The 72089-nt window shown below is 46.4% G+C and overlaps 1 protein-coding gene and 1 pseudogene across 2 annotated transcripts; one reads left to right on the top strand and one right to left on the bottom strand.

Annotated features, from left to right (window-relative positions):
* The first annotated feature begins 25896 nt into the window (after positions 1 to 25896).
* Positions 25897 to 30330, top strand: LOC146192302 (uncharacterized). Its single transcript, XM_084602424.1, has 2 exons — positions 25897 to 26852; positions 27071 to 30330. The coding sequence occupies exons 1-2, from the start codon at positions 26700 to 26702 to the stop codon at positions 28850 to 28852; spliced, it is 1935 nt and encodes a 644-aa protein (XP_084458550.1). The 5' UTR covers positions 25897 to 26699; the 3' UTR covers positions 28853 to 30330.
* A 21691-nt stretch (positions 30331 to 52021) lies between these two features.
* On the bottom strand, positions 52022 to 56374 carry LOC146192301 (uncharacterized; annotated as a pseudogene). Its single transcript, XR_014706753.1, has 4 exons — positions 54848 to 56374; positions 54619 to 54783; positions 54261 to 54438; positions 52022 to 54170 (listed from the first exon to the last, which is right to left on the bottom strand). The product of XR_014706753.1 is annotated as an uncharacterized LOC146192301 (transcript).
* Between the last annotated feature and the right edge of the window lie 15715 nt (positions 56375 to 72089).

Here is a 72089-nt window from a genome sequence, read left to right as displayed (position 1 = left end):
GCATGCAAGTGCAAGCTGAGGCCGCACGTGCAAGACTTAAAGGTCCACATTACTAGGCAGAAGCACATTCAGAACATGAAATCGATGAAGTTTGCTGCTGTAACCAGGCCTATCGACTCGCACTTCAAGCCCGGGCCTTCGAAGCCAACATCAAATCAGCTAAAGGTTGCAGAGCTGCGCCTGGCAGTGCATGTCGCCGTGCATAGCTCGCTGTGTACTGCAGATCACTTGGCTCCGCTGTTGGCAAGTGCGTTCCCGGAATCAAATGTTGCGGTCGGATTAACACCAGGACGCTGGTAACAAAGGTTCTTGTGCCAACCTTCCGCGAGATACTACTCGAAGACATCGGAGAGCAGCCCTTCCCTAATCATCGACGAGAGCACGGACATTTCATGCGTAAAGGAGATCGGCGCTGTCCTTCTGTACTTTTCTGTGAAAGCAGATGATTTCCAAACAAGGTTTTTGGGACTAATTTCTATCACTGATGCATCTGCTAACGGCATGTTTCTGGAACTGAAATCTTTTCTTGTGTTGTGTTGTGTTGTGTTGGGTTTTTTGGCGCATAAGCAACTAAGGCTATCATGCGCCACGAGCAAGGTGAAAGTTTTGTTCTGCAAGAAATGGGAAAATGAGTGTGTTAAAAACTCATTTGTTTAAAAAATCTCCTTTTAAAAACTTGGGTTGTTTTAGATCCAATGGCGCTTAAGCTGCCAACACCATGATGTGCCTAGCACAAGGTTTCAGTTTCTCTTAGTGACGTATGTTTCATTTTTTCCTACAGTTTGTGTAGAACATTTGCTTCCCTTATGAAACTAAAAACACAAGATAAAGCAAGAAGTCCATCATCATCTAAAATCAGTTTAGGGTGAAAAGGAATGTATTCTTTGTAAAATTTTGCAAAAAATTTTTTTCTTATCCTTTCAAGACTTGCGCATGTGAATAAAATGTGGTTAATAGTTAGTTCCTCTCCGCATTTTTCGCATCGTGGTTTCTCTTCTTTTTTCAACAAAAAATTGTGTGTCAGGTGCGTGTGTCCAATGCGGAGACGGCATAGGATCACTTCTATAAAACGCTCCTTATGCCGGCACGACATCCATTCTCCCAAAATGGGCTTTACCAAGTGTAGTTTATTTCCCACTTCACTGTCCCAGGCAGACTGCCATTTTTCTTTTAATTTGAGATGTACAAGTTTCGTACAGTCTTTGTAAGGTATGCTTATACTCTTTATTTGCTTGTCGCGGGCTTCAGCAGCACATGTGTCTGCTCTGTCATTGCCTTTAATGCCCACGTGACTCGGGACCCAGCAGAATTTTACGTTGTATCCTCGAGCTATGGCTGTTGTTATATTGTGTATTATGTTTCCGAGTAAAGGAGCAGCTGCATTTCTGGAATTTAGAGCTGTGAGAACACTTAGAGAGTCTGTAAATATAATGCTGTTTATGACATTCTCTTTTAATATTTTCTCTACGGCAACAGAAATGACATAGGATTCAGCAGTGAAAATAGACGCACAGTGTGGAAGTCTTATGATTTCCACAGAATCTCCTTGCACAACTGCACTTCCAGTGTACACAGCAGTTTTAGATCCATCGGTATAAAAGTCTGTGAAGTTTTTGTACTTTTCCTGCAAGTTTAGGAATTCCTGAATAATGTGCTCTTGTGGGGTTTTGGTTTTTGGAAACTGTGTGAGAGTGAGGTCACAGATTTCAGGAAGACTGTACCATGGAGGTAGAGGGCTGTTGTTTTGTGCGACATCAGGCAAGGTGTCCAGGATCTGCAGTTTACTGCACATGTCTTCGAATCGCATGATCAGTGGTCATGTTGCTTTGGGTTTATTTGTGAAAATTAATCGAGAGGGGCAAGTTGTGACAACTGGATAGCAGAGGTGTTTTTCCTGTGACCTTATTCTTAGAATGTAAGCACATGTGATGGCTATTCGTCTGTCTTCCAGTGAAGGCTCATTTGTTTCTACATACAGGCTGCTTATAGGGGATGTTCTGTATGCACCGCATGCAAGGCGTAGACCTAAGTTATGTACAGGGTCCAGTTTTTTTAGATATGAAGGCCTAGCTGAACCGTACACTATACTCCCATAGTCCACGCGGGAGCGTACAACAGAACGGTATACATGTAAAAGACATGCCCTGTCGGAACCCCAATGTTTCCGCGAAAGAACTTTCAGTATGTTAAGCGATTTTGAGGCTTTCTTGTTTAGTGTGTTTATGTGAGGTAGAAATGTGAGTTTTTTATCGAAAGTAATGCCTAGGAATTTGTGCTCTTCTTTTAATGGTAATTCGGTTCTATTTAAGTGCAAGACAGGGTTGTTCTGAATACCCCGTTTGAGTGAAAACATAACTGCCACCGTCTTTTGGGGGGAAAACTGAAACCCATTTTTGTCGGCCCATGCCACTAGTTTATTTATTGTTATTTGTATTTGTCTCTCACACGTTGATATATTGGAAGAGGTGTAGGCTATCTGGAGGTCATCTACGTAGAGTGAACACATAATGGAATTTGGGATTTCATTGGTAATGGAATTCATTTTTACAACAAAAAGCGTTGTGCTTAGAATGCACCCCTGAGGTACCCCATTCTCCTGAATGAAGCTTCTTGACAAGGTGGTACCGAGGCGCACTTGGAATGAACGATGTAAAAGAAAGTCTTTTAAAACGCTGAGCATTCGACCACGGATGCCCAAAGCTGCTAGATCACGTAGGATGCCGAATCTCCAAGTTGTGTCATATGCCTTTTCTAGATCGAAGAAAACAGCGAGACAATGCTGTCTATGTATAAACGCCTCGCGGACAGTGTTTTCGAGGCGTACTAGGTGGTCCGTAGTTGAGCATCCTTTCTTAAAACCGCACTGATGAATATTAAGAAGTTTACTTGATTCTAAAATAAAGGTTAATCTAGTGTTTAAAATACTTTCAAAAGATTTTGCTAAACAACTAGTTAGGGCTATAGGCCTGTAACTCCCAGGACAGGTCGGCGGCTTGCCGGGTTTTAGGAACGGCACAATTATGGCTCTTTTCCAAGTCTCCGGTATTTTAGCTAGTACCCAGATTTTGTTAAAAAACTTTAGAAGCGCTTCTACAGATGCTTCTGATAGATGGGCGAGCATCTCATAATGAATCTCATCAGGACCAGGTGCGGTTTTTTTACCGCAAGCGAGAACATCTTTCAGTTCTTGCAGCGTAATCAACCTATTGTAAGGTGTGTTCGTGCTGCCCCTCGTAGGAAGCCTATATTTTTCAATCCTGTCCTTGTACTTTAAGAATGTTTTTGTATAGTGTGCAGAACTCGAAATTTTGTGGAAATGCACACCTAATATATTAGCTTGTTCTTCGATGCTTGTCTGTGTATTAGGAGCTGTGAGGATTGGAATTGTGAATGGGGAGAAGCTGCCATTTAGTTTATGAATTTGTTCCCACATTTTTTTTGATGTTGTGGAGCTGTTTATAGATGTAACATACTTCTGCCATGATTTTTTTTCGGCATTACGACGAATATATCGAGCTTTGGCTCTTGCTTTTTTAAAAACTGTCAGATTTTCATATGTTGGGTATCTCCGAAAAATACCCCAGGCTTTATTTTGTTCTTTTTTGGCTTCTTTACAGTCCTGTGTCCACCAGACTTTGTGGTTTTGGTGCACTACTCCTGTTGATTGGGGAATAGATAGACGTGCTGCCGCAAGAATGCATGCTGTAAATATTTCATTCATTTTGTCTATATCAGTTTTCTCTGAATATATTTCATTTAGACTGGCTTCTTGCCTGAACAAAGACCAGTCAGCTAAATGCAGTTTCCACCGCCTGGGTTTTGTCGGGATGACTGATGGTGAGGATGATAAGCTGATCATGACAGGAAGATGGTCGCTTCCGTACGGATTATTTAAAACTTCCCATTTAAAATCGGTAAAAATAGAAGGTGAACTAAAAGACAGATCTAAACAACTCGCTTTGCCTGTGGCTGGGGAGTAGTATGTTGGATTGCCAGAGTTTAGGAGACACACGTTGCTGCATAAAATAAAATCTTCTATAAGCTGACCACGAGTATCTGTTTGCTCGCTGCCCCAAAGACACGAATGAGCATTAAAATCACCAACTAAAAGATACGGCTCGGGAAGCTGTTGTAAAAGGTCTTCTAAATCATCTAGTGTTATCTTGATGTGTGGTTGGAGGTATACTGAACATACTGTGATGGTTTTATGTGCTAATAATGTGGCTGCTACCGCTTCAAGTCTGGTATTAAGAGTCAGCTCCCGAGCAGCGATTCCAGGTTTCACGACGATGGCTACACCACCCGAGAGTCTGCTGGACAGCTCCCGGTCCCGTCGGATGATTTTGTAATTTTTAAGGAAATTTTTGTACTGAGGACCTAAGTTGGTTTCCTGGAGACACAAAGCCAATGGGGAGAATGTAGCCAGGATTTCCTTTATGTCGCTGTAATTATTTAGTAGTCCTCTACAATTCCAATGTATTATACACGCCATCTTATTTTATGAAAAATGTGAAAAACTAGCTTAGGTTTTTTTTGGCCCAACGACTCGGGGCCTGTCTTTTTTTTGACGGTCTAAGCTGTGCCGTCGTCCGTCTGACGTCGAAGGCACAGCCCTACCAGGGCTCGTGTCCATTGCCTCCTCTTCAGAGGCAGCGGAGGAGCGCGCCCCAGATAAGTGTTCTTTCGTGTTAGGCCTCGCCTCATGAGGAGAGACCTTCAGGCTTGTCAACCCGGAGGGCTGCATAGCCTTCTTTTGAGATGGAGGTGGGGGAGCAGCATGAGCCACTTCCACCTGGGGCGCGGGTAGCCCTGCCCGAGGCTCACTCTGTGTGGCCTGGGCAGGTGCTAAATGTTGGTGTGGCACCCCGCGCTGTTGTGCCATACCAGAATAACTTGGTTTTGCTGTGAACTGAAAAGCAGGAGTAGTGGCCAGTTTTTGTCGCGCTTCTTTGTATGACAAGTTTTCTTTTGTTTTGATAGTGATTACTTCTTTTTCAGTTTTCCACGTGGGGCAAGACCTTGAATAAGCAGGGTGTTCTCCTTCACAGTTAGCACACTGCAATGTGGTTTCGGTGCATTCATCAGTTGAGTGTTCTTTTGAAGCGCATTTCGCACAAGTTCGGCGACCGCGACAACTCTGTGAGCCGTGGCCGAATTTCTGGCAGTTAAAGCATCGTCTAGGGTTCGGTATATAATGTCTTACACTTATCTTCAGGTAGCCTACTTCAATAGTGTCAGGGAGAGCACTGGAAGCAAATGTAAGGACAATGTGCTTTGTCGGGATTTCTTTGTTTTCTTTTCTTATCTTAATCCGCTGGACATTTACAACGTTCTGATCAGCAAGTCCTTCTAACAGTTCTTTTTCTGTCAAGTGTATGAAATCATTTTCTGAAATCACACCTCGGACAGTGTTCAGTGATCGATGAGCAGTGATCGAGACAGGTATGTCCCCGATAGACTCAATGTTGGACAGTTTCAAGTATTGCATGTAGTCTTTCAATTCAAGCAGTAGGTCTCCACTTGCCAGTTTTTTCACCTTGTAACCTGCACCTAGTGCACTTGTCAGTGATTTCTCAACTATGAATGGGGAGATAATTCTCGCTGATTTTTGCTCTTCTTCACTATGTATCACATAGTACTTTGGGAAAACTTTGTTTTTTTGGAAAAATTCATGGGTTACATCGGTCCGCCCTCTTTTGAGAGGGCGATCAGTTCCAGAAAGAGAAGCAGCCATAAAATGTGATATTTTTCGGCCAAAGTGGCAGCCACCCACCATGGAGCCCAACAAGGGGACGGGAAAGGAGCTTGTACGAGTCCTGGCCACGTCAGCTGTACACTCTGACTATAACCAAATACGGCGTAACGCAGGGTGGTTAGCCACACAAGGTTAACCCTCGCCGCCAGGAAAAAGGAAAAAGCGAGAAGGGAGGAGAAGACAGGAAAGTTCTGAGAAAGAGGATAGGAAAGCGAAAGATGGAGGGGAGGATAGGAAAAGGCGACTGCCGATTTCCCCCGGGTGGGTCAGCCCGGAGGTGCCGTCTATGGGAAGCGTGGGCCAAAGTGGTGTGTTGCCTCCGCCGAGGGGCCTTAAATGTCCAAACACTCGGCATCGGCTCAACCACCAGGATCCCCTTTTCCCCAGACACGACGATGCCACGCACGGCTAAGCGTGGGTGCTCGGGGTCCGTGGTGTCGCACAAAACACACAAACACCTGCTTTAACAGGTGCCCCCTGCGGGGGAAATCTTTTTCTTGAGTTATGCAAACTGGACATAACAAAATGTGTTGGCATTGAAACGGACGGTGCTAGTGTGATGTGCGGACGGCATCACTCGTTATATTCTCTGCTAAAGGAGGAAAACCCAAAACTTATTCTTTCAAAGTGTACTTGTCATTCGCTCCACTTAGCCTGCAGTGAAGCAACCGCTGTTCTTCCTGCCAACATTGAGTTTCTTGTGCGGGAGTGTTATAACTGGTTTTCGTGTTCACCAAAAAGGCGAGAGCAGTATCGCCTTATCTACTCTGCTATTAATGACATTGACCCGATCAGGTTTGTCAGCATAGCCAACACAAGGTGGCTGAGTGTTGCTGCAGCTGTGAACCGCATTATCGATCAGTGGACGGGGCTGCGGTTGCATTTTCAGCTAGCTCAAAGCACAGAACGGTGCTATACTTCACGACTACTGCACGAGATGTTCCAAGACGAAAAAAATTATCTGTACATGCTTTTTATTCAGTCCATAATTTCTGAATTCGACAGAGTGAATAGGCTGTTTCAGTCGGAAAATGCTGATCCGGTGAAGCTGATTGCAGACCTGGATATGCATGTCAGATCGATGCTGCTTAGAGTGGTCCTGAAAGAGCATGCTTGTCCAACGGCAGAGTGGGAGAAGCACTTGCTTCACATACGTGCGTGTAACTATGGAACTGTTTTCTTAGACGCATTGCACAAGAGCTCCCTTTCAGACGGCGAGAAGGACCAGATGCTGGATCGCTGTCGTGTGCATCTTGTGGCGTGCATCAAACCGTCGCTTAAAAGGCTACCTGACAATCTCGAGCTGCTGCAGAACTTCAAGTTGTTGAGGCCCAGTTGCATTCGTGACAAGCCGTATCGCGCCTTTCAAAGTCATTTCCACTGTTGCAACATCGTATAGCACTTACACCATTGAAAGCGAATACGGAACTTTGCAGGCAATGCTCCCGTCCTTTGCAGTGAGTGACAGCGTCAGTGAATTCTGGCGGGCGATCACGAAACTGACCAACAGTGCAGGGGAACCTCTCTTTCCTAACTTGTCGGCAGTCATATTCGCACTTCTGTGCTTGCCACTGTCAAACGCCGCAGTAGAGAGGGTTTTTAGCCAGGTAACCGTAACTAAAACAGATAACCGAAACAAACTCAGCGTACGCACTTTGGAAATGATACTCCATGTGCGGTGTGGTTTAAAGGAGAATGGGTGCTGCAACAATTTTGAACCAAGCCCTCGTTTCTTGGAGAAGTTCAATAGTGCTGTTATGTACGAGTAGCGCGGTATTAATGAAGGGCATAAACATGTGTGTATGTGCGTGTGTGCGTGCGTGCGGGGGGAGGGGGTTACTGAAGCATGTTCCTTCAGTTGCCTTAAGTCCAAAAATGTGATATGTTTAGTTTTCTGCTGCGTCACTTGGACTGTAGTCAACCGCTTCTATTTTTAGTAATGTGTTTACTATTTGGTATTTTCTGCTGTGTCACTTGGTCTAATCAACCGCTTCTATTTTTAGTCACATGTTTACTATTTTCTGTTTGGTATTGTAATTGCAAATAAAAAAAAACTTAGTATCGCTTTCCGGTGGCTCATGTTGGCTACTAAATGTCTTGGCCTGGTTGCATCGTTGACTATTTTTGGGCTACAATTTTTCTATACTTGGCTATGTCACTCTGCGCCATCTGGCAACACTGCTGAGCAGTGTAGCACTGTAGCACAAAATTCCAGTGTCGCTATAGTGGTGTCCCCTGGGCCGGTCTAGTGGCGCCCTGCTGCATTTCGTTTCCTTGCGCTGTGACAGCTGGCGGCGACAGCGTCCCCGATTCTCCAAAAGAGAGGTATGTAAATTTGTTTCTCATGTTTGTTAATTGTCGGCAGTAGCGGTGGGAGAAGATTTTGTACGACGTTCTCGAGTTCCCGAAACTTGTAATGAAAGTTTTAATTTCCTCTTGATTCTCTGCTACATGCAGTGCTCCGTTTTTAGCCATCCCCGTCAATCGGCGGCAGACGTTTAGCTGATTTCGCACAAGTTTGCAGTGACGTCTGATCCTGGGCCGATCTATAGTTGCACCCTGCTGCATTTCGTTTCCTTGCGCTGTGACTGCTGGCGGCAACAGCGTGTCCCCGGCTCTCCAATACAGCCTTCAGAGGTACAGGTGCAGTCAAAAGTAAAAGGAAGGTCCGACAGCGTGGCAAGCCGTGTCGCAGCCAGGCTTGCCTCTCCGGTAACTGATTAGCTCGGTCGCCAGGAAGCGGCGCGCGCTATCAAAAGACCTTTACCTGCAGCGTAACGGTGGTCACTTTAGGTGGCTGGAAGTCACCACCGTTGCGGCGCAGATAAAGGTCTGCTGATAGCGCGCGCCGCTTCCATGCGACCGAGCATGGCCTCCGAGATCACCTCCGCGCGCGAGGGTAATCTCGGAGGCCATAGACCGAGCTAATCAGTCATCAGAGTCGGCATTAGAAAGCGCTGCGACACGGTTTGCCACGCTGTCGGACCTTCCATTAACTTTTGACTGCACCTGCATGTAAATTTGTTTCTCATGTTTCTTAATTGTCGGCAGTAGCGGCGGGAGCAGTTTTTGTCCGACGTCTCAAAACTCGAAACTTGTAATGAAAGTTTTAACTTCCTCTTGGTTCTCCTCGTCTCCCTGCAGTGCTAAGTTTTTCGCTAACCCCGTCAATCGGCGGCAGACGTTTCGTTGGTTTCGCACAAGTTTGCAGTGTAGTTTGTTCCTGGGCCGCTCTATAGTTCCGCCCTGCTGCATTTCGTTTCCTTGCGCTGTGACTGCTGGCGGCGACGGCGTGCAGCGTGTTGCCGACTCTAAAAGAGCCTTCAGAGGTATGTAAATTTGTTTCTTATGTTTGTTAGTCGGCAGTAGCGGCGGGAGCAGTTTTTTGTGCGACATTCTAGAGAACCGAAATTTGTAATAATAGCTTTAAGTTCCTTTTGGTTCTTCTCGGCTCCATGCAGTGCTCCGTGTTTCGCCATCACCATCAGTCAGCGACAGACGTTTCGCTCGAAGTTTGCAGTGTCGTCTAGTTCTGGGCCGGTCTAGTTGCACCCTGCTGCATTTCGCTTCCTTGCGCTGTGGCTGCTGGCAGCAACAGCGTGTCCCCGACTCTCCAAAAGAGCTTTCAGAGGTATGTAAATTTGTTTCTCATGTTAGTCGGCAGTAGGAACGGGACCAGTTTTGTGTGTGACGTTCTCGAGAACCGAAACTTGTAATAATAGCTTTAAGTTCCTTTTGGTTCTTCTCGGCTCCATGCAGTGCTCCGTGTTTCGCCATCACCATCAATCGGCGGAAGACGTTTCGCTGGTTTCGCACAAGTTTGCAGTGTAGTTTGTTCCTGGGCCGCTCTATAGTTCCGCCCTGCTGCATTTCGTTTCCTTGCGCTGTGACTGGTGGCGGCGACGGCGTGCAGCGTGTCGCCGACTCCCTAAAAGAGCCTTCAGAGGTATGTAAACTTGTTTCTCATGTTTGTTAGTCGGCAGTAGCGGCGGGAATAGTTTTTGTGCGACGTTCTCGAGAACCGAAACTTGTAATAATAGCTTTAAGTTCCTTTTGGTTCTTCTCGGCTCCATGCAGTGCTCCGTGTTTCGCCATCACCATCAATCGGCGGAAGACGTTTCGCTGGTTTCGCACAAGTTTGCAGTGTCGTTTGGTCCTGGGCTGGTCTATAGTTGCGCCCTGCTGCATTTCGTTTTCTTCTGATGTGGCTGCTGGCAGCAACAGCGTGTCGCCGACTACATAAAAGAGCCTTCAGAGGTATGTAAACTTGTTTCTCATGTTTGTTAGTCGGCAGTAGCGGCGGGAATAGCTTTTGTGCGACGTTCTCGAGAACCGAAACTTGTAACGAAAATTTATTTCCCTCTTAGTTCATCTCGGCTCCATGCAGTGCTCCGTGTTTCGCCATCACCATCAATCGGCGGAAGATGTTTCGCTGGTTTCGTTCGAAGTTTGCAGTGTCGTCTGGTTCTGGGCCGGTCTAGTTGCACCCTGCTGCATTTCGCTTCCTTGTGCTGTGGCTGCTGGCAGCAACAGCGTGTCCCCAACTCTCTAAAAGAGCCTTCAGAGGTATGTAAATGTTTTTCGTGTTTAATTGTTGGCGACAGCGCCGGGAGCAGTTTTTGGATGACATTCTCGAAACCCGAAACTCGTATGAAGGTTTTAATTTCCTCTTGGTTCTCCTTGGCTCCATACAGTGCTCCGTGCTACAAATGGTTGGATGCACTTTCATAAATATGTTTGAAGTTGTGAGGACGAGTGCAGAGCGGCTCTATAAAGGCGCATTTGGCGGCATGTACGTACATATATATGGCTTTCACGTGACGTCACGCTCAGCGGCGCGCGCTGCAGCGGCCATGCTGGTGCTGTCAGTTGTCAACAGTGCCGAGTCGGAAGCGCAGCATAGTAGGCGAGCCGCGCGCGCGTTTCCTCGTGCATTCTGTCAGCTGTGGTGTCTTTGGGGTTAATGCCGCCGGTTCTCAGCAAGCAGCCTTTAAACGCTACCTACCACTCAGAACTTACGGGGTGTGAGCGCGTACGGTACGCGGAAAAAGTGTGCCTTTTCGACGACATCGAACCATTCATGCTGCGACCGGGAACGGACACGGGAAGCGATGTTGACTTGTTCCCCGAGATTTCGCATGGTGACATCGTGAACTACATTGTTTTTTGTGCGAATTGTTTGACTAGAAGAAAGGAAGGCCATTAAGTCGACCGAAGCGCATACTTATTTTACTAGCGGTTGGGTAAAGAGCCTGTCAGCAAAATAGCTCCAAGATGACAAGTGGTTCTTCTTGGAGAGGTAAGCAGCAATACGTTTTCTTTTTTTGAGAGAGAGAGCGCTCGAGAGAAAGAAAAGTAAGGTTTACTCACTCCACACGTGACCGAGTGTAAAGTAAAAAGGAATGCTTATAACCTGTCAAGCTTGAAAATCGTTTTTCACGCATGTACAGTACCTCGACAATGTGAGATGACGCCACTTGTCATTCTTTTTTACGCGCACACGTTGTTCAGTTTGCAAACCTACCAAGTTATTGCGCGAAAAAGAAACGGTCGCGCGTTAAAAGACATATCGCTCGCTTAAGATTTGTCCACCAACAAATTCCCATCTGTCGCGTCGCGCGATGTTTGTGTGCTTCCCTAACTAATCAAGCTCGCCGCTGTTGCCGGTTCGGTAGCGCGATAAGATCTACAGCGACGTACGCCCGTGCAGAAATGAATTCAGCATTAATATGTACCTTGCCACATTTCTGTTAAAGGTTAACTACTCACAATGATTGCGAGACCAACCTCCACAGGTGTGGATCCTTTCTAAAAAAAAAGTGGGGTTGTGCTCGCAGCTCATTGCACCTGTATGGCAGGAACGCAGAGGCATGTTCCTATGCAGTTGAAACAGGTGTAAAAATGAAAAACTCCACTAGCTGCACCTCAAAAAGCAACACCTGGCTTCCTGCATACGTGGAAAAGGTGCAGTTCAAAAGGCTCGAATATAGCGACTTCACTTTATCTAGGATGAGAAAGCGAAAGCTGGACGATTCGGTCAACAACAGCAGTTTACCCGAGACAGAAGCTAAGAAACGGATGGATATTCCACCGCCAACCGAAGAACTTGGAGACATCTACAGCGCTTTCCAAAGCACCAGTGTTGCACCCGCAACATTTGCAGTGCTGCCACAATATTGTGAGAGCTTCCAGGAGCCGGTCAAAACACAGCCTTCTCACTTGAGAAAATTGTACTACGGGGATAATTTGGCTGATAGTCTTGAAGTGCTTCTAGAAAAGGCCAACAACTTTATGTCCACATTCTTAATTCAAGAGGAAACAGTGACGAGAGTTGAGGGTGCAAAAAGAGGCCAGAGCAACTCGCAAGATTGGTTTCTTTACCGGGCTGGCAGAGTGACAGCTTTAGTGATGAAAAGTGTATGCCACACAAGTGTTCACGGCCCCAGCTTGTCACATCTGACATCATTATGCTACCCTGAAAAACATTGTGTGAAAGTTCGTGCCGTCATGTGGGGTTTGGACCATGAGCGAGATGCTTTCCAAGCTTATGTAGCTAAAGAAGCTACTAATCATCAGGACTTCCAGTGTCGAAGGTCTGGGTTGCATCTGAGCACTACATACCCCTTTGTAGGCGCGTCACCAGATGCCATTGTCTCATGCAGCTGCTGTGGGAAAGGTAGAATTCAAGTGCACATTTTTGCTGAAAGATGCCAAGGAGATCTCTACCAACAAATCATGTTTGAGTGATGCCAATGGAAAACGTAAACTTCACAGAGGTCACGCTTATTACTACCAAATCCAGACCCAGATGACTGTATGCCAGGTCGAATTCTGCGACTGTGGTGTGGGGGCCAAATGTATTACGCATAGAAAGAATAAGACGTGACGACCTGTTTTGTACCAACATGTTTGCACGAGCATGACAATTTTTTGAGCGGGTGATTTTACACGAGCTGTTTAGCCGCTATTATACCAGGCAACAAAGCACTTTAAAGACAAGCCGTCTGACGGGATACAATACTGTTTATGCCATGGACCAGATACAGGCAAAATGATTGCTTGTGACAGTGCGTCATGCCAGTACAAGTGGTTTCACTTTTCGTGTGTTGGACTCAAGCGCAAGCCAAGATCAAAAAAGTGGTTTTTTCTTCAGTGTAAAGAAAATGAGTGATTAGTCTTTTCTCTCTTTTTTTCTTACATTTCAGGTTTTCACTTGTTTCCAAAGCTGTGCCTGTCGATGCAAAGGCATCATGGGTAACTTTTTTTCTTTTCCAGGATCACAAATGCCAACAATGGAACGAGCGCAGTTTCGGACAAGTCATGGTGTGGCCGGCCCACCAGCTTTTTTTTTCTACTCCAATTCAGTAAAATGAACAACCTACATGGTCTGAATTTTTTTTTTTCAATAAAGTTCATAGCTATGAGGTGTTTTGTGAGCGTATTGGGATTTCATGGTGTGCACGTGTACTTTGATTTGCATGCTTTCGGTCACCAAATCGGTGCATTGCCTTGCATAGCATGTGTGCCACATATATTTCAATTTAAATTGTACAGTATGCAGTGCCTTCACCTGTGACAACGGAAGTGAAGCTAACAATGCAAAGTATGGCAGCTGTTAAGTATGCTTTCCTTCCGCATGCCAAATGCGTTTAAATACTTGAAGCCAATGAAATTGCATATGTGCAATTTAAACATCCATAAGTCACATACATGCTCATGCTACGTAAGCTTATGCTGATGCTGTTAATTTGTACACCATTTGGGGGCCCTGCGGACAAGCTCAGAGAAACGTCCGAATGTCCGCCTCCAGCTGTCCGTCGGATGTCCGTGGGACGCGATCTGGATCCACGAACGATGGTCCGACAGACGTCCGCTGTACGTATATTAAACATAACCGGATTTCCGTTGGACGTCTGGGCATGAAAAGTGGATACTGGAGCGGAAGTGACAGTCGTAGGTGAAACTTTTCCTTTCCTTACACCAAGCGGGCAATCTTATCAGCCCGAGCAATACAAGCAGCCGTACAATCGGAAAGTGTACAATCGGAAAGTTTGTCGCTGAAATTGGTTGGAAAGACCCAGCCGTTCACACCAAACTATTTACGTCGTGCACAAATTGCGCACGCCCTTGTTGAGACTGCCAGCTATCAAAGCTCTAGCAATTGTGCATTTTCTGATGAGTTGTCAACTGCTGATGACGTGGTACGCAAATATTCCAAGTGTTCCTGGGGACAGGCTCCATCGCTGGGAACATACAATACGCCTCGTGCCAAATGCAGTCCCAGATGATGTGTCTACACCACGACGGATTCCTATACCCATGAAAGAAAAGGTCTAGGAAGAGCTCGACAGGTTAGAGCGAGAAGGAATGATAGAGAAGGTCGAAGAGCCGACAGAGTAGTGCGCGCCTATTGTTCCCGTGGTGAAGCCGTCTGGAGCGGTTAGAATATGTGTCGACTTCACGCAACTGAACCAGTTTGTGAGAAGGGAGCGCCTTCAGCTGCCAACAGTAGAGAAAGTCATGGGTAGCTTTCAGGAAGCCAAGGTCTTCTCTAAACTGGACGCCAATTCCGGTTTCTACCAAGTACAGCTTTCCAAGAAGTGTCAAAAGCTACCACTTTTATTTCGCCGTTTGGGCGGTACTGCTACTGCAGACTACCGTTCGGAATCACATCAGACCAGAAATTTTTCAAAGGAAGTTCTCGCAAGTCCTAGAAGGTATAGACGGTGTGCTGAACTATATGGACATTCTGGTGTACGGCAAGAACAAGGTGGAGCACGACAACTACCTACGTAACAAGCTTGACTGACTGCAAAAGACGGACGCGTGACCCTCAACAAAAAAATGTTCCTCTGTCGAGCAGGTGAATTTCCTGGGCATTTTTTTTTTTTGACGCCAGTAGTGTGTGCCCAGACCCCGAGAAAGTTAGGGCCATCAAAGAGCTGCCCCAACCTGAAAATGTCGCGGAAGTTCACTCATTATTGGGCATGATGAACCACCTCGCAAGGTTCCTTCCCGACGCTGCGTGTTGTGTGTTGTGTTGGGTTTTATGGCGCATAAGCAACTAAGGCTATCATGCGCCAAGAGCGAGGTTAATGTATGTTCTGGTTGCAAAAGAGGAAATGGATATGTTTAATCTATAGTTTATTTAAAAAGCTTCCTTCTTCTAGGAAACTGAGAACAGATGCTAGGTTTACAAGTGCTCTTTCTCCTAAAAGCAAGGTGGGATGGAATGGGATGGTATGATTGTAAAATATAGTAAAATGTTTTCTCCGTAGTGCCTCAAGTTTTGAGCATGTAATTAGAATGTGGTTTACAGTGAGTATCTCGTCGCATTCTTCACAGGTCGGTTTGTTATGTTTCATTAGCAGAAAGTTATGTGTAAGATGAGTATGTCCAATACGAAGACGGCATACTATCACTTCCATAAAACGTTGTTGATGTGTGCTCGATTTCAATTCTCCTAGTACAGGCTTTATGAGACGCAACTTATTATTTTCTTGGTTGTTCCATCTGGACTGCCATTTATTCATCTGTTTATGTTTTATTAATTTCAAGCAATCACTATGTGGTATGTTTGCTTTCTGAATCAATTTGTTGTGGGCAAGTGCAGCACATTTGTCTGCTCTTTCATTGCCGTCAATGCCTACGTGACTAGGGACCCAACAGAACACTATGTTATGTCCTTGTGTTGTGATCATTTTTACATTATGTATTATGTCACCGATTAGAGGCATGGCAGCATTTCTGTGATTTAAAGCCGTCAGTACACTCAACGAATCGGTGTAGATGACACTGTTCCCAATGCCTTCATTCACTATTTTTTCTACAGCTGTCAGGATAGCATAAGATTCAGCTATAAAAATTGATGCGCACTGAGGAAGCCTAATTATTTGTTCCCAGTTCTCTTCAACTATGGCACAGCCAACATAAGTAGAAGTTTTTGATCCATCTGTATAAAACTCTGTATAATTACTGTACTTTTCTTTTATTGTGCGAAATTCTTGTATTATATGCTCTTTAGGAGTTTGGCTTTTGTTGAAGTGTGTTAGAGTGAGATCACAGACATTTGGAAGTTTGTACCATGGGGGTAGGGGGCTGTTTTTTGGTGCAGTGTCGGGCAAGGTGTCCAGAATTTCTAACTCACTGCAAATGTTTTCGAAACGCATTATCAGTGGCCTCGTCGCTTGTGGTTTATTTGTGAAAATTACTCGTGAGCGGCATGTTGAGACTATTGGATAGCAGAGGTGTTTTTTCTGTGACCTTATTCTAAGGACATAAGCACATGTAAGTGAAGCCCTTCTATCTTTCAGCGGAGGCTCATTCGTCTCTGCATACAGACTATCAACAGGGGATGTTCTGTAAGCACCACAAGAAAGGCGTAATCCTAAGTTATGTACCGGGTCCAATTTCCTTAGGTATGATGGTCTAGCTGACCCGTAGACTATGGACCCGTAGTCCAAGCTAGACCGCACAACAGATCGATATATATGTAGAAGACACGCCCTATCAGACCCCCAGTGTTTCCGAGAGAGAACCTTTTGTATGTTTAGAGATTTTATGGCTTTCCTCTTTAGGATGTTTATGTGAGGCAGGAATGTTAGTTTTCTGTCGAACGTTACACCCAAAAATTTATGTTCGCTCTTTACTGGCAACTCAATCCCATTTAAGTGTAACTTGGGATTGACCTCGTTTCAGCGAGAACATTACTGCCACGGTTTTCTGTGGGGAAAATTTGAACCCATTTTTAAAAGCCCATGAGTCTAGTTTATTTAGTGTTAATTGTACTTGTCTTTCACAAATTGATATGTTTGAGGATGTGCAGGCTATTTGAAGGTCGTCGACATACAGCGAGAACATAATGGATTTTGGGATTACCTTGCTAATAGAATTCATTTTTACAATAAACAAAGTTGTACTTAAAATGCACCCCTGAGGTACCCCATTCTCTTGAATAAAGTTCCTCGAGAAGGTGGTACCGAGCCGTACTTGAAATGAACGACCTGATAGAAAGTCCTTCAGAACATTTAGCATCCGGCCTCGGATGCCCAAATCTGCTATATCGCGTAGGATCCCGAACCTCCAAGTCGTATCGTATGCCTTTTCCATGTCAAAGAAAACGGCAAGGCAATTTTGTTTATGTATGAACGCTTCCCTGACAGTATTTTCAAGACGCACTAAGTGGTCGGTCGTTGCACACCCTTTTTTAAAACCACACTGATGAACATTAAGAAGTTTATGAGATTCTAAGATGAAAGTTAGTCGGATGTTTAAAACACTTTCAAAACATTTTGCTAAACAGCTGGTCAGAGCTATGGGTCTGTAACTGCCCGCTGAGGTCGGCGGCTTTCCTGGTTTCAGAAACGGAACAATAACGGCTTGTTTCCAAGCCTCCGGGAGTTTACCCAGAGTCCAAATTTTGTTAAAGAATTTCACAAGTGCCTCTACAGAGGATTCGGATAAATGAGCCAGCATTTCGTAATGAATTTCGTCAGGACCAGGCGCAGTCTGTTTTCCAGCAGCAAGGACGTTCTTTACTTCTTGGAGTGTAATAAAACTATTATATGATTCATTTCTGCCACCACTTGTTGGGAGTTTTTGTTTCTCAGCTATGTTTTTGTATTTTAGTAATGTTTCTGTGTAGTGTGATGAACTTGAAACGTGTGCGAAATGTTTGCCTAGTATATTGGCCTGTTCTTCTATGCTAGTCTGAACACCAGGGGCTGTGAGGATGAGAATTGTAAACGGGGAAAAGTTTCCACTGAGTTTACGAACTTGTTCCCACATTTTTTTAGACGTCATTGAGCTATTTATTGACGTGACATACTTCTGCCAGGATTCTTTTTCAGAGTTGCGACGGATGTATCGAGCTTTAGCTTTGGCCTTTTTAAAATCTGTAAGATTTTCGTGTGTAGGGTACCTTCGGAAAACACCCCATGCTTTATTTTGTCGCTTTTTGGCCTCCTTACATTCCCGAGACCACCACGTCTTGTGTTTTTGTCGCACCACACCTAAGGACTGTGGAATGGCGAGGTGAGCGGCAGTGATAATGCAAGTCGTGAACAACTCATTTATTCTGTCGACACTAAGGGCATCTGTAAAAACTGCTCCTAGATTCGCCTCTACTTTAAAAAGCTCCCAATCTGCTAAGTGAAGTTTCCACCGTTTCGGTTTGGTCGGCATGAGTGATGGTGAGGATGATAAGCTGATTATTGCTGGCAGGTGGTCGCTACTATACGGGTTGTTGAGAACATCCCATTTAAAATCATTAAAAAGGGAAGGTGAACTAAAAGCCAAATCTAAAAAACTCATTTTTCCTGTCCTTGGTGAACAGTACGTGGGCTCACAGGAGTTCAATAAGCAAATGTCTGAACTAAGAATAAAATCCTCGATAAGCTGTCCACGTGTATCACTTTTTTCACTTCCCCACAAAGGAGAGTGTGCATTAAAATCTCCTACTACTAGGTAGGGCTCTGGTAGCTGGCAAAAAAGGTTTTCTAGATCATGGAGTGTTATTTTAAGATTTGGTTGAATATAGACAGAACACACCGTAAGAGTTTTAAAGGCAATTATTCTGGCTGCTACAGCTTCTAAGGGAGTGTTTAATTTCAGTTCTTGAGCTGGAACTCTACTTTGCAATATGATGGCCGCACCACCCGAAAGCCTGCTTGCTTGCTCTCGATCTCGACGGAAGACTTGATATTTTTTCAGTATATTCGAGTGCATGCAACCTAAATTTGTTTCCTGTACGCACAGTGCAACTGGCGAGACTGTATCTAGAATGTCTTTTATGTCATTAATATTCTTTAGAAGTCCTCTACAGTTCCACTGTACCAGGAATGCCATCTTTTTTTGTTGAAAGCTTGGAGATTAAGTTAAGTTTTTTCCAGGGCCCGTGATTCGGGCCTTGTCTGTTTTTGTTCGTTCCAAGGAGCTCCGCCGTCTCTGTGACGAAGACGGCAAAGAGCTGTCCTGGCCTATGTCCATTACCTCGTCTGAGGTGCTGGACGAACGTGCCAGAGGCACGTGTTCCTTATTTTTAGACCTTGCCTCGTGGGCAGAGGTCTTGTGGCCCGCCGACCCTGAGGGACGCGTAGCCTGTTTTGGGGGTGGAGGAGGAGCGGGAGCTGCTTCCACCAGGGCAGGGGATGGCACTACCTCAGCCTCGTTTGAGGTCTGGGTAGGTGCCGAAGGCCGTTGTGGTGCCCCGCCCTGTCGCACCACATCGGCGAGATTTGGTTTCGCTGTGAATTGAAAAGTGTTCTTGGTTTTGTTGTACTGGGTACGTGCCTCTTTGTATGTGATGTTCTTTGTTGTTTTTAGTGTTATGATCTGCTTTTCTTCTTTCCATTTTTGGCAGGATCGAGAGTATGCGGGATGATCCCCCTCACAGTTTGCACAGCGTGGGTCTGCGGTGCAGTTATCAGAGTTGTGGTCGTTTGCGGCACATTTCGCACAAGTTCTGCGGCCACGGCAACTTTGCGAACCATGGCCGTATTTCTGGCAGTTGAAGCATCTCCTCGGATTTGGGATGTACGGTCGGACGTTTATTTTGATGTATCCAACTTCAATTGACTCTGGGAGGGTGCAGCTATTGAAAGTCAGAACCAGATGTTTTGTAGGGATCTCCTTGTTATCCTTTCGGATTTTTATTCTGTGAACCGCTATGACGTTTTGGTCTGCTAGTCCTTCTGCCATTTCATCTTCAGTGAGAGCAATGAAGTCTATCTCAGATATTACTCCTTTTACAATGTTCAAGGATCGGTGGGGAGTGATGACGACGGGGATGTCCCCAAGCGACACAATGTTTTTCAGGTTGGAGGACTGGCACTTAGTTTGTACTTCTAGCAAGAGGTCACCATTTGCAAGTTTTGATACTTTGTATCCAGGGCCCAGGTCTTTAGTGAGACACTTTGACACTATGAAAGGGGATATTTTTCGAGCGGGTTTTTCTAGCTCCTCGCTATGTATGACATGGAACTTTGGGAAAGTCTCTTTTGTTTTCACAAAGAAATGGCTTGTAGCATCGGTCCGCCCTCGTTTGCTTGGAGGGCGATCATTTGTTTGGGAGAAAGAATCCATGAAAGGGTTTGTGTTTTCGGTAGTTGCGCCTGCCACCCACCATGGAGCCCAACGAGGGGACGGGACAGGAACTTGCAAGAAGTCCTGCCCACGCCAGCAGTACGCCGCCACTATAACCAAATATGGGCAACTCAGGGTAGCTACTCCACACAAGGTTAACCCTCGCCGCCAAGAAAAAAGGAAAAACAAGAAATGAGGAGGAGACAGGACAGTGCTGAGAAAAGAGATAGGAAAGTGAAAGATGAAGTGGAGGACAGGAAAAGGCGACTGCCGATTTCCCCCGGGTGGGTCAGCCCGGAGGTGCCGTCTGTGGGAAGCGTGGGCCAAAGTGGTGTGTTGCCTCCGCCGAGGGGCCTTAAAGGTCCAAACACTCGGCATCGGCTCAACCACCAGGATCCCCTTTTCCCCAGACACGGCGATGCCACGCACGGCTAAGCGTGGGTGCTCGGGGTCCGTGGTGTCGCACAAAACACACAAACACCTGCTTTAACAGGTGCCCCCTGCGGGGCTTCCCGACGCTGCGTCGCTATCAGTGCCTCTGCGCAGCCTCCGCAACAAAGACAGTGACTGGTCTTGGGGAACACAACAGGAGGAAACCTTAGAAAAAATCAAGGCGGCTCTGAGCTCGAGCGGGTGCCTGGCAAGGTACAACCCCAGGTACCCGACAATCGTGTCAGCAGACGAGTCTTCGCAAGAGCTTGGAGCAGTTCTACTCCAGGCCCAGCCGTCAGGTGAAAGAAGGCCTGTAGCATATGCCTCCAGATCACTCACGAAACCCGAGCAGAGATACTCGCACATGGAGAAGGAAGTGTTGGCTTTGACGTGGGCAGCAGAACGCTTCGACGAATTTCTGCGAGGTCTCACATTTTTGTTTGAAACTGATCATAAGCCTCTGGTTCCGCTACTGGGTCGTGATCCTCTCGACTCTCTTCCACCAAGAATTCAAAGGTTCAAGATGCGTCTTATGCGGTACTCGTTTACATTTTAGGCCGGTTCACACTGCGGAAACATTTGATCGACTGTCTGGCGACAGTGTGTTCGCGTAATGTCAGCTACCCTGTCCCACTGCTTCGACACGAAAAGTCCGGAAGTACAGTCTGTGTCAAAAGTGTAAAGCCCAGGGAATCTGCTTCTGAGCCATGTAGTGGCGCTAATTTAGAACTAGTGGAGTTCCCTTCCATTGGAGAGGGTAGGACAAAAAACCTTCTTACCATCAAGAAATTGGGAACATTGGAAATGCATTACTGGCCGCACGCCATGGCCCAGAAGCAGATCCCCTGGGCTTTACACTTTTGACACAGACTGTACGTCTTTGTCGCCCGGCTACACGGAGCAGAAAGTTCTGCAGGAATCCTGGGCGAACTCCTTGTCACACTGAAAAAACGTCAGCGACGCACCACTGCTGCCTCTCTAGTGTAGCCGCGGGCGACTCCGAGTCCTGCGCACAAAAGAGAAGTGCCACGACACCCCCGCACGGAGGGGTCTTGCGCACAAGAATGGGCCGGAGATAAGAAGAGAACCAGGGCGGCTACACCACAGATGGTTTCAATTGTGGCCCACTGCCCGATGCATTCAAGACACCCTACCGCGGGAGAGAACAAAGCGTTGAAGGGGAGCTTTTTTTATTGCGAAAGCAATACTGCTAGCACTTTTCTGCCGTTGCTCCGGCTACCACGTGACAGCGTGACGTCACGATCAGAGGAGTGCAGGGGCCCCAACTCGTCTCTTCAGGCGTAGTCGTTCCTTCGCTCGGCGCGGCGGCTACCACGTGACGGCCTCCTCGGCCCGCCGCGTGAGGGCGCTCGCTAGGAGAGGATAAACGGAACGCCGCAGGCGCGCTCCACTTAGTCATGTTTGAGGAGTTGTACAAGGCGTCGCTGCAGCGACGTGCTGCGCTAAACGCCGGCGCCGTGCCAAGGAGACAGATGAAGAAAGGCAAGAGCGGTTGGCTAAGCAATGCGCCTATGCCGCAGAATGGCGAGCCCGTGGTGTTAGCCCGGCGGCGTTCTACAAGTTCAGTGAGCGAGCCAGTGTTCAGACCAAGAGTCACTACTTTACGGACCACCAAAGTGTGTTGATTGGAATAAACAAACAGTAGAAACCATGTTGTGTCCAGAGTAAATCCTTTAGTTGCACAAAAGTCGAAGCCATGTCAAACCACCAGCAGAGCCAAGCGCAGTCAGTGAGGTATTGCTTTCGCAATCACTCAGGCTTAACCAGAGCTAATTTTTTCTTTCAAGTGCTGTTTGCGAGCACGAAAACCATTAAAAAACGATAAAGCACGGTTAAAAGGCGGGTGTGGATTTTTTTCACATGGGATTGTGACCAAGCCTATGCCTTCACGACGCTTATTTCCGCCCTCACCACCCCACCTGTTCTGGAGCACTTCGATCCTTCTGCACATACCGAACTGTGCACTGACGCTAGCGGCCATGGTATTGGTGCTATCCTTGCCCAGTCACAGCATGGTTCCTCCCGCATCATTGCTTATGCCAACCGCCTAATTTCGTCCTCTGAGAACAATTATTCAATTACAGAGCAGGAATGCCTTGCACATTTTTGGGCGCTGACCAAATTCCGCCCTTATTTGTTTGCGCGGTCCTTCTGTGTAGTGACAGACCATCATGCTTTGTGTTGGCTGTCCTCATTTAAGGACCCTACTGGCGGCTTAGGTCGCAGGGCCTTGCGAATACAAGAGTACGAATTTTTCTGTGGTACACAAGTCCGGCCACTTACACCAAGACGCTGACTGCTTGCCCCGCCATCCCGTAGATCCTCCCGATTTGCCCGACCATACTGCTGACGACTACATTTTGTCCATCTCGGACTTTATTAATATCGGCTTCGAACAGCGTCGTGATCCTGCCCTGCAACCAATTATAGACCAGCTGCGCAACAACCGCGATCCTTCCGCCAGTATGTTTGTGCTTCATAACGAGACGTTATAACGACGCAATATGCGTCCAGATGGCGTGGACCTTTTACTGGTTGTTCCGGCTCATCTGCGCTCCACTGTCCTCGCCCACCTTCACGACGCCTCTACAGCAGGGCACTTGGGAGTATCACGCACTTACGACAGTGTGCGACGCCGATTTTTCTGGCCTGGCTGGCCTGGTCTCTACCGCTCTGTCCGCCGCTCAAGGTCACTTACACCAGCAGCTAAAGGCGTTTTATGCTTAATAAAAAAATGTTGATATTTGTTTTCAAGCAGCCGTGAAAATTCTTAACTACGAAGACGATTAAGCCGCTGCATGTGCACTGCGCGGTGCCAAACTCAGACTGAACCTAATGAAAAATATGAGGACGGTCTTCAAAGCAAATGTTGCAGGCTGTTACCAGCAACCATTGCACTTCTGAAACTTTACTCGTGAACAACTTCATAAACAGTGCATGCGCGAAAATTAGTTCGAGGCGAATCTACATTTGAGTGAGCATCGGTATGAAGAAACCATTCAGGAATGTTCAAATACATAGTAAATATCATGTCAATATAGTATGCCGTGTTGAGGAGAAGGTACTGAAAAGTCAAAAGGAATGTGAGATTATGCAGCAAGAGGTTTTTGTTCATGCCGCAAGTGCTCGTAATTTGCATTTCCATAGCGCGTACGAGACGCTAATTTATGTGGCTCGTGGTACAGTCAAGCGTGTCGCATGTCTTTCTCGTGTTTGTATTCAATAACAAAGGGTGGCAAAAGCGCAAACTTATGCCTCTGTCACACGGACACGGCTGAATTCCTTTCAACTCCCTTAAACCAAGGTAGTCATTAGAGTTTTAGAATAGGGGGCCCCAAGGAGCTTGGGGCGTCGAAATGCGCATGCGCAGAACGTAAGGCGCGCTTGGGGTCTTGGGTTAACGCTAAGGGCGGCCCCTATTTTTCGGAAATAGCGTTCGCCCCAAGCCGCCGTTGGGTCGCTTGGGTTACGGCAACATGGCGGCGCTCGGCCAAGCGGCGGCCGCTCGCCGCGGCACACATTCGTCGTCACCGCTCTATGGTGTCACGCGTTCATGGAAAACGAAAGGCCAACGAAGCTTATGCTATGTCTCATGATGCCCGCACAACCAAATTTTAGCGATAAAACGCACTATATTTTCAGATTGCTTCCGGATTTACCAAGCTGCTAGGCTTAGCGAGTTCGCCTCCTTAGGTTGCCATGGGGACCAGACGGCGGAAAGCGCGGAAGGTTCAAATGAGGTTTCCCTGTCTCGGCCTGGATTGACAATTGGCCGATTTCGTCTTGTCTGCCGAAAACGGTTTATATAACCGGTAGTCTTAAGATAGTGTTTGCACAATAATAGTACTTTTTGACGAATAAGATAGCGTTGTTGGCTTTCATATATTAAAATGCTTTTCCTTGGCTACCATCGTGGCGCTGCAATCGACGAACGCAAGCCCGGCTCTGCTGCGTCGGGAAAACCCCTATTCTAAAACTCGCCGCTCGGCTACTTTGTTGCGCTGCCGCGCGCTATTTCCTTGGGGGCCCCAAGCCTTGGGTCCCCCTATTCTAAAACTCCCTATTATCTCGAGGGAGATACGTGTCGTATCACACTGCGAACTTCGAACGAAAAAGTTGAATTTTGGCTTGTAGTGGACCGCGTACCTTCATCGTACAAACGTGCTGCACATCAAATGGCAGCTTCTGGACCAGAAGGCTTTGTGGAAGGTGAGCCATGCAGAAAAAAAGCGAAAGCATACGACCAAAAATATTTGACAAAATGGGAAGATGATGCGAAGTACAGAGGGTGGCTGTCGGCCGGTAAAAAAGGGCCTTTGTACTTTTCTTGCAAAGCATGCAGATGTGATTGCAAAGGAGGAAAATCGGAGATCGACCGCCACCTTGCAAGCGCAAAACACAAGAAAAGCGCTGCAAGCTTGCAGTCGACCCGCACGTTAACATCCATGCCTTCAGTAAGTGGGCTAACTCAAGTGGACAAACGTGCCAAAGAAGCGGAAATCAGATTTGCCGCGTTCATCGCGGAACACAATCTGCCCTTTAAAGGGACACTAAAGACAGCCAAAGATGGTATGAAAATCTAATAAACTACATTTGGTGACACTGTCGCCGCATATCCGGCAGCAGAAAATCGAATAATTGCTGAGATATTGCGATAAGAAGTTGAGGTTTTTTCTTGTTCCCGCCGGTCGAATTCAAACTGTGCCCTCCGACTACGTATAGTTGGAGTTGAGTGACGCACACTATGACGTAAGCGGAGACTCCGTGATAGCTAGCGAGCCGGCGCGGCCCGCGGCGTCGCATCCCTCAAGGGCCAGCATGGCAACAGCGTACTCGCAATGACGGCCTCAGCCGAAATAAATAAAACGATGAAGAGAGTAATTTACCGAGCGATGGGCCCATAAAGGAAGAAAAGAAGATATAGAGCGCTTGTAATCCATAATACTTTACGTGTTTCTGAAGCTTTTGCACTCCTTCTTGCACTGCGTATAAACAAACCGAGCCCTCGGTCATCGCAACGCTTCCTGACATGTTTACATGCAAATAAGATTTAGTTACCAGCAAAATAGTGTCCTCGCTGCTGCGCTTGTCAGTTTCAAAGCTTTGTCGCACTTTTTTCCTTCAAGGTTTGTGCTACAGCTCCGTGTTCAGCGAAAATTACGTCCACGGTAGCAGAACATGACCGAAGTGCCGGCGCCACTACATTTGCCAGCGCTGTGAAATTCCACATTTTAAAATGAATCCAGTGCACAATATAGTGCGCATAGGCATCCAGAACATTAGTTGCAAGACGTGAGAGCAGGCAGCATGCGCCGATGATCAAGAAGTTGTAATTTTTAGACCGGCAGCAGAAACACTTTGTTATAAATGGGGCCATGACATAAATACTAGAAATATTTCCAAGATTCCTGTGGCGCGGCGCACCCGAAAGGTTAGCGCCGAACGTTACGGAGCAAGCAGTAGCCAGTTCGAGTCTTATCGCTACTGGCGGTTTTTTTTTTTTTTTTACAAATTGATTTTTTTTAACCTTTTGTAATGTATTTCTGGTGCTTCGTTATTTTTAGTTTTTACTTTTTACCCTAGGCCCTTTTTTCGCCGGGCGACGAGCGCAATATATCGACGCTCTCCTTAGTATGAGCGGCAAGTATGCCCCTTTTGTTTACGACGCCTGCAAATAGCACGTTGAAGGTCTTGTTGACGCAGTATATGTTGGTCAGATGTGCCATGATTTAGTGAACATTTGAATGATAATGCGTTTTTCCTTCGGTACTTAGCATATTGTAACGGGTATTGAGCCAAACGTCCAGGCAACGCCCTGAGCCTAGAAGACTGCCGAAGTCCGAGAGCGGTCCGAGCAGCGGTCTGCGCCAACACCACCTAGAAGACTTAAGGCCCCCGCGCCGCCTCCTCGCCCAAGCGCCTACGTCACCACACTCAGATCGCCGCTCGGACGGACGGCGACAACCTCTCCGAACGTCCGCGTGGCGAGGGTAGGGGGTGAGGGGGCAACATGGACAAGCCGGACAAGAACAGTTATGAATGGCTCGCAATGGCTTCAGCGGTGACTTTTACTACAACCAAAACAAGTCATTTTTTTAGTTTTTAGTATAATTAGAGCCCAAATAATACCAAAGGCCGCAGTATTGAGCTATTCGGTTTTCATTCGACAGCTATATTCTTAAAGAATGGCACACAGCATCGTTTGGCGTAGTTAGGCAGCCACATTTTCATGCGCCTCTAGCGGATTTTGTTTCACTTGTGCTGGCCACAGTGATCGGAGCTGCTTGCAGTCGTTTGTATCGGATGCCGCCTGTCCGTACAACAGGCATGATTGTGCGTCGTTTTTACGTCTGCAAGCTGCATATTTTCGATTTTGTGCTGTGGTTGTGCTCGTAAACAAATTGCTAGAATGCCGGGCTGCTGTTGCGCTCCCAATTGCAAGTCCAACTATGCTGGAGAGTCGCGTGTGCGCGTGCACGTGTTTCCTTGTGACCCTGTGCGGCGAGCGGCATGGACAAGAGCGGTTCCCCGGAAGGATTTTACTCCTACGAAAAACACAGTGGTAAGCTATGGCTTATGAGTCGATTCGCGGCTTTTTTATTAAAGCAATGTGCGTTTTTCCGGCTAAATGTATTCAGCAGCAGCCGAATCGGGTTGCTTGCGTTGTCGGAGCCTGAAACGTGCTCATTCTTTTTGTAGTATCGAAAGCCGAACCGAGCCGTTTATCTTTCTGGTAGTATAAAACATATTTGTACAGAATGTCTTTTTTTTTCATTTCAGCTTTGCGAGAAACATTTTGTGGCAAGCGATTACGTCAAAACATCTAAGTACACAGATGTGAAGACGGGAAACGTTATTGAAGTGCCGCTGAAAGTCTCCAGGCTGAAGCCGGATGCGGTACCAAGTGTGTTCCCGAATTGTCCCCAGTACCTTTCACGGCAACATGCGTGCACTCGGGAGGCTCCGGAGGATAAAAGAAAACGTGTTGAGGACGAATCACTCCGCATTGCCATGGAAAAATCTCTAGAAGAAAAACATCAAGAAGACAAGCATAACGAAGTAACAAGCTTTTCTGAATTTCTTCATGCTCTGCCAAGCTTTAACACCTCGCCGTTTTGGTCTGTGATCACAATGGAGTCCAAAGTTCTATTCCTGGATTTGACTGTTGATCAGGGCGCCTCTGTACGTTCATCAGTGGTAGTTTGTGACAACATGTGTGTAGAAGTGTATTACGGGGAAACACGCATCATGGACCTTCATGGTGTCAGTGTGCCTGCAGTGTTGCAGGACTTAAGACAACTGAGTGACATCCTTCAACATGTTGAGTCTCTGCGTAGTGCTCATTCTCCCTACAATGACCTGCGGGCTCGCCATCTGCTTGAAACTGTGGAGGAGCTGTTAGAAGAGTTAATATGCAATCATCAGCCCCACTTACACGAATGGCACCTCGAAGTCGTGAAGTTTATAAAATCCCAAGTAGACCTAATCCTCAACAACGCTGCACGCTACTCGTCGGACCTTCTCGTATTTGCAAGCCTCCTTTACACCATTTCACCGCATGCATACAAATTCCTCAGAAGTTCACTGAAGGTAAAGTTGCCTCATCCAGAGACAATAAGACGTCTCTGCTCTGCTCAGCAAGTAAGCCCGGCCATAGAACAGCAAGGCTCCTGTTTCCTGTCATATGCTAAGAAAGTTGCTACCACATTGAAAGAGCATGAAAAGACAGTAACTTTAATGATGGATGAAATCCACATTCAGTCATACTTTGATTTTAAAGCTGGGTCAGTTGCCGGTGCAGCAGTCAACACTGCAAGCCCGGCAAAAACAGCGTTTGTCTTTATGATTCAGAGTCTGCTTTCAAATAACAAAGATGTTGTGCATATATTGCCAGTGGCTACAATCGATGCAAAATGTTTGCATGATTTTCTGCGAATGCTAGTCATGAAGCTTGAAGATACAGGATTTAAAGTAATTGCCATCATCTCTGACAATAATTCCATCAACAGAAAGACAATGTCATTGTTTTCAGACCCTCCGAGACTAAAGATAGTTTATCAGCATCCAGCTGACAAATCACGACCTTTGTTTTTTGTCATAGACCCTGTCCACGTGTTGAAATGTGTCAGAAATAACTGGTTAAATCAACGCAATGCAGGAAGGTGCATGTACTTCCCAGATCCAAAAAGTACAGACCCCAAACCCAAAATCTTGGCAGCATCATTTAACACTTTATGTGAGCTGCATGAATCCGAACAAAATGAGCTTTTGAAGATTGCTCCGACATTGTCATTGAAGGCACTGAATCCTTCAAACATGGAGAGGCAAAATGTAAAGTTAGCACTGAGAATATTCAATTTATCAACTGTGGCAGCACTTAATAATAGCAACATTCAGCATGCTGACGGTACTGCTCAGTATATCAGCATGGTGCTAACGTGGTGGAATGTTGTTAACGTTAAAACTCCCCGAAAGGGCCAGCGGCTTTTAGATGACTTGCAAAAACCCATAACCTCGACATCTTGTCCCCAGTTAGAGTTTCTGGGGAAAATGATGCAGTAGCTCGACTACTGGGAAAGTTTGAGGCACGATGCAGGACATTTAACAAAAGAAACTCACTCAGCTTTATGTCACACAACTCATGCGCTCCATGAGGTCGCTATCTACTGCCTTGAAGAACTTGGTATGCAGTATGTTTTGCTAGGCAAATTTCAAACAGATTCCCTTGAGGATCGCTTTGGTCGGTACCGTCAGTTGTCTGGTGCCAACTATCATGTGTCGATTAGGCAGATTTACGAGTCTGAGACAAAGTTGCGGCTACAGAAAGTGCTCGAGTTACCAGACATTGATGTGGTGTGCGATGTTCCTGTCATTAGCTCCAACTCATTGCTGAGCCAGTTTGATGTCGCAGTTTGGGACAGCGATATTGAGAAGAAAGTGGCAAGGCTACCAGCTGTGACATATGTTGCCGGTTACTGTGCTCATGCAGCTGTAAAGAAACTGTTGTGCCAGTCATGTAAAGAAAATCTGATAATGGATGATACAGAGATAGACATTGCTAGAAATGTCCTTATTTCCAGCATGACAAGAGGTGGCCTGAAGTTCCCACGCGAACTTGTTGTGAATGCTGTCCTTACCACAGAAATAGTGCTGGACAAGCTTAGGAGTCCACGCTTTGCAAAACAGTTCTTTGCACTTCCTAAGCAGAAAGAAGTGCTAGTGGCCCTTGTGCATGGCATCATCAATGATAATGATGACCTGGATGTTTGTGTGAATGGCCATACTCCTCAACAAGTCATACATTACATTTTGAGTGCAGCAGCAAACACCCTTTTGAACAACTTGTGCAAAGCAGCAAATAACAAGTTAGCAAGCGACAAGTTGTCTGCCACAAAGGCAAAGCGAAAACTTGCAACTGTTAAAAGTTGAGGTGTCATTTGTGCAGTTTTGCTTCCACAGTATTGTTTGTAAAAAGAAAATAACTTTTTCTTTCATCAATGTCAAATAAAATGTCCTTCATCCTACCTTCATTCTCAAGAAGGCTTCTGATGTTGTAATCTCTGTCTGTTCCGTGTCACGGAAACTCGTGCACGCCTGAATTTCTTTACTTGAAGCAGTCCTGTGTGCCAAAGCAGTAAAGTGTATTTGCAGAAAATTTACTCTACCAACTTTTTTTCCTGACACTGACATGCATCGCATTTATGTGCACTTTTACGAAGAATGTGTTCTTGTACAAAGAAGAGACTGTCAAGCATTGTATTTTTATTTATTTTCGACGAATTGTATAATAAATGATCCTGTATTGCTGCTGAGCAAAACTGAGTTTGTGTATTTTATGAGTTGATTTATTCCACTTTGAACTATTGACATTTTACTTTCATGTAATGCCAATTTCTTGCCATTTTTGTAACTTGCCTGATAGGGCTTTTGAAAGTAAAAAAAAAGCCCCGAAGTGTTAAATATATGTAATATAATCATGGCGGTAGCTTGCAACGTGAATAGCTTATTACTAGATCAAATAGAGTTTATGCACCACAGTGATGACAAAATTTTACATCAGTCGCTTCCAATCAGTCAGAAAACGGTTCTTATATGTGTAAGCATGCAAACCGACTCCTTAAGGCACGAAGCTACAAACTGGGGTGAGAATTCCCGGCCAAGCTTCGTAAATAACTGTAGACGCAGTATATTAGTTCCTATTGGTAACACGAGCGAGCGAATCTAATTTATTTCACGCCAACATGCAGCTTATAGGGAGAGAGCGAGTGTGGTGAAGTCCACTTCCAGGACGATCTGACTTGCGTGACGTCACGCCGCCGTGCGGGGGCCTTCAGTCTTCTAGGTGGTGTTGTCTGCGCGCGGTTCCAGGCAACCAACTTCGTCGTCTACGCCAACTAGCAACCACTTCATCGTCTACGTCAACTAGCCACTGATTGTCTCCGCTTCGTCGTCGACTATAGTTTGTATCACTGCCCCCCTCCTCTGTAGCGTCGACTCGATGCGACGCGGTGCTACTAGGAAGAAGTCAGCGAAAGGGTGCACTAAAGTGTCACAAGGACCCAGCGGCGTTGACGAAAAGTTCAGTCATGTACGATCATGATAGGGCTTCAGCCGAACCACGTGCACGACTTCAGGGCGCTGTGGCCTTCGGGATGGAGCTGAAGCTACGGGAACAACGGCGTAGGTGATTTCACTGATACGGAGAACAATCTCGTAAGGGCCGAAGTATCGGCGCAGTAATTTTTCAGATAGGCCACGATGACGAACAGGTGTCCAAACCCAGACGAGGTCGCCCGGCTCGTAAGTGACGATTCTTCGGCTGAAGTTATACCGAGCAGCGTCATTCGCCTGTTGTCGGTGGATTCTGAGGCGTGCTGGTTGCCGCGCTTCCTCAGCACGCTGAACAAAGATGTCGGCGCCAAGTTCGGCGTCAGAGCCGCAAGAAGGACTAACTGGCATCATGGCATCCAACGGCGTGCTCACTTGGCGACCGAAGACAAGTTGGAACGGGGTCAGTCGCGTCGTCTCTTGAGTGGCGGTATTGTACGCGAAAGCTATATAGGGCAAAATCGCATCCCAGGTGCGATGTTCTGCGTCCACATACATAGAAATCATGTCGGTGAGGGTGCGATTGAGGCGCTCCACCAGCCCGTTGGTCTGAGGGTGATACGCCGTCGCACGTCGATGGCTAGTGTGAGTCAGAGTCATGACCAACCGGATTAGGCGAGCCGTAAAAGCTGTTCCACGGTCAGTGATTACCACGGCGGGGGCGCCATGACGTAGGACAATGTTACGAACGAAAAATTGAGCAACTTCGGCTGCAGTACCTTTAACACGGGATGCGGTCTCTGCGTACCGTGTTAGGTAGTCTGTCGCGACGACTACCAAACGGTTGCCAGACGAGGACTTCGGAAAAGGACCGAGAAGATCCATGCCCACTTGATGGAACGGGGTCTTCGGCGGAGCAATAGGCTGAAGAAATCCAGCGAGTTTCAATGGCGGAGACTTTCGACGTTGGCAGTCACGACATGAGCGTACATACGCCCGCACCGATGGGAGTAACCTGGGCCAATAATACTTTTGACGAATTCGTGCAAGTGTACGGCTCACCCCCAGGTGGCCGGCGGTGGGTTCATCATGACAGGCACTCAATATATCTCGGCGCAACTCAGAGGGCACAACAAGGAGAAACGTCTCTTCACTGTTAGCGAAATTTCGCTTGTAGAGCACGTTACCACGCAGAGTGAACGTTTGAAGCCCACGATGAAAAACACGGGGAATACGGGCGTCGACGCCCTGCAGATAGTCGACGAGTGACGCTAACTCTGGGTCCATTCTCTGCAGCTGCGCCATTTGGGTTAGTACTAATAGCCCCCAGAAAGGGAAAATCATCGGCCGTTTCTTCTGGACATATGGCGATGGGCGAGCGCGACAGACAGTCAGCATCCTGATGCTTCCGTCCTGATTTGTATACGACTGTTTTCGCCATACTCTTGTAATCTAAGGCTCCATCTAGCCAATCGTCCTCAGGGGTCTCCGAGGCTCGCGAGCCAGCATAATGAATGGTGGTCGCTTATAAAGCGGAAAGGTCGGCCGTAGAAATATGGCCGGAACTTGGTGAGGGCCCATATTACCGCCAGACATTCTTTCTCAGTTGTTGAATAGCTGGTTTCGGAGCGGGTAAGTGTTCGGCTCGCGTAAGCGACGACCCGTTCTGCACCGTCTTGCCACTGAATTAGTACTGCACCAACCCCAACGTTGCTGGCATCAGTGTGAACGTCAGTTGCGGCGTTTTCGTCAAAATGGCCTAGTATCGGAGGATTCTGTAGGCGGCTGCGAAGCTCAAGGAAAGCGGCCTCTTGTTCACTTCCCCACAGGAACGGCGTGTCATCTCGAGTCAGTGTGGTTAGCGGTTCTGCGATGTGCGAAAAATCTCATACAAAGCGTCTGTAATAGGAGCACGAACCTAAGAACCGTCGAACCGCTTTCTTGTCAGTAGGGTGGGGAAAACCAGAAACGGCAGCTGTCTTTTCAGGGTCCGGGCGAACACCTTTTGCGCTGACCACGTGACCAAGGAAGCGAAGTTCCTCAAAGTCGAAGTGACATTTCTCCGGTTTGATTGTCAGACTGGCGTCTCGGAGAGCTTTTAACACAAGGCGTAACCTTTCTAGGTGTTGGTCGAAGGTGGTCGAAAATATGACGACATCGTCCAGGTAAACCAAACACGACTGCCACTTCAAACCGGACAGAACGGTGTCCATCATGAGTTGGAACGTGGCCGGTGCCGAACATAGGCCGAACGGTTCAGTTCAGTTCAGTTCACTTTATTTTCCTTTCAAGTGAAAGTGGAAGACGAGGCAAAAGGTGTGTAACCTGACAAGGCCTCGTCTCCCATGTGCAGCTCGCAACAGGCAACACGTTACGACGCATACAAAGGGAAATGTCCTGATTAACAATACAGCAAATTAAAAAAACAAAAAATAGATATACAAGTTACATAGGAACACACAATGCAGTTTACAGTATAACACCACCTTGGAGCGAAACAAACACATAAGAGAATATGCGACAGCGCGAAGATGAGAACAAAAATGCAATAAAAATATGGATCTGTATTTGACTGGAAATATCATGACGACATAGACTGTAAGGAAAAAAAAAATCAAGAAAAACGAAAACTGATCATTTGGATTCAGATGGGTGCAGCTATATTCAATAAATATATTCCGTGGTCTTTAGGAATGCTTTATATGCTGATTTGAAGGAATTAAATGGTAACGTAAGATCAATCCTGTGTTCATGAAGGTTTAGTAATTTTACTGCTTGATATTCAATATCCTGTTTGCCATAATTGGTTCTGGCTTTTTTTGTTTTATGTACAAGGGTTCGAAAGCTATAATGCGGAGATATATCTGTGTACCTTGTGTACAGCTTTCTTTTATGGATGATTTGCATCAGTTTAAAGTAATATACCTTGTTGGCTGGTAATAAATCATATTTTAGGAAGAGTGGCTGGGTTGGCAAGTCACTTATTTTACATTTGTAGTTTTCAAATAGACGTAGAATGCGCTTCTGCAGTACAAGCAGCCTATCGTAATTTCCTTTCGTCGTGGTACCCCAGACTAATATTGCATAAAGTAGACGCGAGTAAAATAATGTGTAATACAAAGTTTTTTTAAGCCAGAGAGGGATAAGAGGAGCTAAACGGCTAATACAACCTACGGCACGGGAAAGATCGGTTAGAAGGTGATTAATATGCGGAGTCCAGGATAAATCTTCGTTAAACCAGACACCTAAAAATTTTTGTGTAGACACCTGATCAATATATTCCATTCTGTATTTAAGTGTAATGTTTTCTTTAGAAACTTTGTTAACTGGTTTGAATAGTATAAACTTTGTTTTGTGCGTGTTCAGCTGTAAACTATTGTTCTCGAGCCAGATAGACAGCTGGGATAGGTAAAGATTGGCTTCCTTTTCGATCCCCTGCACATTTTTGCCCGTGAAAAATATACTAGTGTCATCAGCAAAGATGGTTATTTCAGGTGTGTGTTTAACCTCAGTTATATCATTTATATACAACAAAAATAGTGTGGGACCTAGTATGGAACCTTGGGGTACTCCAAGTTTTATTTCTAGATTTTCCGAGCGCTCTCCATTGAGATTTACGAATTGGTGTCTGTCTGATAAATAGCTTTTAATAAGGTCTGATGCAACGCCTCGTATTCCATACCTGTGGAGCTTATAAAGCAAAGTTTCATGGTTAACTGAATCGAAGGCCTTTCTTAAATCAAGAAAGATTCCCAGAGTGTACATTCTTGTTTCAATATTTTTTATAATTAATGATTTTACTTTAAGCAGGGCCTCTTCGGGCGTCTTGTTCTTTTGAAACCCGAACTGAAAGGGTGAGATTATCTTGTGTTTCTGGATGAACCCAGTCAAACGATTATTTATAGCCTTTTCGTATACCTTTGAAAATACCGGTAAGACTGAAATTGGTCTGTAATTTGTGAACTCATTTCGCGTTCCTCCTTTGTGTATAGGTACCACTTTAGCTATTTTAAGCTGATCTGGAAATATGCCAGTTGAAATAGATACATTTATTAAATGTGACAATACAGGGCTAATTTCAGACGAAACATACTTCACGGTCGAGGCTTGTATGTCATCATAACCACTTGCCGCATTTGGCTTTAACTGCTGTATTAGCTTTTCAGTTTCCGCTGGCGTAACAGCACTTAGTACTATAGACTTAATTTGTGAACATACATTGCTTCTGTTGTCGGCTGGGTGTTGGGGGCACATTGCTGTATTGATAAAGTACTTATTCATTTCATCTGCTAACTGTTTGCCGCTGTATACATTGCTGTTTAAAAACATTTGTTGCAATGGGGGGGAATTTAGGTTTTTGCCGACGAGGGCGTTTACCTGTTTCCATATTTTTGCAGGATTACTTTTTATTTTCGAAAACATTTCTTCATAATATTTTAACTTCGATTTCTTTATATCAGCGTTTAATTTGTTTCGAAATTTCTTGTACTCCGCAAATAGGTTTACGTCTTTAGTAGCAAGAAATCTGTGGAACATTTTATTCTTAGCTGTTATTCGTTTAAATAATGCGTTATCTATCCATGGTTTCTTTATTTTCTTTTTGCGCTTTTTTGCTCTTTGTAGAGGAAACGCAGAGTCATAGCAATTCATGAATATATTTAAGAACGCTTCGTATGCTTTATTTGCGGTAGCACCTTAAACTCATACAAGCCATCGGGTGTCACGAAAGCCGTCTTCTCCCGGTCTCTCTCATCCACTTCTATTTGCCAGTACCCACTTTTTAGGTCTAGCGACGAGAAGTATCGTGCATCTCGCAGTCGATCGAGTGCGTCGTCTATGCGGGGAAGTGGGTAAACGTCCTTTTTAGGGACGAGATTAAGTTTTCTGTAATCGACACAGAACCGCAGAGTATTGTCCTTCTTTCTGACGAGAACAACCGGCGAAGCCCACGGGCTTGTAGACGGCTGAATGACATCGTCGGAAAGCATTTCGGTGACCTGTCTCTGAATCGCTGCTCGTTCCGTTGGAGAAACGCGGTATGGGCGTTGGCATACGGGGCGCGTGGTCTCGTCTGTTATACGGTGCTTGGCGCAAAATCTGCAAAGTCTGCAAAATCTGCCAAGACAGCTGAAAGAAGATCCTTCTGAGCCGGCGATAACTCGGTGTTTATTTCGACAGGTGGCAGAACGTGACGAGGTCCAGTGTCGTCTTGAAGGGCTTCTTCCACGGTGCACAAATGTGGACACTCCGCGACGCCTTGGAGGAAGGAGATTACCGTGCCTTTGACGAGGTGCTGAAATTCGTTCGAAAAGTTGGTGAGCAGAACGGTAGTGCAGCCATCCCGTAGGTGGACGAGGCCTCGGGCAACAATGAGACCGCTCTCAAGCAGCAGCGGGATATGACCCTCCGCCATGCCCTCAAAGTCATGAAATAGGTCACTCTGCACTCGCATTACGACACTGCACCGTGGTGGCACCGTGAGATCATCCTCCACAATACGCAGAGCATGGCTACAGGGATCGCGGGTGTCTAAGCGTGTCACTGCCCGTTTGGTCGAGAATGTGACTCGTGCCTCGTGTAGGTCGATGACAGCACCGTTTGCCTGCAGAAAGTCGAGCCCCAGAATCAAATCTCTCGAACATTCACGCAAGACAACGAATTCCCCAACGTAGACGAAACCGCGGATGCCAATTTGGGCTGTGCACCTTCCGGCCGGGCTAATGAGGTGACCTCCAGCCGTGCGAATGCTAGGGCCCTACCATGGCGTCACAACTTTGCTCAATTCTAGGGCGAGGGCGTGGCTCATCACTGAATAGTCTGCACCGGTGTCAAGTAACGCGATCGTGTTAGTTCCGTCAAGTGTCACGCACAAATCAGAAGTAGCCCGTCGGATGCTGTCGCTACCCTGCCCCTGTGAGAAATCAGCGTATCGGTGTATCGGCGGTGGAGGATCTTCAATTTTTCCGACAGCAGCGGCCCTGCCTCCGGAGACCGCTGGAATTAGTTTTCCCGGTGTGGACTTTGAGAATGCCGCTCAGTATTGCTGGGGTCTCTGCGAGAGCTTGGGGAACGGTACCGCAGCGGAGATGACGATCCTGAGTCATAGCGCCTGTATCTCCCAGGCCTCTGACTGGCCGACAGATGAGCTTCCATTTCGAGCGGCCATTCGCCGTTCCGTGGACAGGGCGCATCGGGTGCGAAGCCGCGAAGTCCCACTCGGCGATACGGGCATGCACGGTAAAGGTGGCCGGCCTCCCCGCAGTGGTAGCAGATTGGCCTGCGGTCCCGCGTACGCCACACGTCCGACTTGCGAGGGCGTGTAACAGGCACCACAGCTTGAGCCGATACGTCATACGGACTGATGTGACTAACCACCGGTGTCGGGTCAATAGGACCACAGGCAGCTGCTTGACGTGCAACGAACGCGTACGTTCGTTTGTCGTCGACCCGTGGAGGCATGGTAGCGACAGGATCGTAGGCAACTGCCTGAGGAACAACGGATGTGTGCGTGGCCATTTCATCGCCGCGCTGCAGTACGTTGGTGACCGGGAATTCACGAGCAGCCTGGCGTACTTCATCTCTGACGACTTCGGTCAGTGAGGTCACTGGCGCACTCTGAGACAGAAGGAAACGTTGGAGTTCCTCTCGAACAACCGACCGAATGAGGTCACGTAAGGCGTCCGCACCGCCTCCATGGCACGACGAAAAAACATCTGGGGCCAGGCTGCTGACATCTCGGTTGTACTGCCGGGCCCGTTGTTGGAGCGTCGTTTCCATGGTCGTTGCTTCCGCGAGGAATTCAGCAACGGTACGCGGTGGACTGCGAACGAGGCCCGCAAACAGCTCCTGCTTAACTACACGCATGAGGTGGCGAAGCTTCGTCTCCTCTTTCATATTGGGGTCTGCGCGCTGGAAAAGACGGGTCATGTCTTCACAGAACATGCGTACACTTCATTTGGCCGCTGGTTTCTGGACTGAAGTGCAGCTTCAGCTTTCTCGCGGCGATCGGCGTTGGGGAAGGTGGTCAGAAGTTCATGGCAAAATGCTTGCCAGGTGGTAAGGGCGCCCTCGTGGTTTTCGAACCACGTACGCGCAGACTCTTCTAGGGCGAAGTAAACATTATTGAGCTTTCGCTCGTCACTCCAGCCGTTGTACCGAGCCAATCGCTCGAAGGTAGCCAGCCAATCCTCAGCGTCTTCAAAGACGTCGCCGTGAAAAGATGGTGGTGTTCGAGGCGGGTGCAAAGGATCGGAGCTGAGAGCCTGGGATCAGTGGCCATGTCGAGGTGGCTCGAGAGTTGCGGCTGCGTGATCCTCGTAGGGGTGGAAAGGGGCCCAACTTCAGGCGACTGTCCGCGGAGGCGGCGACTGAGTCGCTGGTGGACCAGAGTCAGATCCGTCGTGAAGCGTGTAAACGTGGGAAAACGTACCCAGCACCTCCACCAGACTGTAACGGGTATTGAGCCAAACGTCCAGGCAACGCTCTGAGCCTAGAAGACTGTCAAAGTCCGAGAGCGGTCCGAGCAGCGGTCTGAGCGCGGTTCCAGGCAACCAACTTCGTCGTCTACGCCAACTAGCAACCACTTCATCGTCTACATCAACTAGCCACTGATTGTCTCCGCTTCGTCGTCGACTATAGTTTGTATCAATGTATGCTTTTCGTGGCGTACGTAGCTGCAGTCAAGCGGTCAGGTCGCAGTCGAAGCGGCAACGGCGGCGATATGTTGGCGCAGAAGTGTGAACGAAGGAGCGTGTCGGCGGTAGCGGATTTCGCTCGCTCGTGCCTCCGAATGCTCAAATGGGAACCATCAAGGCGCATCTGCTGCTCCAAGCTCGGAATTCAGGCGCTGCAGGTTCAAACAAACTATCCGAGTGCGCCCGAAATGCCTGAGCCGAAACATAACCAAAACTAAAGTGGGCGCCTGTGGCGCCTCCAAGTATATTTTTGTATTTGTCTTGCAACGTTTACGTTGTCTTTTCGCCGTCGTTTACGTACGATAAAAGCGTGTTATCATGTTTGAGAAAAAACGTACTACCGCATTCAAACATGCAACGTAATTCGCATTTGTCAGCCTCCCGGATCCCTAGCGCGTCACGTGATTTGTAGTTGCGAGCCTCGGCCGTTTGGCTGTGGTGGCGATACCTGTATTTCTGTTATTCTTCTTTACTACCTTATAACAGCTCTGTTTTCAGTAAGAGTGGTCTTTTTGTAATCAGGAACCGGCATTCTATCGATGCAAACCCACTTCCTTTCTCTCTTCAGTATCCCTTTAATGCCATGGGGCATTTAGTTGACGTTGTTAAGACGTCATGTGCCGACTCGCAGGTTGCAAAAAACGTAAGTTGCGGCCGGACCAAGTGCGCTGCATTTGTAAAGAATGTGCTTGGGGGCGAGAGTCGCGAAGCGCTTTGTGAGCTTTTGCGCAAACAGAAGTTCTCCCTCCTGGTGGACGAATCCACTGACAAGGGAACAGTCAAGCATCTCTCACTCGTCGCCTGAGTAATGAACATCGATGGCGGCATAATGGATGCATTTTTGGACTTAGTACCAGTCAGTGATGCGACTGCCAGCGCTCTCTACTCTAGTGTTAAGGCAGTGTTTACTGCTGTGGAAATTCCGTATGAGAAAAATTTGATTGGTTTTGCGGCCGACGGAGCAAACGTGATGATGGGTGCACATCATTCCGTCGCATCACTTCTGCAAGCAGAGATTCCAGGACTCTTCATTATGAAGTGTGTTTGCCATCCATTCCATCTGTGCGCCTCGTATGCGTGTAAAACTCTTCCACGGGGAGTTGAGGACCTGGCACGCGATGTTTTCCACTACTTTTTGTCGCCGAAGCAGACATCTGCCTACCAAAATCTTCCACGGGGAGTTGAGGACCTGGCACGCGATGTTTTCCACTACTTTTTGTCGCCGAAGCAGACATCTGCCTACCAAGATTTTCAGAAGCTCGCAGAGGTGAAGCCACACAAGCTGTTGCACCCAAGCCTGACAAGATGGCTGTCTCTCCAAGTTGTTGTAACACGCCTGCTTGAGCAGATGCCAGCCCTGATTTTGTTTTTCAAAAAAGCAGCAGCTGAGGACCGCCTGCTTGCGGCAGAAGCCATTTTAGAAAAATTGAGCGACCCGTCAACAAAGCTCTACCTCGAGTTTCTTTAGTATGTGCTGCCTTTCTTCACTGACCTAAATAAAGAAATGCAGTCAGAAGGAACCCGAATTCACTTGCTGCATGAAAAGGTTTCAGCCATGCTGAAATGTATTCTGGAATGCTACATCAAGCGAGACTACTTGGAGGCCACACCATTGTCTGACGTGCGCTACAAAGACCCAGCCAAGTTCCTGTTGTTGGACGAAGTATACCTAGGAGCAAAACCAACTGCCGCACTAGCCGGCAACACGCACGGCTTAAACAGCAACCAAGTTCACAACTTTAGGCTGCGGTGTTTAGATTTCTTTATTGAACCAGCTCATCAGATATACCTGTGGTTCCCACTAAAAAGTGAACAGATGAAACGTCTCAGAGTCCTCAACCCGAAACTTGTCATGGGCAAGACAGTTGCATCAATCGCGTCGCTTGCGATCTCCTTTCCCCTTATCGCGAAAGAAAGGGAAGTAAACGAACTGGACAGGGAATGGCGACTTCTCCGCAACATGGAACTGAGTGACCACACTGACATGACTGCGAGTCAGTTCTGGCACAACGTATCGCAAATGAGAAAAGGAGACGGATCACAAGAGTACCCCCTGCTGTTCAATTTCATGAAAAAACCTTTTGTGCCTACCACACTCGAGCGCTGCTGTCGAATGTGTTTTCGCAAGTAAACCTTTTGAAAACGAAGCAACGAAACAGGTTGTCAACGGACGCGTTGTGTGGTTTGCTGCATGCGAAAAGAACCTTGATGAACAGCTCCTGTTACAGCTTCAAGATCACTCCTTCTCATTTGAAGATGAACAAAGATATGTACGACGATTAAGACTTGAGGACTGTGTGCGTGTCTTAATTCTGTATTTGTGTGCCATATCTCTATAGAATTAAGAATTAAGCTATGTCTGTACGCGAGTATCGACACTGAATGCATGTTTGATGTACATAGTTTCATTTTTGTCGTGCAAATTTTATGTTATCGAAGGAGTGCTTCTGCACAGGGTTTTGCAAAAAAAAAAAAAATAAGTGCAAATTATTTTTGTCCACGCATATAGAATTCCAGACCACTTTCTTTCAGCGTGCTATTAAAACAAAAAACATGTCCTCAGTTGTATGGTATCATTTTTTTATTTTGTAATTACCAACCCTATGTCTGTATCATTGCTGTGTAACTTGCAAGTATACATTTTTGCAGATATCAGTTTCTCGTCACATGTCATCTAAGTCGCGCCAACTACTATTCGACGATGTTTGATTGCGACTATCAGTAATAAAGGACTGCACGGTAAGTTACGTCATTTTACCATTTATGAGTATTCTGTATGAAGCGAGGAGGGGGCTTTCACAAAGTCAGGTGTTTTCGTCTTTCTGTCTGCTTCTCAAAACAACCCTAGTCTACATAAAGTACTTCGATGTGTTGACGGAGCTTAACAGACAATGCAATCACTTTCAACTTAGAATCAACTGCACCTATTTGTCAATGAGCTGCGTGGCTTCTTTGCGCGTAAACATAAGTCGTTTCGGTAAAGCGAGAGTTGTCTACTTGAACTTCGCTTGCGATTGAGGGCAACGTTGACCGAGGGGGAATCGGCCACCGATGTTGCTCCTCCAGTGACCAGACATACGTCATGCGATATGTTAATGATGATGATGTCACAATCATGTGCTTTGCAACGGGTGGACGTCGGTTTACATAAGTCCGACCAAAACAAAAAAGTTTGACAAAATAAAAAGAAAACACAATGCTCAGCACCTCCCCAACAGTTGTACCCTCGCTCGTACGTCTCTGTAAAAACTGGCGCCATCTGTGGACTGTCTCCAAAAAACATTTAGAAAAAAAAAGTTAAAATTGCGGCTAATACGCTTTTATTCATCCCTATCACAAACTGACAAAAGAGTAAACTGCGCGGCCACTTCGTTAGAGGTGAAATGCTGCATTAACAACAAAATAATTGTAATCTAGGGATTTTTGGGCGGTCAATTTAGGGATAAAACGCCGACCTGAGTTGGCATCACTGCGTCACTTCACAAGTTGTTTTGATCTGTCCCTCGCACGTGTAGCCGTGCAGCACTTTGATGGACGACGGACGTGTACCACCCCACAGCCTTCGGTAGCGAAGCGTCAGCCGGCGCTCCAACCAAAAACGACGTGGAATGAAGTGGAGACATGGGAACTAATACGGCTATGGGAAGATAATTTGGACTTATTGAGGGGCAAAAAGCACACTACCAAAGTGTATGATGCTAACGCCGCGAAACCTTCAAAACAGTATTTGTTGTTTTTAACAGCCACCAGCACACGGCCTTATCACTCTGATTCTGGATCGCGTAGCAGTTCCGTATTCTTTGTTAATGCTCGATGTAGCGAGTCACACCTTTATCAGTTTTCGTTGTAGCGCAAGGTGCACCGAGATCTATCCCGAAGATTCCGGCCACTCCTGTGTCTTTCTACTATGTTCCAGCCTGTGCTGGTAGCTATTTGCGACATTATCTAGATTGTTCTGAGCAGCCTTTAAATTGAGTGTTGACGAGTGTGACGGGCATTCTTTGTTCGACGATCGACCAGCACGTTTGTTGCTATCGCCGCCGCCGAGTTGCTTAGTTCTTTTGCGGACGCAAGTCAGCCCAATAAAGAGTTAATTTCAGTACCATCAAGCCTGTGTCTTCCCTAGCAAAAAATACCAATAGGGAGCGTTATTGGTTCTATAAGAATCGGTGTTGGTTCTGTAGGTATTCTATGTGTTGTATCTGCATTTCTATGGGACTTATGCAGAAACTCATAAATCTTATAGACTGGTACACATTTGTCCTATAAGCAATATGGTTTCATAGGTTTATCTGTGGGTTGTATAAGAAAAGTATCAGACCAGTGCAGAAGCCCATACATCTTATAGGCTGATACATGCTTGTCTTATAGACCACTACATATTGGTTCATGTGTCTGATACATCAGTGTGCCTTTGTTTATGGGTCTTACATGCAGGATCAGTCAGTTGGAGATTTTAGGTCTTTTTCATTGTTTCCTTTTCCATCTCGGACACATCCCCAAAACTCACGCATTCATCCCGTTTATTGAGTGTTGCCGTAACGTACAATATTAGCCGTAATAACAATTGAGAACGCCGCGACACAAAATATTCTCACTTAATTCTGCGCGAGGTCTCAACAAACTACGTACGGTTGGAGCCGCAAGATGCGCGACGCTGTTGATACTGGATCACTAAATGGCGGTGAAATGGATTGAGGCGCGCGTCCAAGCAACTGCAACCACGGTGTTAGTGCAACCGCCGCCGAAGCGAGAGGAGTCGACATCGAGCACGCGACGAGTACGGCTCGAGCTGCCGCCGCGGTAGCGCGATGCCGGCGGTGCTTCGCAGCGGAGAGGTAGGTTTCCTTTCTCCCACTCTTACTCCCGCGCAAGCGTTCCCGTGCTGGCCTCTCTCATCCTCCTTTCACCTCTTCTCTGGGCGCGCATGCGCAGCTCCGTAGAGGCATTGGCGCTGGCCAGGGTTGCCAGGTTGGGCTATAAATAGCCAAATTGGGCTACTTTATGTTGTGGTTGGCGGGAAATATTGTTGGTTGGCTATTTGGCTATCTTTGGGCTATTGTGCATTTTCGCTTGAAAGGTCCAAACCATTTCAAAAGCCTTTTCTCCAGAAAGGTTTAGCAGTGGGCCGCGATGCTGTGTGTACAGTAATAGCAACCAGCGCACTTTTCTTTCCTAGAAGATACTGCCAGTGTACATTCTAGGCCCACACTTTGGTCTCACAAGCTGTTTGCAGCACTGCGAAAGGCAGCTAGGGTAACCTTGTCCAACCCGGATCATGTGCACAATAGGTAATTTGCTTCTGTGCATCTCTCGCCCTGCGAATTGGTGTTGGTCCCACAAGCTGTTTGCAGCACTGCGAAAGGCAGAGGTAACCTTGTCCAACCCAGATCATGTGCACAATAGGTAATTTGCTTCTGTGCATCTCTCGCCCTGCGAATTGGTGGGGGTAATAGTAGGAGCACAAATTATCTATTATAGTGCGCCGAGCACAATTGCCTATTCTAATGCACGAGATCCTAAATGGGCCAGGGCTTCCCTGCCTCACAGTGCTGCAAAATTCTTGTGAGACGAAGTATATATTTCGACTGTCAGAAAGACGGGCCTTCGCAGCCTGTGGTTCGATGAATGTTCGGCATAGGGGATTAGGGTACAGATGAGTGAATGGGGGACTTCGCACATGACGGGGTTGGTAGTGAGGTGTGCCTGGACAAAAGCTCGAAGCTCTTTTCCTTCCCTTTCCTGCTTCCCGGCGTTGCCGATGGTGTTAAAGTGGTCTATTGAATGGACAATTTGCAGAACTCAGCTTCTCTGTAAGGCTTGTTTTCCAACAGAAATTTCTCGTTCCAAGATGCGCCACTCATTATTCGAAGAAACGAGCAGACGGAAGTCTAGCTCCTTTCTAAGTAAACCCTTCAAGATCACTAGGGGAAAGGGGGTCGGATGGGAAAATTGTTTGAATACCCTTTCTATGTGAAATAAAGAATGAGGATTGTCCAGCAGCCAATTGGTTCTCGAGCATGACTGAATACCATTCGTCGCACTTCCGCCCTGCGAAACGTTCGCGACTTATTGTGAGTGCCCCCTTAAGAGGTGCCTGCTTCTTTTCATTTCACCAAAGACTGGGAGTGAACGAGACTTTTCGATTAGAAAAGAATTCCGCAAGTTGTGCATTCGGTTCGTTCGCTGAAACCGTCAACATACCCCCCATTCAAACACACGAAAAGCAAGTACTGGTGACAATTCAAGGCAGTCCTGTCCATCTTACATTCGGCCATCTATCACCCCCGCAGTTTTAATTTCCCCTGCACCACTGGCAACCACTGATTCCGCAGCAAGAACTTTGAGCACAGCGGTGGAGGTTTAACAGTCCGCATATAGTGAAACGTGCTTCTCGACGCCACTATGGGCAAATGGGCGAAGTACGCGCGGACGTACAGAAAAGAATGGGAAAAAGATCCTGCATTCAAAGGTACGTTGAACATCTTTAATGTTTTAGTGCTTGTTTGTACCAGTCCAAAAATTATGTTCCGCTTTTCGGAGTGCATTCCATGTGACCATGCCAGTCTCGATCATTAGCGCGTGACAAATTTTTCTTTTTGATTACAGATTGGCTTACGCGCTCACCCTCAGGGGATATGGCCTTTTGCACAGCCTGCAAAACAGAGCTACGTGCACACGTGCAAGATCTGAAGGCACATAGAAAAACCGAAAAGCATGCTAGAAGCATGCAGTCGTCGACTGCACCCGAACAAAGGCAAATGGATAGATTTGTCACCTCGCAGCCAAGGGCCGCCAGCAACAGACATGAAGCGAAGATTGCGGAGCTGCGTTTGGCGGCGTATGTCGCCGTACATGGTTCGCTTGCTACCGCTGACCACCTGACGCCGCTCATCAGCGACTGTTTCAGAGATTCGACCACTGCGTCGTCGCTATCCATGGGAAGAACCAAGTGTACGGCGTTAGTGAACAAGGTACTTGGACCAACCTTCAAACAGATGCTTTTGGATGAGCTGAAGGGAAGAAAATTTTCGTTGATCCTGGACGAAAGCACAGACGTGTCTTCGGCAAAAGAGCTTGCCATTGTGGCAAGGTTCTACTCGAGCGAGAGCAGCGCAATTGTAACTGCGTTCCTTGGACTAGTTCCAGTTCTGGACGCATCATCTGGAGGACTTTTCTGTGAGTTGAAAAACTTCCTCGACAAGTCTAATCTCTCTGTCAGTGACTGTGTGGGTATAGGAACTGATGGAGCCAGTGTGATGTGCGGGCAGCACAATAGTCTGTACACAAGAATGAGGGAAGTTAACCCAAACATCGTGTTGGTAAAATGCGCATGTCACTCCCTTCACCTTGCTTGTAACGAGGCAGTGGATGTACTACCCACACAGATTGACTACCTTGTTCGGGAAACCTTTAACTGGTTTTCCCACTCTCCAAAGCGTCAAGAGTTTTATAAAAGCATTTATGCTGCGATTAACTCTGGATCAACCCCCAAAAAGTTGGTTGGTGTGTGTGCGACGCGTTGGCTTAGCATTGCTGGTGCTCTCCGTGCAATTCTTGACCAGTGGCTGGAACTGAAGGCGCACTTCGATGTCGCAAAAACAGCTGAGCGTTGTTACTTAGCTAAAATGTTGAGTGAGATGTACAATGATGACCAGAACTTTTTGTATGTGCAGTTCTTGAGCCCCATTGTTAACGAATTTGACAAACTCAACAAAGTATTTCAGAGTGAGGACCCTGATCCATCAAAACTTTTCGAAGACTTAAGCTCGTTTGTGAAGTGTTTGCTTAGGCGGATCGTACTTCCCGATCATGCATCTCCCGATTCAGCTTGGGAAAGCCATTTGATGCATGTTCGAGCCTGTCAGCTGGGAAGCGTCTTTCGCGACTCCTTAGAGAAGTCTTCCCTCGGCGACGACAAGAAAATCGCCATTCTTGAGCGTTGCCGAAACTTTTTGGTCGCTTGCATCAAAAGCACATTAAAGCGCCTTCCAACAAATTTTAAGGTATTAAGTGAACTTCACCTCTTGCACTGCAACAATATTGCCAAGTTTTCTTTTGATGCATTCTACAAGGCCTTTGCAAAATTCATAGATCCATCAGTTGTTTCTGCAATGGAATCCGAATACTGCCTTTTGCAATGTAAGCTTAGTGAACTCCGAGACGACTCCGTGACAGTATTTTGGAAAAACGTTCTGCGTTCCAAAAACAGTGCTGGAGTCAGCCTATTTCCGTTGCTGTCGGAGCTAGCCATTTCTCTACTCACGCTGCCTGTATCCAATGCTGCTGTGGAACGAGTGTTTAGCCATGTCACTCTAACAAAAACCGACTTGCGGAACAGAATGTCTTTGGAAACCTTGGAAAATATTTTGCATGTGAAATTTGCACTGCTGAAAAATGGTAAATGCTGCAAAGACTTTGTGCCGTCAGATATTTTTTTGGAGCGCTTCAATACCGCCGCAATGTACAGTGAGTGATGTTTGGATACTCTTTTTTACATTCATTTGGAAGTGAATTCAAAACTTCACAGCAGACATGTTAATAAATGTTTGAAATAAACTGTGTACTGTAACTATGAAGTTTTCTGTTTTGGCTATTTGGGCTATTTTTATGGTTCGACGTTTGGCTATTTTTGGGCTACATCGAGCAAAAAATTTGGCGGGTCACGCTGTGAGTACCTGGCAACCCTGGCGCTGGCGCGATCGCTGATCGGGCTGGCGGCAGTTCGGTCGGTGCCCTGTGTTTATAAGTTTTCGCCGTTTTTCGGGGTGCTTCTCGAGGATATCAACGTTCCAGCGCACGTTCAGCTTTTGATTAGGTGTGTGTGCATCACTTGCAACTTCGGGCTGACGTTTATACTTTGTCAGTGTACGATGTGGCTTTGCGTTGCAGAATGCCGTTGCCTGCACGCCAACAAAGGAATTTGAATCGCGCGGTGTGATATAACGCAGCGCCGAGTTTGAAAGTTGTCGGCACGATTTCTTGAAAGTATTGATGGAACTTTTTAGCGTTAATCTGTTTTTGAACGTTGTGCGCACTGTGCTCAAGTGGCAGAACTTGTGGTGAGGCACAAGATGGAATGTTGGTTCAGCAGTATCTGCCTCCGCATGAATACGCGCGCAATCGCGGTTGCCGGTATATATGTGCGCCGATTTTTTGAAGTCGTGGTGGTGTCGCGCTCTTGAAATCGCTTATTTTTCAAGCTGTACCGCAATTTTTTATTTCTTTCAGGTGCCTTTGTATTGGAGAGACTACATCATTGGGCCGAAGTCCGCAATCTTGGAATCGAGGGCTACCTGGATGCAGTCAATGTTTGGATTATGTGCCAGTATGCGTAGCCGCTTTCATTGTGGAATAAAATGTGTATACATGCACCTGCTGCGTAACTCATCCCCTTCAGGTGTCCGGAGAGGTAAACACACGCAGGTACTCGATGAGACCAATATTCCATAGGGCCTACAAAACCAGTAGGAAGCCTACTGGTTTTGTAGGTCTATCAGATTATTGACAGCTATCGGTGTACTAGCATTACAGACCTATCTGTTTTACCAGATGCCATAGGACCGATAAAACCATAACCTATACGACCAGTAAACAATTGACCTATAAAACCAATACTCCAGCAGACCTGTAAAACCAATAGGCTAGGATACCCATACGACCATTACTCTGGCAGACCGATAAAACCAATATCAATAATCTGATAGGCTATTAGTTTTCTATTGGACTTTTTTGCTAGGGTTCTTTTGGTGTCAACGGCCTTGTCACCACTACGTGACATCTGGTGGAGGTGCTGCCTTTGATCCTTCAAGCAAAGACCCCAGCCTTGTCCCTGTCGCCCTGGAAAACCAGCCTACAGGTCACCGCGCCAGCCGCCGACTCCAAGACCTACAACCCGAACACGGTCTGCTGCCTGACCCCACTCGATCTCGGAAGGCATCGACGCTGACAATGGCCCAGCCTACAGCAGCCTCCGTGCAAACGGCATAGTCAGGTCGCAGAAGCAGGTTCAAGCGAAAATTGACAACTTGAACTAAAAGTATATGAGCATCGTTTTTTTTTTCCATGCACGCATACCATTCAGAGAATGAAGCTGACAATGGTGAAGACAAAGAAGAAATGGTCTGTTTTCAGATCGTGAGAGTTGAAAATGATGAACACAAAAGGCAGATGGTCTATTATTTTCAGTACATGATAGCAAAATGTGCGTGTAACATTCGTCTACTAGCAGCCAGTGTTCAGTTTGTCACCATGATGATCGAGAATTGAGATCGTGTGCATATGTGGACGAAGTATGTTGACTAATATGAAGCACGAGTGATTTTGTCATAATGGTGTAGTGGGAACTAATTTACCTCGTGCTATGAATTCAATGTGAACCCTTGTTTTCAGGAGAGTAACGCAGTAACACAGCGGGCGCGTGAGCAACGACGCGGGTGTTCTTCAGGGAGCTGCACAGAATTTTAGGCAGTCTACCGGTAAATGACCGCTCCCTTATTCAAAAAAGTGTGCGCTTCGCAGATGAAACGGTTGAACAGGTAGGACGCATTTTCTTTCTGCTTTCGCAGCATCATTAGGCAGAAAACAAAATTGTAGCAGCATCGCGCGCGTTTTTGAAATCTGAAAAACAAAACGGCTCATTGTGTTCTGACCTGCTATGTGGACCACTTGCAGTGTTGTGCAGACAAATATATTCGGAGTCCATGCAAGTGTTTCCCTCTGAAATACTTTGGGCATAATTGAGCCTTTGTCATTCAAGTCACAGTTGTTGTTTCTCTAGACATACAAATTTACTCAATGTTGCTCGTCAATAAAAACAGCTCCTGTATGCATCCTAAAGTAAAATCACCAATAATTCTTTGTGACATCTTTATTTCAGATTATTTTAAACATGGAGTCAACCAGCCCACCATCACCATCACACGATGATCTGGCCAGCCTTTCAAAACAGAAGGCATGTCATCACGTGTGGTAGCTTCCCCACAATCAGACACAGCAGAAGCGGTATTGCCCAGGAAAGCTATTCAAGTAAAAAGCCTCCCCACAAGAAAACTTCCAGGATGCACTTCTTGAAAACCAATGACAGCTCATCATAGCCCTTGATGAAACCTCAAGGCATGAGTGCACGCTTAGAAAGAGGCAAGTAAAAGCGCAAGAAAAACTAGTGGACCTGCTGGGAGAATTTTTTTTTATAAATAATGAGTGTCTGCTTTCGTTGTGAAGAATATATTGGCTTTATTTAGTGCACTCCGGCTTGCTCGAATTAGCGAACAAGAGCAACTCGCACCTGTTTTCCACTTGCAACTTCCATGTCCGTAGAGCGTGTTGGTTGCGGATTCACCAAGTCAAGCTGCTGAGCTTCGTTCATTCACTATGGTAATATTGGGTCGTTCAAATGTTCACAAATGTTGTTGAGCACACAACATGCAAGCACAAGAACTGGCACATTCTTTACCCTGTACTTCATCCACTCCACCACATATCTGAAACGTGATTTCAGTCTTCCGAAGAAGATCGACCGACCATTCTTTGTTTGATCTTATGGGGAAGCACCCTACAATCGATTGTTTTCCTTTTATAGGTGATTTACCAGAGCAGGATTTGTAGCCCTTTTTCATAATTTTTTATTGTAAAATTGAACAAAATAACAGGCAGTATAAAGCATGCCTCTGATATCATTTAATGCAAGTGGTATCACTGTACTTGAACCCTTAAACAAAACTGCAAATACAGTAAAACTAATATCAAAACACAGAGAAACGAGCAGCACCGCACGCCATTGTTCTCTTCGATACACGCACGTACACTATCTATAAGCTATCACCGCGTACACTCTGTCCTGTCAAAGTTCTCCACAAGTGTTTGACTTCGCGTCACCGCGCACTGCTGGACACATGGACCCTCGTAGAAGACAAAGGAGATGTGCTCGAAGACCAGCTGCTCGTACCAGGCTCTCTCTAGCTGTCAAATCCGCGTGTGCGGCTTACCCGGCTTAGACAAGCTTCGTGAGCTTTCTCAAGTTGCGCGACTTGCTGTTGTCCGATCTTTTCTGCCTGCCGAACTGCCGCATCCTCATTGCAACGTAGTAATTTAGAAACTGTGCTGCCATATCTCTTTTGTGCTCAGCACAAGGAAATGCAAAGCGATGTTTATCAAGCATTTTGTCGATGGTGAGGTTGTAAGCATCGGGTTTCGCAGCGTATTTTCGGACAGCTGTTACCGCCCTCTCCAGCATTTGAAAAATATCAGATGCTGGGTGCAGCAGTGGTCCTTTTGTCTTGATATCTACAAGAGCAGCCTCCGGCTGATCAGAAATTGAAACAGGCATTACCAGCCCACTTCGACTTTCTTCACATGATGTTTATTTGAGAAGTTTGCGGCAGAGGTACAGGCAAGTTGCACGTGCTAGGAGGCGCCCCCCCCCCCCCCCCCCCGTCTTTCGGACCTCTAGCGCCATCTGGGGAGTTGCTGCTCAAATGTGGCAGGATTACTCCCGCAGTCAGCGGCGCTCGCACTGCGTGTTTGAAACCCAGTGATGGCGGCAAACAACGTGCCATTATTAATTTTAGCCGGGTTTCGGGAGCTACAAGACCTTGACAGCTTTTTTTGGGGAAAGAATTTGGAGAAAGGAAGGCTTCTATTTGAAGCGGGGCACGTCTACGAGGTTAGGGAACTGCTCGACTCGCACAGATTGGAGGTCACAGCTAGGTGTATTCCACAGACGAAAATCAACGGACCGGCGAGATGCGTGAAGCTCAGCGCAAGTACCTTCGTTTTACCGTGTGGACGAATGGAATTATAGATGACATAATGCTTGCAGGTCGACGGCAGAAGACGAATCTTCGCGGGGAGCTGCGATTGCCGTGCTGGCATCGCAGGGAAATGCAAGCACGCCGCAGCAGTTGTCTGTACGTACAAGATGGAAAATGCGACTCGAAAACCTCTCATCCACGATCTTGGGGCGTACCGGCGTCTCGTAAGGCATACCCGAGGCACTCTAACGTTGCTGTCCCCAAAAAAGAAAAAGGTGAGGAACACTACCAGCTCTGTTTACTCCGGAAAACGTTTTCGCACAGGTTGCTGTAAATTAGAGTCTTTTTATGTTGCGATTTTTCAGTGCGTGCAAAGGAGGTTCCACTGAACCATGTCACACAATATTTCGGTGACCTTAACTGCCCCTTAATAGATACGTTGAGCGCAGAAGAGTGTATGCCAGCTGAGCCGGCTACAACCCCTCCTCATAGCTCTGCGCAAGCCCTGGTGCTTTTTGAATGGGAGAGGATCGAGAGAGTTCCACAACTTTACTGCCATGCAGTGTGGAAACAAAATACTTCTTAAACGAGTTAACTTCCTAGAGAGGTTTGTATCCTAGTGTACAGTACTTAAGTATTCATATTTTTTCTTCTCTAAGAGAACATAATTGAAAAACAAAGATGTATTAACTGCTATTGTGTCTGGCTCGCAATGTCCCCCCCCCCCCTCTCTCCCCCAAAGGCTGTCAGGCCCGGAGCGACGAATTTATGAACGCTACGTCGCTATGCCGCCTGAAGATGTGCCTGACCTGTCAGCTAGGACAGCGCTTGATCGTAGTCTTTGGGCCAATGAAAGGTTTCCGAGAATAACTGCTACAAAGGTAAAGAGAAGTATCTTGCAGCTTGATCAATTTTCTGACCCTGACACTGATTGCGCTAATGCAGACGTAGTCTTTTCCCTGCCTTTTGTCTTCTGCAGGCACACAGGATTCTGACCTGCTGTAAAAACCTCTACGAGCGTGCAAAGACCATTGTTACTGAGGTGCCGGACAATGGCTACCAGGTGCAGTATAGGCTGTTAAAGGAGCCATCAGCCCGTAAGGCGTTTGAAAAGAAGCACAACATGAATGTCGCCCAATTCGGCCTGGTAGTTTGTCCTGGAGAGCCGTGGCTTGCGTGCTCCCCCGACGGCATTTTCAGGTAATCACTTTCATTGGGTTGTTCTTCCAAATAGAAAGTTTAACTTTCAGGGATGAAGACGGCAGCGCAGTGCTACTTGAAATCAAGTGTCCATTCTCAAGAAGACAACAAAGCTTGACCAAGAGACCCTTGCTGAAATACCTGTGCGGTGAAGACATTCTGGATTTAAGCCAGAATGTAAGCCATTCGTATTCCACACAAATACAAATCTGCTTGCATATGCTAGGCTTGCAGCGCTGCTACTTTTATATACACACAGAAGTGGACTCATTCACAATCCAAGTAAAAAGAAATGATGAGTTCCTGTCGTCTGCAGTGCCCCAGCTGCGAAACTTTTATTTTGAGCACTTTCTCAGGGCATTGCATGAATGTACAGACATGTGATGTGTTTACTTAATTTAGTATTGTTCATGTAGAGGCAGTATCCTTTTACAAGTGTCGCCATCCCAACACCAACAGAGACCAGAAAAAAGTGCCTATTAATGAGAACTGCTGTATTTAATTTGTACACTTTTAATACAGTGACATGTAAAGCCTCATATATGTCGCAGTAAGGGCAGTCATTTTGACCCTTCTTGTGTATATAAAAAGCGTGCAATAAATTTTTTCCCCTTTTCAGCCTCATTATTTCGGTGGCTTGGAAAAAATGGGCGTCTTCAGGTTTGTGAGCACTGCTAGTACATGAAGAATCTCCTCAGCATAACCAGTCAGCTAATGTGGTATCCTGCGTGTAATGATATCAAAAATTTTCAGCCTCTGAATCACTCTTTCTACATGAATGCGCACGGAGGCAGTTTCATATGTGGCATCCACCTCAGACTCCGTGAATTGTGGGCTGGTAGCAAAAGGTGGCGTCACCAACGTTGCATCCTGCGAGCCAACACCTGTTTTTATGCCTGGAAATCCTTTATCGGCTAAGACGACATCTTCTGGTTCAAGAAGAGACAAAAAACCTGATTCAACTGTTAGCGTAGTATCACTAGTTCGACGTCCAAACCCCTTTGAAAGAAAAGTTGTAAGGCCATTTGGAGCTATTCCAACAAGGTACTTGATGGTGTGCCTTCCTTTGTAGTCCGAATACCACAGATTTGGTTTTTCAATTCCTGGAGGCACTTCAGTTTCAAGTTCAGTGCAATCTATAACAACTCTGCATTTTGGATAGTGTACTTTGAAGCATGGAGGTAATGTAGCCAGAACGACTCTTTGTGATGGCCAGTATAACCATTTCCTTGTTGCAGCATGGATGCTTACAAGAAGACCCTTGAAGATGCAAAAGGCCGTTGTTTTGTGGACGCCAAAAAGAACAGCAAGAACAGAAAATGGCAGCCCATGTTTAAGTTTGATCAGAAATAACAGAATCTTGTTCTCAGTGGACAGCTCATTCATCTTCCTTGAAGCAGGTGGCAGTATGCTTAACAGCAGAGCAAATAATGAAACATTAATTGCTGTCAGCGCATAAAAGGAGTTTTGATCGTGTTGAAGAGATCTGAACCCCGTGAAGAAAGGCTCTTTGCATGCTGGTCCAGTGCTTTTGTCCGAAAAGCCCGGACTGCATGAGCTGCCCAAGCTTGTGCTGCACACTTCTTTGTGACTTATGTAGGATGAAGCATTTCCATCGCACAACTCTGATAGAAATGTGAAGTTCACGCTGAAAGTAACATTGCCGTCTTCAGTCATTGTTGAGGCCTCAAACCAGCATTTTAAAACCAGCTTAGCACACCAGTCAAATTAAATGCAATGAAAAGCACAAATTACATGCAGTAAACTTTTGCTTACATCCACACGATGTGTGTCATCTGCAGACTGGCCGCCGACGGAGGCCACTACGTCGTCATTGTAAGGCGGGCAGTCTGAAATCTGTGGTTCGGGGCTTGAGACACACCCTGTTTGTTGATTGTCATAACTGGATATCTATCGCTCCTCCTGCATCTTTTGCTTCTGGCACTTTCTTCTTCTGGCAAAAAAAAAAATAAAGACTTCGTCGCTTCGCATTTGTGGGTAGTCACAGCAAAACAATATTGGTTCATTAAAGCACCGTGATCACGCAACCAAATCAACTGTCAATGCACAAAATGAGGTGGCATTAGCCACACTACCTCAAGCTGAGGGCAAATTCAAAAAATATATGCTCAACCTCGTATAGCGGTCGCTTGACAGAGGCCAACTCGTCGCTTTATATGCAGCGGGAAATATCGACGGGTGGTAAGCAGGGTGGCCTTCTTTAGATTTCACACCACCGACGAAATGTTTGCTGCATATCCTGCTATGCACTGCAGGTCTCCAGTTGCTGCCGTCATTGCTGTAAAAGCAACACATTCATCGTTAACGCACTTGGAATATTGCAAGAACATAAAACAGCTTACTTCTGCCGTCGGACGAGCGTGATCCCGCGGTGACGCCGTTCTATTTCATACTGTTGGCTCAGAAACCTATAAAACTTCGTTCCTGGTGAATTGGTGTACGTGCTGTTGCAACCCACGACGCAGCAGTTCGTGTTGCATTTCGGCATTGTTCCGAAAAGGCAACAGCTACGCGCGAAACAGAGCCCAAAAGGGCTTTCCGAACGCCAGCAGGCCGATCGTATCCTTCCGAGTGTGTGCTTGCCGCCGTGAGGGGCGCCCTAGTCGGCGCGGGAACGACGTTCGCTACGAGCCTATCCTGTCAGATAATAAATTATGCAGTCTGCTTCATCTGGCTTTGTGTAGTCGTGGTCGAGCACCTTTTCGCACTCAATTTCATTGTTTACAAATCCGTCAAGCTTCTTTTTAGGCGCATCCAGCTTGTTCTCTTTAATCTGATCATAGCTGAAAAACGACTTCAGGTCGACAGCGACAAATCTCGTTGAGCTCTGCCATCATCTCCAACTTTACAGTTTCCGAATTTTGGGGGTATGAGACTATAGATAGTTGGCAGGTTGTGCAGCTTATGGGGGTTATTCTGGCAAGAATGCACCACGGGGGGGCTAGACGCTACAGTCGTCTTCTAGCCCCGATGTGCCAGCCCTAGCAGACAGAGCTGTGACCCCCCAACCCGCGGTGCGAGAAATCGCCACTGCGGCGGGTTCGGGCCAGAGGGGACAAACATGAACTGCGCACTCGAACGAGCTTTAATCTGTCCGAGTAATTATAGACGGCAAATCAACAGCATACGAATACAACCGCCGTGTAGCGAGCGAACGCCGCGTACGGGGATGAAATAAAAGCCACCTAATAGGGAAGCGCGCCAAGGAGGTGAGACACCTGACACGGCTTTGCACTCGCATCCCGTTGCGGTAAGTGCCTACGGTCAGTGGGCGATTCTCGGTGACGGCGGTGGTCTCCTCGGCAGAAATCATGAACCGCGCGCGTGTGGGATCAACCACCGAAGAACCCCGAGCGAGATGCTACAGTTGCGCTCCTCGACATGGAATGGGAGAGGAGGTCTCCCAGTTACGCCGGCAGGAAAGAGGGAAGCCCGCGGCAGCGTCGCCGCAGGCCCGGGAGGCGGCGGGGGGTGGCCAGCATGCCCTCTCCTCTGCCAACGGCCAACCTCTTTGCCAGCGCGTAATCACGCGTGTTAAGCGCGGGCGTTATAATGGAGGAAGGGGATTGTGAATCCCCACAAGCTGTATGAATGTCGGCAAGGACGGGTCCACCTACCTGCCGGATGGTACCAAAGAAACGCTCCAATACGTACTGATTAAATTTTGACATCACCATGTATTTGTACCCAAACTTTTCCAACAAATATGTTGCGAGTTCCAGCTTTGACTGCACTGTGACGCGGAAGCCTTCAGATGTGGACTCTGTAAGAAAAGCGCCTTTCGAAATTCGCCCGCAGGATACTCCCCTCTCCCATGCATCTAACCATTTTATAAATGAATGCAGGGTGTCAATGTCACGGCTGCTTGATTTAATTCGCCCGCAGGATACTCCCCTCTCCCATGTGTCTAACCATTTTATAAATGAATGCAGGGTGTCAATGTCATGGCTGCTTGATTTTATCCCTTCCGCAGGGAAACTTCGGTCGAGTGCGTCGAGGTGGTTGAAGATGAGTGTGAAACTTACTGTCTCTTTCAGATTCTTTAGTCCATGGATGCCACGCTTGGAATAATACTGAAGTCCATCCGCAACACTCCTGCTGAAGAGCTGCGTTGCGAGCTTTACCCTCATCTCGGAAGTAGTCGGATTCAGGTGAGAGTACGAAAGCTTGGGGCATACTCTTAGGCACCCTGGGTCATAGGAGGAACCACGACTCTGTGTAGCGCCGGTTTTTCTTAGTTATGGCTTTCGCAGCCGACAGGTACTCTGCAATGGGAGTTGAGTTTTTGGTAAGTTGAGGTGATCAAGCCTCTCACCTATACTCTGTTCAGAGAGGGCTCCAAACTTTTGCTGTTAATTCTTTACTTGCTCTTCTAGCTTTTGCACGCGCTTAATCAGGCGGTTTCCCGATTTTCTGAGGGCTGCACATGCGCTCCTCGCGGCAGCAATTTTTTCTGGGCTTGCTGAAACCCGGGCTCACTTGTATGATCTGTGCTGTTGTTTCCTGACAAGGAGCCTTTTTTTGTGAATTTGAAGCGTATGCCGCAAGCGCACGCACCGGCTACATGTCATTTCACTGCCTTCAACACGTATAAGACATCAAGTGTCAGTAACGCCTCCTGGAAATCTTTTACTGTTAACAGCTGGGCGCACTATGCCAAGGCCTTCCATGCGGATCATTTTTCCCATCACAATTGCTTTTGAATTCAAGTTCTCGTCTAGTTCTAGGCTTTTCTTGATGAACAAATCTATAGGCTGGGCAGGCGGAATTGATTTCGCTTTCATGAGATGGAAAACAAGTGCCATATGTCCTTCAAGGTCAACTCTGCACCAAGACCAATATATGAACGGGAGCCGGGCACAGCACGGATTTTGGAAAAGGCGCGCAAAACGTTCGCATGCACTGTCACTTGGAATATATACAGCGTCCTCAGTGTCGTGAACACTGACATGCATCGGGCCCGTGTCCCCGTGCTCACCGTGGCTACTGCTGCACGAAGGGCCGGGGTATGGCGAGCCAGGAGTTTCAATGTCACAAACGATAGCAGGTGCTGAGTCCGTTTCCATGTGTTCCTCACACTTCTAGCAGCCTTCACCTTCAGACACCACCTTTTATGCAGAGGTAAGCTTTCATTCCCTGCTCGCGGGTCTTTTCCTCCTCTTCACAGATTTCGACAGGTAGGGGGGACAGTTCGGAAAGATAGTTGAAACTGCATTTGATGAAAGCAGGACTCGACGAGTTGTGGCCAACACAACACCACCGCGCTCTGCAGACCACGTCTTGCTAACGTAACCATTGTCAAAATGCTTTTCGCACAGGTGATCAGTGCACTGGAGAAGACTGTCACTGCGGGGGATGGCTTTCCGCCATGATTCCAGGCGAATTTCATCTTATGGAGCGCTCCTTGCACGATGCGTAGCCGCTGTTGCAGCCTGGCACAAAGCACTTCTTGCCCATATTAGCGCAAAGTTATGGACTTCATGCAGCAGCAAAATGCACGAGATAGACATCGGGTAAGAGCGTGTACGTCTCTGCAATTGCAGTCGGAGAGGATATGCAAGACGGTTTTGCACGCTGTCGTACGCTCCTCACCTGAGCTGCCCGTCAGGCATTGCACCGGCAGCATGATGTCATGAAGCTGCTTTTTAATTGGCCAAACGAGGCAACAAACCGCTAGAATCGTGCCCGGTGCGCGCACCGAAGCGGCGAGCGCAGCGTGCCATCTGCTGGAGGAGACGACTCGTCTCTGGTAGGAAATGGAGTTTTTGGATTAGTCAGCGTTACGAAAGTTTCTACCTGCTCAGAAGTCAGTGTGTAAATATCGAAAAAAGAAATATCTAAAGGTTAGGCAGAACAGGCGGAGAGGATAGCCCCCAGAAAATGTGCTGCCCCAAGCGGCGGCCCCCTCTTCCAGTCACACTAAGCGGCTGCGCCGTCGGAGCACCTCTCTTTCACGGCCGCTCAATGGAGGTGTCTCTTCTACCGTGGTACAGAGCATCTTTCAGACCACTCTAAACAAGTGTGATCGACTCTTCTGCATCAGCCACCACAAGTTACCCATTGGCAACCACAAGATCTTTCCACCTTCGTAGCAGCCTGAATTTCCCGACCGTGAACGGCGCTGTGCTTCGCGATGCCATTTTACAAGCAGCCCGCTTCGACCACGAGACGAAAGCCCGACAAAGTCACCACCATTCTCCAACAACTCGTCCTCGACAACACTCCCGGCCAAGAATGCAGACTCCGTTACATCACCATCAAGTTCATCCAAATAAAAGGCGTTGCCTACATCTACTACAAAGCGGCCCCAGAGGACTGCGTCAGTGGCGTGATCCACGGCGTCCCTCTCAACCACTCATACGAAGACATTAAGGACCGCCTCTGTCATGAGTGGAACCCTCCCATGCTAGACTTTCGACACATGGGCTCGACAGAGTCCATCATACCCCTTCGAACAAGACTAGGTGCCTAGCAAATTTACTACTCATCTGTGCTGTATAGGTTCTGTGTTATTCCACATTGGTACTTGCGATGTAGGAACTCACAAAGAACAGTTCCAAATCACCAACACGCTAGAACCGAGCAGCCCGCGAATTTCAAAAAATGCAGTTTATAAAAATAATAAATCAGTGCCTTCGTTGCAATGAGTTGTACTTTGAGGGAACGCTCGGAAGCATTCGTTCTACATATTCAAAACGTTTATCAGTGACCTAGCTTTCCAGCCATTTCCTAACCCCTTTAAAGTAGTCCATAATCTGGGTGAACGATTGATCATTCAGGCTGTGAAGACTTTGTCAACACCAAGAGCGGAAGAGGTACGGAGAATCAGGAGCGCAGCTCTGACCTTGGCTTCCGTAATCTCAACATCGAGAGTAGTTTGGTTGACCTGTGTAGGGAGGAAGGGGGTCGGATGTGCCAGGTGATGTATGCGTTTGTTTGAGGTTGTCCGAAAGAACGTCCGGGTTTAAGTCTGTGTTGTGTATGAGTCAAGTGACGTGATGTTGCGTAGCTGTTTTGGACTGTGTAGAGTCGAGATGTCGAAGGAGTGGCCAGGCTCACTTGGTGGACAGATTGCCAGCCATGCTGTCACAAAACTTGTCCCCAGTTGGACCGGCAGAGCTCCTCTGTATATTGGGTGATCTGTGACTGCAGTGCGGCCAGCCTCTTTTTCTGCTTGCGGTTAAGTGTGTTCTTTTTCCAGCGCTCTAGGAGGCTATGATAAGCCTACAAGAGGTGGGCGAGTCTATAGTCTTATGTAGGAGTGTCCTGTGTTGCTTCGACATGTTGGGTGTGTGTGGAGACATCGGTCATGAGTGAGCTCACCCATTAGTCGATGTCTGTGATGATTGAATCTAGGCAGTCTATTCGCATTTTGCGCATAGCATCCCAGTTTGTTAAATTGTGTGTAAGGGATTTCTCACTGGGCTGTGTAACGGCACTGAGAAAAAGATAATGCAGTGGCCGCCGCCTAGTGCATGGTGTGTCCTGTTTCAAGTGGTCCACGAGGTGGCGACTGAGCGTCATCTGAATTGGTGTCTACGCAGACGCTCAAGCTCATATACACATCCGCTGCCTCCCCACAGGAACTCCTCGAGGAGCTTTGTGATCTTTACTTCCACTCATTATCCTCCGCCGACCACCCCTACTATACAGGCTCATCCAACAACCTCCTCGACCAACCCATCACCGAAGCGGAAGTCAGGGCGCAGAACTTCAGCACCTCAACACATCCTCAGCTCCCTGCCTTGGTGGAGTGCATAACGCACTCCGCAACCTTGATTCCCCTTCTATCACAGCCCTAATAGACTATTTCAACGAATGCTAGCTGCACGGCGTCCTCTCACCCCAGTAGAAGGATGCCATTGTCTTCATCCCCAAATCCGACAAATCTCCTCACCGCGCTAACTCCGTCCCATTTCATGTTCCATTTCCGTCCTGTGTGGGCAAGCTCAGGGAGCACATTCTCCAGACCCCGGCTCAGCCATTATCTGGATAACAGCAACCTCATGCCTTTGTGCATGTTTGTTTTCCGCCAGGTCGACGAAATGAAACTCTTGGAGAACCTTTCTGTGATGCCTGGTGGCCACACTGATGGGTCAATTTGGGCGCATTTATTCCAGGCACTGATAAACATGCAGTGTGTGACCATGGAAGGGTAATTATTGTTGCCTTTTGTTGGCAGTTGGACACAAATTATCGCCATATTTGCTAGACACAGCGATGTCAAAGGAAACTACTGCCAAAAATCCTGACAGAGACTGTAATCCTATCTGAGCAAGCAGAACTGCTGATTTGAGCAAGCAGAACTGCTGATTTTATTACCAGCAATCACGCAGTATGGAATTGAAAAATGTGGCCGCTCATGGGTGTTCAGGCAACTCCAACTTACACTAGGTAAAAAAGTGCAGCATCCAGTGGATCCTAGTCGCTCACTTCATTTTTGTATCAACTTCGCTCGTCTCACACCCCGGCATGCGAGGTAATAGCAACCTTCCATTTTGTTCTTCTTCTAAAGGCTCGAAGCAAGCAGCACTGAGCCATAGGTGGTCATGTGCATAGTCTTTTTCATGACAAAATATATCTATGATGCATATTACAGGTGGCCCTTCAGACTGTGCGAGAAGCCTTGAAGCTCGACGGAAGTAATGTTACTCTCTAAGATATGCCTGGGATTAGAAGGTACCACTTCAACTCAAATATTTTTGAAAAATGAGGATCAATTATGCATTTCAGCTGTTTGGTGATACCATCCTCAATGGCCTCCGCCTCTCGAAAGCCAAGCTTGTAGCAAGCTGGGGAACCCCAGAACCAGTCCTCATTTTGGTTGTCTGGAACCACAGAATACAGTGCTGTTTATTGTAACAAGTTATTATATTCAGCATTTAAAGCAAGTTTTTATCATACATTTGTACTGCAGAATGATTCGAGACTTTATAGAAATTGTCGTCCCAGTTTCCTACCAAAGCCCTGTGGCCTGGATCTGTTGCTGAGGGCCAATTGCTGTCTTTCTTGGCCTATCTTACAGAGTGGGAACTTCAAGCTGGGGGACAAGGGGGCTTGCTGTCCACACCTAGAGCAGTGGGACTTCAGTTACTGTGTCTAGTGTCTTATCCATACTTAATAATGTCTCAAAATATGTTGGTTGCAAGTATATAACATCGAATCGAAGGACAATCATCAGGGTGCAACAGTCATCCAATAGCACAGTTCCTAATAACTGTTAACTACTTAAGCTTCTATGGGCTAGTCAAGTCTGCGTCAAATGGGAATGTGGAGCCAGGTATGCTGACGTCCCCCTAAAGCCAGATGGAGTCGACCCTAGTAAGCAGAGCAAGCAGCACCTTATTAAAAGGTTGATTGAAGATGGCAACTTAAATGGTGCAGAGCAACACATTGAAGACCTCAGTAACGTTGTTCCAGACTATGGCTTATGCATGTTACAAAGAGTGATGCAAGACTATTTTTTACATCTGTGGATATGTAGCAAAGAAGTTTGTTCTAAAAAAACTGCATAGAATGCAGAAAGAGATTACCCTTTACAAGCAAGGAGAGTGTAAAGTTGATGAGTGCGGCTGATTACACGAGGCTGAAGGACAAAGGTGGTCTTGTACCCTCATGGTCGCCTGTTTCGGTTGATCTGTAAACTGGAAGACATCGTTACTTCTTGCTTCAGCTTACATGAGCTTCATCATGATAGTGTCATGTACATAGTTAATCTGATTAAAAAAAAGCAGCAAGACAGCATTGGAAGTGTTAATCATTCTAAATTGCTGCAACGCGTCGTCTGCTGTAAACAGATGCCTTGGAAAATTAAAACCATACCTGACGACATGAACACCGAGCGCATCCGCTTTAGAGAATGAAAAACTGTCCACACGTGTATGTGGCGGTGAAAACTGGGAGGCTGAAGAACTGGGAGGGGAGTGGGGAAGAAACCTGTCACCAGGTAGAAAGAAAACAAACTGAGATGTCAGGGACGCACATATATGTGGGTCTTTATAAAGAGGTAGACAGACACGAATGGGAAGGAAAGATGAGCAAAAAAGGAAGGCCAAAGAAGCATAATTCAGAAAAGAGGAAATTAAAGGATTAACACAGAACTGCAAGCACATATACTGTATTAAAAAAACAAATGCTGCAGTCAGCTAGGGGCAAGTGGGGTTCCCAAATTCCAGATATTGGGGCTTTCCTGGCGAAGGGGTCAATCTGCAAATAGCACATCAACATAACTTCCTTTCCTTCGTTGGAAAGCTTGGACGATATGTTTGGCCAAGCAATCCTTGTAATTCTAACTGGGCCAAGGCGCCCCTGCCTTTCGCCATGTTGCAAACAGTTCGTGAGACGGAGCATATAGTTGATTGTTTGGGATATGGTTGCGGAAAGGGGAAATTGAAAAGAGGGGATCAGTGCACTTGCCCCTGCGCACTATAATAGACATTTGTGCTCCTACTGTTGGCCCCATCAATTTGGGGGGAGAGGCGCGCAGAAGCACAATTGCCTATTGCAGTGCGCATGATCCTGATTGGACTGGGGTGCCTCTGACTTTCGCAGTGCTGCAAACATCTTACGAGACGAAGTCTGAGGTGCGCGTGGACAAAAGCTGCTTCCCTTCTCGCTCTGCCGAGTCCGCTTGTTGGCATCAGATCAATGAGCAGTTTTCAGTGACGAGTGACGAGGTTTGGCAGGAATTTCCCTGGAGTTCCAGCAGCGTATTCAGAAGTTTCCAGTGGGCGCGACGTTAAGTGCTCAAGTGCCTGCAAAGCTAAGCACTCTTCGCGCGTGAAGAGACATCTCCAAAGTTCTCGGAGCATCTACGCAACGGTTCGCACTCTTTCTTTTAATACAGATATGAGCTGATTCGTGAAATCATGTCACGAAGCAGAGAAAAGCGTGACCACTACTTTGCACCTGGATGCAGGAGCGGATATTGATCTTGTAAAGAGTACTCTCTTTTCCGGATGCCTGAAGACAAGGAAAAGCTACGTCAGTGGGCGTGGAACATAAAATGCGACGAAAAAGAACTAGATACAGCTAGCGTCGTCTGCGAAAGGTGCTTTGAACCTTGTTTCATTGAGCGCAGCTTTAAGACCGTTATCCAAGGTGAGGAGGTGGAAATTCCACGTGGTGTGCTTAAATTGAAAAAGAATGCCCACGCTCTTTCCGGATGCTCCAAAGTATATTTCACAGTCCATTCCTCAGAAAAAAAAAATAGCGGAACCTCTGAAATCAAGTACCGCCACCGAAACCTGCTAAAATACGGAGAATCAACTCAGAATCACCTAGCAGTTCCTTAGCGCATCTCAACGACACTGATTGCGACATTGACGTCAGCAAGTACCACGTGCTTCGGGCGCCATCCCGTTGGACGAAGGTTGACCTCATAGGCTCAGATAGCCAGGTAATGTTTGCTTTTTGCCACCTGAATAAAGATGCAGGATTTAAAAACTACTAGTGCTGCAGAAAATTTGCTTATAGAAAACTGAAACCTACAGCTGTGTCCTGGCACTGGACTGAAGCCAGCCAATAAATAATTTGTCACGTCAAACGGGTGCTACTTTTCAACAAATTTCTTGCTTATCATCTCTGAGACAGCTTTAGGGGCTACAACCGCATGTGTAGCCTGCGGATATCTAAGAAGGTTGACGAAGGACTCTATCTCCAGAAAAAAAAGGCTAACAAAAAAAAAAGGCACTCTGAGTTTCGAAGATAGCCACCGAATACAGCAAGACCCGGGCTCTGCTGCGCATGAAGCGGAAACTATTACAAAAGCCGCGGGAAATTGAACTGAAGAGTCAGAATGAGACGCTTTTGAAAGATGAATTCGAAAAGAGAATAAGCGGTCTTCCCCTCAAACAGCAGCTAGCTGTTAGAACTTGTTTTGAAGTAGCCAAGTGCAAATCTTCGAAAGGCACGCGGTACACTGAAGAATGTTTGTTTCAATGCATACTAATGAGGATGAGAAGCCCAAAACTCTAGGAACATGTAAGGTAGAACATCATGGCCTTTCCCAGAAAAACATGCATCCACAGGCGCATTTTGAATTTTAGTAACGGATTTGGATTTAATTCGAAAGTATACACCAGCCTGCCTGAAAAGGCTAAAGACATGGAAAAATTCTCTTGACAGGGAGGCATTGTTATTGGTGAAATGATATCTGAACACTTGGACGTCAAATCAACATGCATGGAAATGCAATTTATGCTTGTTTAAAATTATAGCTTAACTAAATATGCTTTCCTTTTCCTTGAATATTACAGGCGATGTGGAAGGCTTCGTTGACCTTGCAGTTTACTCAGGATTCCCAAAGTGGGCAGCTGTGCATGCAACCATGAAATGGTGGTCCTCTTTAAATCGCTGCAAGACATTTGTTAATTCCACACATTGCTGCCATGAATACGAAGGTATTGGAATAAGTGATTCCTAACAATCTTCTAGGAAAGTGGACACAAATTCTCGGAATCTTCGCGTCACGTGGAAATGTCAAGGCAAATATACTGGCCAAGATTATCCTCAGGCGACAATCCTAAGCGAAAAAGCACTTTCTTGCAGCGTCCATGATAGATTCCTGTTTGATCGCCAGCACAATGTAGAGTAGGTTGCAAGATGGATTGTATTTGCTTAATGCAATGCATCTTGCTCACACCAGGGTAGATTGAACCACCTGCAAATATATGGCCCAAGAATAATATATTGAAGACTAAATTAATACCTGTAAATGCTCAGCGTAACTGTAGCCTTCCTCACATGGTCAAGACTTGGCCAAAGCCACTGGTCATGCCATTCCTTAGTAGATCCTCGGACAAGAATGTCATGGACAGACAAAAGAACCAACTATGTATCTCTTGAAATGCTCTGGCACCGAGTTGATACCAAACAGCAGGCAAAACCAACTGAACAATATGATGAATGCTGTCAATGTCATCTTGTCTTTACTGAACCAGATTTTCCAGAATCGAGGTGGTGCCAATCTTGAAAACCAGACTGCATCTCCGGACATCTCCAACATACTCTATTTGTACTGATCTGTGCAATGTATGTGCCACCAAAACACGAACATACTTGCCTGTGTGCTACATGAAGTAAATGGTGTGGATAGTCACAATTATAAATCTACTAAAACTCTTAATTGGCCCTAATGTCTTATACAGAAAAAATGGAAAAGGAAAAAAGTAAGAACACAGTACACTGAGGGCTTGAGGAGAACCCAGTTTCAGAAACCTCTGTAAGAGTGTAATGGTGTACAGTCTCACAATATTAATACTTTGGCTTTATGTGATGTGGCTTATGTTGGTAATGGAATAAAACTTGACAGCGCAATTGGTTTACAGGTATGCAAAGGAAGTGCGTGACCATCTCATGCACTACTTCGTCACAGCAGGTGAGGTGCCATGGCAACATGCAATGGTCACTGGTTATCGAGAGTAGAAAAAGGTGGGTTGAACACTGGTGAAGTTTATTTCATACAAAGAGAACTTGCTGTTCTCTTGCATTTTTAACAAGGTACATCATAAAGTATTTTCAACAATACTTACACAAGTGCAGTGAAATCATCTATAAGTAACAGGCTAGTAACATAAGCGACGACAGGTCAGACATTACACACATATTTATACAAGTAGAATTCCCTCAAGGATAGGCGACGTGCAACCTAAATAACTAAGAAAGTAAAAAAAATGAACAGCTGTTGCCATAAGTCAGTGGCAGAGAACTGGACGTGAAATTCAGAAATTGTTGGTTCAAATCGTGTGAGCTGCATGTAGTTTTTTCTTTTACTTTAAAAACAATGACCTGCATGATTCCATTATTATTTTACTTATCAAAAATAAATATCCTCTATGATTTCCTTGGTGTCAAGTGGCTGTTGGCTTCCTTCATGTCTCATAATAAGCCATCTGTTTTCCCTACATTTGTTTGCTGTTTGCATATTTGAAAGCATGGCATGTCATCAAGTATAAAAATGATAATGGAACAATGTCTACCAGAAATATTGGATGCCCTGACGTGAACAGGGCATGCAGCATGAAATACTAGGTTATAAATGCAATGGATCACCTATTATTGGTGAAGTCCTGAAATCATATTACTTCGATTCATTCGCTCATAAGCAAGTAAGAACGTTTGCATCGGGAGTACTACGTATACATGCGGTAATAGAAAATAGAAAACTTCCGTACTTGCGGCTGCCTGACCACTTTCAGTTGCCGCTAGCGCCACCAGCCGCTCTTTCCCACTACCCAAAACATTCTAGTAGACTGTAGTTTAATGGAGGGGAACCGACGGCTACTTTTGCTCAGAAACATGCTTATATTAAAGCAGGCCCTGCTTCAAAATAGGAAAACATGGGTCCCGCCTTTGTGGCGCCGCAGGAAGGCTGAAAGCGAATACTACACAGTGGCAAGTTCCTTTTTACTACCGCTATATTTCAAGAGCTGCAAAGTAGCTTATTTTTCCCCTGTAGATGTGCCCTGTGTAGCGCCAACCTCACACCATGTTCATTCATTTCGTTTAAATTTGCAATAAGATGCTGCAGTACCCATTGCTCACCTAAACAAGGCATATCTGCATGCTTAAAGGGGCACCGCGACGTTATACAAGCGGCTAATTTTTGCATCCAGGAGGTTCCTTGTGCAGTCCCAATATCAACCAAAGAAAGATCATCGAAATCGGTTCATGAAAATGGGAGTTATTGATTTTACAAAATTAAAAATACAAGCAAACGAAAACACCACCCTTGAGAGGGATACCCTCGCTCATTTCACTCTCCCAAAGGCTGACCAGGGCGCTTCCAATTGAAACACGACCTGATGCTGACGTAGCGGAAGCTTGCGCGCAATGGTGGCTTGTTCAAGTCGACAAGTATCCGCGCTTTTTGACGGCGTCATTTCCATGGCAACAACAGCCACGTGGGTTTGGAGCAGACGCTTTTGCTCTCTTCACTCTCTGTCGTCTCCGCGGATATTCCGAGAAAATTAGCTTTCCCGAGATGAGAGATACGGAGCGCGAGCTCCTGCGAAGCAGCCAGGAGTTGAGCATCGTGCCATATGCGAACACCCCAACAAAAGCGAGGTCGCCCAGTCCAGCAAGCTGCGCTGGTGAAGTCGATGAGGAGGCAGGCCCAACACTGCCCCCTGAAGACCCCGCGTACGGCAATGACACAGATTGGTAAATATATTAAATAGCAGCTCATAAATATTATAACAACTTTATATCGAAGGGCGTGGGTTTGTATATAACAGGCAGCCAACTATTATTGCTATAATGTGCACGAATGCAGTATTCCTTTATGAAAAAGAAAATTGAAAACACATGTTGCCTGGTCCCCTCGTATTTATCTGATATCGAGCCCCTCATTTTTCCTATATTTGTTTCCTCTTCAATGACTGTAAACACCCATGCGATTTTCCTACAGGTGTCGATGTGGCCGGTGCTGCGCGATGCCGACGGCGACAGAGCGAGTGTGCTGCCGGCACATGTCGCAGTGTGCAGCGTACAGTGCATATGCGAGGACGACTATTTTTTTACGCTGTGCCTGGACACAGAAGTATTACGCGTCGCATATTGCGAACTCATCGAGAGGGGTGAAGAGCCAGAAGTGGACATTCACAAGTAAGTGAACCTTTTCGTTGTGCTGCGCAAACACGCACATGGCATGCCATTCGCGAGCAGTTAAAATGCTTTGAGCGCAAGTCGATGTTCTGTTCAACAATGACCTACTGCATGTATGTGTCGCTCCCTAGCCTGCAACGTATGCTTACTCACGGTCGCCCAGCGCCGAGGAATGCGGGAACAGCCAATTCTTCATTAGCGAGTCGAAACAACTTTAATCAAACTGACTTGCGCCCGCCGGAGCTCCAGCCAGGCCGGCAATTTCACACGTGCATATTATAGGCTAAAAATAAACTGTCATGCCTACGCGCAGCTGTATATGTCTTAAACCATTTACAAACAATTAATTTAGGAGTACCAGTGATACGCGTCTCCGCGGTTTCTGCAGGCGAGCTGTACAGCAAGGCCTGCAGATGTGATATAAGTTGTAGAGCTTTGTTAGTAATTAAAATAAACTATATGAACTTTTAATTGAAAAAGCAATATTGTATTAAATGCTCGGATATAAAAAAGGTTGTACAGTCGGCTTTCCACCATTTCAGATTCACAATATATTACAATTGCAACTTAATGAATACATGTACTTCTAGCATCACAAATAATGCAGGGAAGCCAACTCAGTGGGCCATCAAATGCACACCTAGACACTTGTGATTTCTAACCACACTGCAGATGTAAAATAAAAAATGGGGTTTACCATTGTTGCTGTGGACCTTTACTTTGCAATATTGCCCCACAAAATTAAAAATAGGTTGCATAGTTCACTTCAGTTAATTGTCTAATCCCAAGGTCTGGAACGAACAAATGTTGTTTGCTTTGCTAAAAAGCTCACCTGCACAAGCCGCACAGATTTGTATCTTGGTTTGTAAATGGTTCAAAAAAACCACCCAGTAGAGTGTGTCATTCAGCCGATCCTGTGGATCTAATTCAAGGCTCTCACTTGGCAAGGCAATTTTAAGAAAACAATGGACATTATCCCAGAAAGAACGTTTCATCCTTTAATGCATACAAGTAATAGTTCATTTACAAAGCAGGGATATTTGTACTTTTGTTCACAATAGAAGTGTGTGTGCTGACAATGCTAAAAAATCACATATGCCACATAAGCTCTTGAGCTGTACCTATAAAATAGTGCAGTTGCATGACGGTCATTTTCGAACTGTGAAATTAAGTGATAAGGCTGCACAATGATGACTTGCGTTCCTAATGTCTATAGGCTTCCATGTAGCAGAAAAGCAGAAAAAAAGCATACATGTGTAACTTTATTCCTTACAGAAAACATCGATATATAGCATATCGACAGTTCACAAGGTGGATGTGGGGCCGGCTTGGCCAAGGCAACCGGAAGGTTATATCGGCATGTGCCGTATGGATGATCAGAAAGACATTTCCGTCTCTGACCTACCATGGATTTAAGTATCCCGAACTCTAAAGAAACCAATAAAAAGTGCTCTTCTCAATTTGTTTTAAGTGCAGAATTTCTTTCACATAACATCTTTTCCAACAGCACCAACATCTCAAGAAATGCTGTAGTAAATAACTATAGCAGCAATTACACCATTATGCCCTTAACAAAGGGTTATTTGTACTAATAAGTATGCTCACCTTATAATGCAACAGACAGCAAACTGCTTCATGATCCTAGGGCACAAAATATAGTCCGAAAATTGAAATTTTGCCACTGATGTAGGTAGTGACACGTATGCATACCTGCCAGGTTCACAGAAAAGGCATCAGGGAGATCTGATAGGATAGGGGGGGGGGGGGGGGGGGGGAGCATTTACCAGTTATTTATAATGACCGAGTTGCTTTTCATTTTAGTTCAAAAGAGCGGGAATCATGTTTTTGTGTGCAAACCACAGCCGACGTGCCACATCACTCTTCCCTGTGGAGGATCTTCGCAGTAGCAGAAGCTGGCCTTTTTGCGAAATTCCTTCGAATGTTCGCCCCTGCGACTGAGCCCCTGTTGAGCCCAAGTTTTTCTGCTAATTGTGGCATGTTTTTAAAGAACAGTGAGCTGCTGCATAAAAAAAATCCTATGCATGATATACTTTTCAGGCTCGACTGAATTAGCTGGCTTAAAATGATTTGAACCCCAAAAATACATGGTTTGTACTAGATATAAAATTACTTTACAGATATGGAGAATGCCTTTGGGATTATGAGGGCATGATTTCAAATCTTTCGATGACCGACGAAGCTGAAGACGAAGAATGCCAAAAGAGTAGTCAAGGCTGCATGTGCCCTGCATAATTATTTATGCATTGAAGGCCGTAGGCAGGCCCTTTACTGCCCTATCAGATATGGTGACCACGAAGACATCTTTGGAAATACCATCGATGGCGCATGGAGAGCCGACATTGAAGCGGACAAAGCCACGTTTGCCTTGAAGCCTACGCGTGCGAGGCACAGCCTGAGATAGGCACAGGAAGTATGCACCTCACATGCTGGTAGTTAGTTGGTGTGTTGGGGTTTTCGCCGCATAAGCGACTAAGGCTATCATGCACCAAGGACATGATAGTCTGATCATGCACCAAGAATCCATTTTTAAATTGTTATAGCTTGTCTTGCTTTTAACACGAGAGCGTGAATCATCTAGACTTTGGTCATTTTTGTAGAATGCCCTTGGGCTTCTTCTGTGCTCATGCTATGGTACGCTAAGCAACTATGCCTAATTGCCGCAGCACTTGTTTTACATCAGCGTGCCGGACAGGTTATAGTTGGGTAAAAGACACGCCGAAGGTGTCTCTTTTCAACATGCCACGAGACGAAACGAAAAGAAAACAGTAGGAAGGAAACTTGCACTGTGAAGACAAGACGCTTGATGAAACATGTGCTGTGTGTGAATTGCACTTTGAACCATGGTACATAATCAGTTCACGTCATCAACGGCCAAGAGGTACGCATTCCGCATGTGAAGCCAACATTGACGGAAGACGCAGTTCAAATGATTCTTCCGAATTTGCCCGCTTATCTCACCAAAAAAGCTCCTAAACCTAGAAGCAAGCAAAAGTGGTATGAATCTCAACCGAGGGTCAGCAGCAAGAAAACTCGGAACAGGACACGAGCCCTTGTCACATGGCCAGTTGTTGCCCGAGAATGTTGACGCACTCGGCGCTAACAAAGCATTTCATGCAGCAGCCAGCTCAGCTGGGGTACGAAACAGCTTGAAGTTTTTATTTGAACTGAAAACTCCATCTAAATACTGGACAAAGCAGTTTCCCGAACCTAGATGGAGTAGTGTACTGCACTTCAGTATTGCACGAGGAAGCGACTGCTGTATCCGAAAAAGTGGTTACGTTGGTGTGTGACAAACTACCTGATGTCTATGCAAAGGTGTATGCCAGAGGGTGACTAATTGAAGAATGCTGCTTGCATCTTTCGGAAGAAGCAGAAAACTTGCTTGAAAAAGCAGAAGTCACGGAATTCTGTGTTGGTGCCCAGGCTGCTGGTGATTACTGTCCAGCCTTATTGATTGAAGGGATCAGGAGTCAGCTTACAGTGAAGCAGGAAAAATACTTTAACAGCAAATGTCTTGGCAGAGTTCAAAGCAAAGATAAGAATTATGAATGTGGCATCAATTTTGCATTAGACTTACCTGCAAAGATCTTAATTTATCGTTTGTAAACCAGGTTTTCTATTTTTCTTTTTTTTTTTTCAGTACAGTGCATTCGGTGCAAGTACTTCAATAAAGTGCTTTTGAACAGACGCTCAAGAGTGAGACGAATGCCTTCTAGGTCACTGCGAGCCATAATTCAGCGGCTTAAATGTGCAGCACAAAGAAACAGACATCTTGGCGCACGAATTGCTACAATGAAGAGGGACATTGACAAGATGCAAGTGCTCAATCCTTCACAAGGTGAAGAAACTTAATGTGCGAATTTACGAACTCCCTCAGAAACAGAATGAGTGTTAGGCAGTTTTGCGGCAGCAAAAGTGAAGGAAAAAGGCATTCAGTACAGTAAGGCTTGGATTTTG

This window comes from Amblyomma maculatum, chromosome 4 (genome assembly GCF_055883805.1).
Source record: "Amblyomma maculatum isolate TAMU_Amacu chromosome 4, ASM5588380v1, whole genome shotgun sequence".
NCBI lineage: Eukaryota > Metazoa > Arthropoda > Arachnida > Ixodida > Ixodidae > Amblyomma > Amblyomma maculatum.
Note: the sequence above shows the minus strand (reverse complement) of the source record. Positions and strands in the feature narration are given on the sequence as shown.

Excerpts from the sequence above, each read along its gene's own strand:
- LOC146192302 (XM_084602424.1), top strand. The coding sequence starts at position 26,700 with ATGCCGGGCTGCTGTTGCGCTCCCAATTGCAAGTCCAACTATGCTGGA. Across the intron at positions 26,853-27,070 it reads CTCCTACGAAAAACACAGTG|CTTTGCGAGAAACATTTTGT; the intron begins GTAAGCTATGGC and ends TTTTCATTTCAG.